Source organism: Rana temporaria, chromosome 4 (genome assembly GCF_905171775.1).
Source record: "Rana temporaria chromosome 4, aRanTem1.1, whole genome shotgun sequence".
NCBI classification, from domain to species: Eukaryota; Metazoa; Chordata; class Amphibia; order Anura; family Ranidae; genus Rana; species Rana temporaria.
The window spans coordinates 69,385,603-69,457,691 of record NC_053492.1 but is presented as its reverse complement, the minus strand read 5'-3'; positions in this window follow the sequence as shown (position 1 = coordinate 69,457,691).

The window sequence follows — 72,089 nt, the reverse complement described above, 5'->3', positions numbered from 1 at the left end:
AATTTTTTCAATTTTCGAATTTCGAATTTTTCGGAAATACGAAAATTCGAAATTTTCGGAAATACGAAAATTCGAAATTCGGAAATTGAAAAATTCGAAATTTGAAACATTTTTCAATTTCCGAAATTTCACATTTTCAAAATTGAAAAATTCGAAAATTGAAAAATTCGAAAATTGAAAAATTCGAAAATTGAAAAATTCGAAAATTGAAAAATTCGAAAATTGAAAAATTCGAAAATTCGAAAATTCGAAAATTCGAAAATTGAAATATTGAAAAATTCGAAAATTGAAAAATTCGAAAATTGAAAAATTCGAAAATTGAAAAATTCGAAAATTGAAAAATTCGAAAATTCGAAACTTGAAAAATTCGAAAATTCGAAATTGGAAAAACTCGAAAATTGAAAAATGCGAAAATTGAAAAATTCGAAATGGGAAAAATTCGAATATTCGAAAATTCAAAAATTGGAAAATTCGAAATTGGAAAATTCGAAAATTCGAAAATTGAAAAATTGAAAAATTCGAAAATTCGAAAATTCGAAAATTGAAAAATTCAAAAATTCGAAAATTGAAAAATTCGAAAATTGAAAAATTGAAAAATTCGAAAATTGAAAAATTCGAAAATTGAAAAATTCGAAAATTGAAAAATTCGAAAATTCGAAAATTGAAAAATTCGAAAATTGAAAAATTCGAAAATTCTAAAATTCGAAATTTTCGGATTTCCGAATTTCCGAAAATCCGAATTTCCGAAATTCGTAAAAAAAAACGGAAATATGAAAATTCGTAAATTCGTAAATTCGAATTTTCGGAAATACGAAAATTCGTAAATTCGTAAATTCAAAATTTTCGGAAGTCCGAAAATTCGTAAATAAAACAATCGTAAATACGAAAATTCGTAATTCACGAATTTCCGAATTTTCGTAAAAAAACGAATTAGAAACAGAACGAATTGCACATGTCTATTGCTGATTACATATCTGTTATATGCCATTCTACATTGCTACACAGTTGCCATTTTCTTTGTACTGTTGCCAGGTGTATTTGGTTGGCCGATTGTAACATAAGTAAATGTCATTATGCAAGGCTTTGCATTTTTTAAAAACTTCAATAAAAATTGTAAGTAGATGTAAACCCTCTCTTATACCCAATGAACAGTGAGCAGCCTCCGTTGATACACAGCGATGAAACAAATCTCCCTAGTACATATGTTTTACATGTATATCTGTTGGAAAATGTGAGGGAGGGGGCGCTATGTCTAATTAAATCGTGAACATATATAAACATATATAAACATAGTAATAGTCCATGTATGAAAACATCCAAGTATGTGCTTATGACAAATCAAAAAATTATAAGTAGTGCATAAAATAAAAATAAAAATAATGAAAGAATTTTAAATGGATAAAAAAGAGTGTTCAAAAAAGTCCTTTAGATGAAACTTTTCATGAAGTAAGATCTGTGTCTGGAAAAAACAAATGAAGCCTCCACCAAAGAAATAACGTTCACCCGACGTGAATAAATAGATTGGCTCCTTACCAACTTGAGTGGACCCTTTAGTTAAAAAGAGGTCAAATCAGCCTTGTTACACAACTGTAACCATGGAATGAGCAAGTGAGGACATCTCAATCAGCAATAAGACAGGTAACAGATCTCACATCCCATCAAAAAATGCAAAAGAAAGGTCGCAATAGTATATTATCCTTTATTAAAAGCAATATAAAATGACAGGACAGCCAAATGGCCTCTTACTTGATAAAGTGCCAAAGTCCCGGCACTGAGGCTACTGCGCGTGTAAGCCAATGCATCAAATGTTACAGAGAGCGGGTCCCCGTGTATCTCCGTAAGTGGCGTGCGTTCCAGCTCTACCACCAGGACCCGGAAGTAGCGTGCGTCAGCGTGACCAGTGTGCGCCTCGACGTACGTTTCGATGTGAAATCGTCATCAGGAAGCGTCACTGGTCACGCATCAAATGGGTCTAAATAACCCTGTGACGAATTTTAGTGGTTGGAATGGGACCAATCATAGCCTCAGTTCCGGTCTCAAGCTCAAACAACAAAACTTTAATAAACGAACAAAGCTATATATCGCTGGGATACGCTGTATTGAATTGGTAGCGATAATATAATCAATAAAAATAGGAATCATTTCCTATGTATATCATAATATAAACATATGAAATGAATAAAATTGTATAAAACCTTGTCTCAATCTCCAAATTGAGGTCAAATTGGACAATCACATCAATAAAATTGTATGTTAAAAATATATATACTGGTACTACGCATAATACAACAAAAAACACATAGAAACTCAATGCTGATAGAATAGATGACTGTTACTCATTACTAAGAAAGCAATTGAGGTCTAATTCAATGTTTAGACCTGACGGTTGCATTGTTTTTAATTCCCTGGTGGTTCTACCAACATATTGTAATGAACAGGGACACTCGAGAACGTATGTAACGTATCTCGAGTGACAAGTGATCAAAGATTTTATGGTGAATTCTTGTAGACTTACATTGGACTTGAATTTTAACTTCTTCTTGCTCTGTCTGTTCGTAGTTTTACATGATCTGCACCTCGTGCAGTAGTAAAAACCCGGACTGTCGAGAAAAGTGAGAGGCTTTTTGGGGGGGTCTGGGACGTTGGGAGATATAATGTTACGAAGACCTGGAGCTCTCCTGTAAATAAATCTAGGATTGGCAGGTAAAATTTTGGCCAAATCATTGTCCTTCAATAAAATAGGCCAATTTTTCTTAAAGATTTTTTCTACATTTTTGTAATCACGATGGAACCCTGATATAAAGGGAAGATCACTCTGATAAGCTTTCTTAGGTTTGGAAATCAATAAAGATTTTCTATCCATCTCAGATACCAGGTGTTTGACAGCTGATAATTGGTTTTTATCATACCCTTTTTCAGAGAACTTCTCACTTAGTTGTTCTGCCTGGGTTTCAAAATCTGAGAGCTGATCACAATTGCGCCGTAGGCGCATGAACTGGCCCTTAGGGATAACTCCCAACCACTTGGGATGGTGACAGCTAGATAATGGGACATACCCATTTCGGTCAGTTGTTTTAAAGTAAGTTTTTGTGCTAATCATATTTCCTTTTTTCACTAGTGTAAGATCAAGGTAGTTGACATTCGTTAGGCTCGACTCTGCTGTAAATCTGAGACCATAAGAATTGTCATTCATGTCAAGCAAAAAACCATTAAGTGATACATTTGAACCCTCCCATAATAATATAATATCGTCTATGTATCTTCTATAGTACAATAGTGATATGTTATTATCCTTATATATGGTTTCTTCCTCCCATTTCATTAGGACTAAATTTGCCACACTGGGGGCATAGCGAGCCCCCATAGAAACCCCTTTTATTTGTTTATAATATTTCTCCATGGCCCAAAAATAATTATTACCCATGGCCAGCTGTAAACCTTCCACCAGGTATTGTACCTGAGTGGTTTGGAGTGTGGAGCTTCCTTCTAAAGCCAAAGATACTGCTGTAATGGCATCAGATTGTTTGATGTTGGTGTACAGTGACTCAATGTCAACTGTCACCATCCATGTACCTTGACTCACTGTGATAGTAGATAAAGAATTATTAAGCTCTCTGCTATCTTTAAGATAGGATCGGCCCTTCACTACTAGTGGCTGGAGGAATAAATCGAGATACTCCCCCACCCTAGAATAAAGGGCACCGATCCCACTCACAATGGGTCGGCCTGGAGGATGGGTCCTATTTTTGTGTATTTTTGGCAGGATATATAGTACTGGTGTCCGTGGCGCTTTGGGTATAAGGTAAAGGGCCTCTTTGGTGGTGAGTATGGATAGACTGACTGTCTTCAGCTTCATATACTGTTTAGAAAGTTCACACCCTTTTGGATCTTTCTCTTCCTGATTCACCTGTGGGTGTGGATTCTTGCCATACACTGGGAGACAGCTGGTTTGAGGAAAGGCACACCCCCCCCCCTCTACACAGGCAGAGACTTGCAGAACTGTGCTGTGAATAGACCAGCTCTCTGCTAATCTATTTATAGCACCCACCCTGACACAAAATTCAGGCTGGTTTTATCACTGTTGACAGAGAATTTGTCAGAAGTTATAATGCTGATAACAGAAGAACGGAGCAGGAGAAAGCAATGGGACTTAGGACTTTAAAGAGAGATAAAAAAAACACTGCAGATATATATACCCAGCTCAAATTTCATGAATCAGGTTTACATAAACTTTAATGCATTATATGCAATAAGATAAAATGCTTTCTATGTGCAACAGCCCCCCTAATACTTACCTGAGTCCCATCTCGATCTAGCAAAGTTGCATGAGAGACACAGCTGTCCAAGACTCTCCCTCTTGATTGACTGAGACAGCAGTGAAGTGCCATTGGCTCCTGCTGCTGTCAATCAAAGTCAGTGAGCCCATGAGGAGAGAGAGGGGGCAGCTGGGCCGTGGCTCTGTGTCTGAAAGGACACAGGTAGCTGCAGCTTGGCTTGGGTTCCCCCATAGAAAGCTGCTTGCTGTGTGGACACTCAACAGGATGGAGGGGCCTGGAGCACCGAAGAGGGACCCGAGAAGAGGAGGATTAGGGCTGCTCTATGCAAATCAACTGCACAGAGCAGGTAAGTATAACATGTTTGTTATTTTCACACACACAAAAAAGAGACTTTAGTATCACTTAAGGCCTGCTTCACACCTATGCAGGTTGCAGTTTGCATATTTCAGGTGCATTTTGCGTTTTTCAATACACACTTTTTCATTCATTGAAGTCTATGGAACCAAAAAACAGAAAAAGGTCCCTGTCCCTTTACACAAAATGCACAAATGTGAGAGTGACCCATAGGTAACCATGTTAAATGGACTGTAGTGTGTTTCTGCAAAACTGAAAACGCACTAAAAAATGCAAAACGAATCCTGAATTACAAAAAAAAAAGATCAATACCAAATATATAAAACAATAAACCAAATATTACAAAATTTGCTAAATTGTATTCAAGATATAAATGTGAAGCACAGTTTGAGTCCAAAGTGCTGGTTCCTTTATTTAGTTGCAAAGTGAAACTTTACCACATGCACTAAGCTCAGGGGCAAATTGCAAGATGCAACGTCCCTTGCAAAGTGAAAATACTTTTTTGCCTTTTAGTAAATCAATTCTATTTTGTTCAAGCTGAAGAGATATTTCTCTAGTATGTAGGCCTTTAGGCTAGTACAACTTAAATGACATCTGGACCTTTGTGTTAAAATATAGTGGATGGCAAAACACACTTATGGACCCAGAGATATAAAATATGTAATTTTTCAGAATAAAAGCTATGATTTTGCCATGGGGAGCCTACCACACGTCTACATTTTCCAGTCCACAATGTTATTTTTGTTGCAACAAGTGGTATTCTATTGGTTTTGCCCCTTTTGTGTGGAATAAAAAGTAATAGCTAGATTCACATAGCTGGCCGCAACTTTAAGGCGGAGTAGCTTAAGGCATTTAAGCTACGCCGCCGTAAGTTAGCGAGGCAAGTACATGATTCACAATGTACTTGCCTGCTAAGTTACGGCTGGCGTAGCCTAAAGCGGTGGGCGTAAGGGCGCCTAATTCAAATTTGTCTAAGGGGGCGTGTTTTATGATAATGAGGCTTGACCCAACGTGATTGACGTTTTTTTTTCAACTGCGCATGCGCCGTGCGCCTACATTTCCCAGTGTGCATTACGGCTACGTCAGCCGCACGAGCCTATTGATTTCGACGTGGACGTTAACTACGTAAATCCCTATTCACGGACGACTTACGCAAACAACGGAAAAATTTCGAATTTCGACGCGGGAACGGCAGCCATACTTAACATTACTATTCCATCTATTTGATGGAATAACTTTAGGCCTGTAATGCGTTACGTAAACGGCGTAAATGTACTGCGGCGGTCGGGCGTACGTTCGTGAATAGGCGTATCTACTTATTTACATATTCTACACCGACCGCAATGGAAGCGCCACCTAGCGGCCAGCCTCAATATTGCAACCTAAGATAGGACGGCGCAAGCCGTATTATATTAGATACCGTGTTTCCCCGAAAATAAGACGTACTCCGAAAATAAGCCGTAGCGGGATTTCGACGCAAGATCGAAATATAAGACAACCCCCCGAAAATAAGATGTAGCGATGGCGTGTCGAATCCCCGAAAATAAGACGTAGCGATGGCGTGTCGTATGCGTAGCGGCGCGGGCGGGAAACCAAGACGTGATAGGCGTACTGTACTGGTGCGGAGCTCAGGAGCTGTAAAGAAGTCGAGCAGCCCTTTTTATCTGCTCCACGGTATCTCTAAGTGTCAGCAGCCCCATAAATACGGTAAGGTCGGCTCCATACTGTTGTACCATACTTGCTGGTAAAAAAAATAAGACGTCTCCCGAAAATAAGCCATAGTGTGATTTCTGGAGGAAAAATAAATATAAGACGGTGTCTTATTTTCGGGGAAACACGGTATGTTTAAGCGTATCTCTGTTTGAGAATACACTTAAACATAGGTCGGCACAGATTCTGAGTTAGGTCGGCGTATCTACTGATACGCTGACCTAACTCTTACTGAATCTAGCTATAAGAGTTTAAAGTGACACTAAACTTGGGTTTAAAGAAAACATTTTTGTAAAGTATTTTTTTTTATATATAAATAGACCCCTAAGATTCAATTAAGAGTATAATTGACTCTTGTTTTAGGTGTTTAGCCGGATTTCAGCTTAAAGTGTAACTATAGGCAAAACTTAATATTTTTTCATTTTGGATAGAGTAAAGGAAGGTTATAACCCTTTCATTTTTCCCTTCACTTCCTGTCCCCTGTGCCAAAACAGGAAGTGAGAGAAAATCCATCCAAAGTGAAGGAATCATTGCATGTCACCAGGGTCACCAGAACTAGTGTCTCCATTAGATATATTAATAGTGTTTTAAAGTCAACCCAGAACTTGGGATTTTCTACGATAATGGTAAATGAGACAAATAGAGAGGGTGAATCTCTACCTACTTGCCGACTGCGCTGTACCCGAATGATGGCTACATCGCGGTCGTCCATTTCTGGGAGAGCATCTATTGGCGTCCCCCAAGATCTGTGCCCCCCTGCACACCCACTGCATTGCACGTCCAGCGCACTCTGTGATCGCAGTGTATTTCGGACACAGTTTATCACAGATTGGGGAAAAGAGCCAATCACAGAGGCTCGTTACCACAAGATCAACACATTTGAGGTTTATCAGAGAGAACAGGTAACTGGCAAGTTTGAAAGGGGACATCTACACTGATAATCAGGGCACTGATCATCAGTGTCCTGATGATCAGTGCAGCCCTAACAGTACCCATCAGACAGCTGCCTATCAGTTTGTGCTGCCAATCAGTGCCCATAAGTGCTACCAATCAGTGCTGCCTATCAGTGGTCATCAGTGCCCTTCAGTACTCCCCATTAGTGCACATCAGTGCCGCATATCAGTGCCACCTATCAGTACCCTTCAGTGCTGCCTACTAGTGCTTATCAGTGCAGGCTCATCAGTGCCCACCAATCAGAGAAAACCGATAACCTGCAAGTGTGAAAAGGGACATCTACACTGATAATTAGGGCACTGATTATCAGTGCAGCCCCAACAGTGCCCATCAGGCTGCTGGCTATCAGTGTGTGTTGCCAATCAGTGCCCATCAGTGCTGCCTATCAGAGCCTCATTAATGCAGTGCCGATTATCAGTGCTTATCAGTGCCGCCTATCAGTGCCACCTATCAGCGCCCTTTAGTGCTGCCTATCGATGCCCATCAGTGCCGTCTATCCGTGCAGGCTCATCAGTGCCCACCAGTTCCGCCTCATCAGTACCCATCAGTGCTGCCTATTGGTGCCCATCAATGCCACCTGTCAATGCCCATCAGTGCTGCATATCAGTGTAGGCTCATCGGTGCCCACCAGTTCTGCCTCATCAGTGCTGCCTGTCAGTGCCACCTTATCAGCACTCATCAGTGCAGCCTTTCAGTGCTCATGAGTTTTGCCTATTAATGCTCATCAGTGCAGCCTCATCAGCACACATCAGTGAAGGAGAAAAATTACCTGTTTGCAAAATTTTATATCAGAAACTAAGAAATGTTTTAAAAATATTTGCTAAACAAACAAAAAAAGACCAAACAATGAAAACCCAGTGATGATTAAATAAGAAAACTCTATTTGTGTGAAAAAAAATGATAAAAATGTCATATGAGTAGAGTGCTGCATGACCACACAATTGTCATTTAACCACTTCCAGACCTTAGGTGTTTTTCAGATTCGGTGTTTGCAAGACTAAAACATTTTTTTCTGCTAGAAAATTACTTAAAACCCCCAAACATTATATATATTTTTTTTCTAACACCCTAGAGAATAAAATAGTGGTCATTCCAATACTTTTTGTCACACCGTATTTGCGCAGCGGTCTTACAAGCGCACTTTTTTTGGAAAAAATTCACTTTTTTGAATTAAAAAATAAGACAACAATAAATTTGGCCCAATTGTTTTATATATTTTGAAAGATAATGTTATGCCGAGTAAAATGATGCCCAACATGTCACGCTTAAAAATTGCGCCCGCTCGTGGCATGGCGTCAAACTTTTACCCTTAAAAATCTTGATAGGCGATGTTTAAAAAATTCTACAGGTTGCATTTTTTGAGTTACAGAGTAGGCCTAAGGCTAAAATTATTGCTCTCGCTCTAACGATCGCGGCGATATCTCACTTGTGTGGTTTGAATACCGTTTTCATATGTCGGCGCTACTCGCGTATGCGTTCGCTTCTACGCGCGAGCTCGTCGGGACGGGGCGCTTTAAAAAAAAAATTTTTTGCTTTTCGCATTTATTTTTATTTATTTTAGAATTTTTAACACTGAAAAAAAAAAAAAAAAAAAATTATCACTTTTATTCCTATTACAAGGAATGTAAACATCCCTTGTAATAGAAAAAAGCATGACAGGTCCTCTTAAATATGAGATCTGGGGTCAAAAAGACCTCAGATCTCATATTTGGGCTTAAATGCAAAAAATAGAAAAAAAATAAAAAATGTAATTTTTTCAAATGACCAAAAAAAAAATTTGTCTCTTTAAGAGGCTGGGCGGGACTGACGTTTTGACGTCACTTCCGCCCAGCCGAGCTATGGGGACGGGCGAAGGAGATTTTTCCTTCAGTCCCGTCCCCGCTCACCAGCCGACAGCATCCGATCGCCTCCGCCGCTACCGACGGCTCCGGTAAGCGGCGGAGGGCACGGGAGAGCGGCGGGAGGGGGGGGGGCCTCTCCCGCCACCGATAACGGCGATCTCGCGGTGAATCCGCCGCGGAGACCGCCATTATCGGATTCCAGACCGCGCACACTAAAGATGGATACCTCGGTTGTGACAGCAGCTGATGCCGTTACCGAGATATCCGTCTTTAAAAATAGGACGTACATCGTCATGCGCAGGTCTGGAAGTGGTTAAAGTACGACAGTGCTGAAACCTGAAAATTGGCCTGGGCAGGAAGGGGGTGGAAGTGCCCTATAGGCAAGTGGTTAAAGGGGGCATAGACAGCAATAAACACTTGACAGTTATTTCAATCTATCCCCCCTCTATCCAAAAATAAAAGCTTTTGACTTTAGTTATACATTAATGTAGAATAGATCATACTCAAATATTGACATGAAGCTGTGTTAACAGTCCCACTTGGATGGATGCATAGGGGTTGATTTACTAAAGTGAAATAGGCTGTTGACTTTGAAAGTGAATTTTCCCAGAACTTAGTGAATGGAGTGAAATCAGTTTTTTTTTTTTATAATTCAAACTTTATTTGTTTTTTATAAATTACATACCCTCATGCAGCACTCAAAAACTCTTACTCGCCTGCTCGGATTTTGTGAGTGGATTTTGAGGGCTGGTGAGGAAGGGCTGCCTGGGAGCAAGTGGGGGCGAGCACCGCTGGCCGGCGGGTTGTATGGGAGCCCTTCTCCCAGCGCTCAAGGAGGGGAAGAGAGAGGAGAGAGCCGGATGATCAGAGCGTGGTGGACATCACTAGCGGCTTTTATTTCAATAGCCAAGTGTTCCCCGCACTCGCTGTCACACACAGCCCCGCCCCCTGGTCCCGGGGAATTTGATAGACAGATCAACTGTCATACACGACGAGTGACGTGTATAAAAGTTCCCCGGGTAGGGGACGTAGCTTTACGGGATGCCGGGTAGTGGAAACACAGCAATTGAATTCAAATCTGTTCCAGTAATGCCCCTCGGCGCTCTTATCATCCGGCTGACAATGCTCTTCCTCTCCTCTGCTCTTCTGCATGATGGACACAGGTAGGCTGCATTGGTGGACACGGGCAAAGCTGCATTGGTGGATACGGGCTAGGCTGCATTGGTGGACACGGGTGAGGCTTCATTGGTGGACATGGGTGAGGTTGCATTGGTGGACATGATGGGTGAAACTGCATTGGTGGACACGGGTGAGGCTGCATTGGTGGACATGGGTGAGGCTACATTGGTGGACACAGGTAGGCTGCATTGATGAGCACGGATAAAGTTGCTTAATTCTGCAAAAAACTATTAAGGGTAATTTCATGAGATAAATTATGAGGGCGTGTTTAGGGGCGGAATTAGGGGTGGGGCAAGGTAAGGGTTGGGGGAACTGGTGGCGAGTAACCCTTGAGGCCTGGCTCAGGACTTGAAATTTTAAGCCCTGCCCTCATGTATCCAATATTTAAAAGGAGTACAACAATATACAAAGCCAAAAAAGACCATTTCGCAAACACTATCTCCAAAGCCCTAAACCGTCCACGGGAACTTTTTAAACTAGTCTCTAAGGCTATGAACCCCTCCTGTTTGGAGCCCCCTGCAAGTGAGTCACAAGAATTCTGTAATGAACTATCTGAGGCCTCGTACACACGGCCGAGGAACTCGACGTGCCAAACACATCGAGTTCCTCGGCCAGTTCAGTCCTGGAGTCGCCGAGGACCTCGGCGGGCCGAGTTCTCCCATAGAACAACGAGGAAATAGAGAACATGTTCTCTATTTCGAATGAGAGAGTGGGTAACCGCTCAAAGAGAACCAGGTAATCTGATTCCTGTGGTCCGAGCCAAGGGTGCAGGCAGTGCAATCAAAATGCAGGTTAGGATGAAGGAAAAAAGCTGGGACAGCCGCACTCCAAAAAAAACTCCTCCTTTAATTAAAAATCACAAAATACATGCCACAGCAAAAAAACAGCACAACAAAAGAAAAGCTGACGTTTCGCACTATGCCTTAGTGCTTCTTCATGTTCTCTATTTCCTCGCCGAGGTCCTCGTCGGCTTCCTCAGCCGAAAGTGTACACACGGCCGGGTTTCTCGGCAGAATTCAGCCAGAAACTCGGTCGGAAGCTGAATTCTGCCGAGGAAACTGGTCGTGTGTACGGGGCCTGACTTTTTTATCGACAAAATCGAAAAGATTCAGGCAACAGTTCAACAGAAAAAAAACACCAACCACACTCAGATACAGCAAGAAGCAGAAATCAACAAAACTAGTCCACGATCGACGAATTTCGAGCTGATCCCAATTACCATCGACACCACAAAAAACATCATCGGAAGCCTGCGAGACAACACATCCCCAAACGACATCATCCCAACAAAACTCTTGAAAGAATGCACGGACATCTTGGCACCCACCATAACGCACATCATAAACGTGGTGTACGTGACACACGCACGTCTGAGGGAGGAGCCGTCCGCGCCACGGAGCCGACAGCGCATCGGGAGATGGGAGGACAGAGACCCGGAGGAGGCCCAGTGTCAGCGGATGCGCCGCACAGAGGGAGCTCACCGAGCGGATAGCCCATCCATACCGCTGAGTCCACCTGCCGTCTCCGCTCTCCGGTAGAAGCCCGCCTTCCGTCGCCCCCCACTTACCCCCATGAGACTGCGGGCAAGGTAAGGTACGGGGAGGAGTAGGGAAGCCCCCCCTAAGGCGTGGGGGCAGCCCCTCTCTTCCCGCTGTACACACTGACTACAGCTGATCAGACCAGGAATCAGAGGAGTGAATCCGCAGTACGCGGCAACAACTGGTAACATGTAGCCCGCATTTGAATTTGCTTTTGCATTAACTTACTATATGTGCATGGATCTGTATTGTATTAATGCATCCAGGAGTTGATTGTCTTACATACTGCGGTTACTTCCCTTGGCGGACTTGTAAAAAAAAAAAAAAAGCAAGCAGCAGACTCTGCTCTTGTCTCTTCAATTCAACCAGTACGTGCTCTATCTAACTATTTGTGCCCATGTCGGTTCAGAATTAATGCACCCACGAGCTGACTGTCTTACATTATGCGGATACCTACCTCGGCGGACTAGCAAAAAGTATTAGATTCTACGTCTGATCCTACAAACGAGTCCGCGCACGCCTTATTTAATTCTATGATCATCTTTCTTTATGGGAATTATTGCATCCATAAGGTGACTGTCTTTCATACCGTGGACACTTAACTTGGTAGCGAACTTGAAAAGCTCTAGATCCTGCTCCTGACCCTACAAACCATAGCTAAAAACCCAAGAAGGGACAAGCCCCGAATCCTCGGGAGTCACCAGAGGGGACGTCTAGCAATATATCCCATATCATTGGGTAAGGGGGGGATACCTGCCCAAAATAGGATAAGAGCGCATCTTACTAAATAACGACCTAACTTCATCAAGACCCCAAGTCCTCAGCCCATACACTCCGCAAACTTAGGAGGGGTGGTACCTGCAACTTGAAAGTACATAGATTTGACGTCTAAAAAAACAAAAAAACAAAGTAGGGGGTTCAATTACGACCCACTCCATTGGCCTTCTGCCTAATGAAAGACGCAAGGCTCTCGGTAGGGGCAGGACTCTTAGCAAAGCTTTAATCCCATCAGGGGCAGTCGGGTTCCTACCAGTGGGCGAACAACCCACTGGGTTGAAATCAATCATTGTACAAACGGATGAACTCCCTGACCTTTCCTTAAACTTCGGATTACATCAGGGGTTAATTAATACCCCCGAAACTTCCTCAAAGTGTCCTCCAGGGCGGTTAAAAAAAAAAAAAAAAACCCCACTTTTAAAAAAAAAAAAAAGAGGGGGGGAGCATAGCTCTCCTTCCCCCCTTCAAACTGGGAAAATGCATTAGAGCGATAAAGAAACACAATATGAACAGATCAACAAGGGGCGCTGCCCCTAAAATCCCTAAAGACACTGCCACCACCAGCACGATCAGACACTACATGACGTCGGAAGGCAGCGCGAAGAGCCCAGGCTTGGCAAAAAAAACAGAAAAAACGGGGACAAATAAAAAGGGAACGGGGGGGCGGAAACCCCGAGTGCGGATACGTCAGTTGAACTCGAACAAGCAACAGGCCAAATGGAAGACCTCTGCTCGGACTCTCATATCCCCTCTAAGGGAGAAATGGACACTATGCTCAGGAGATTGGAGAATGCAATAAGACAGGAAATTAGCACTTTAAGAACGGATCTATTTCATACGTTAGAACGGGTGGAGGAAGCCGAGAAAAAGATAGGAAAGCAGGATCTTGTAATCAAGGAACTAAATAACCAACATCTAATTATGAAACAAAACCAGAGGCTGTTGCAATACCGACTGGAAGATTATGAGAACCGTAATAGAAGGCAAAATTTAAGGCTTAGGGCGGTTAGGGAAGAGAAGGGGGAAGACCTGAGGAAAATTCTTAATGACTTGTTCCTCCCCCTCCTAAACAACGGGAGGGAAGGCCCCTTAAAAATAGAACGAGTACACCGAGTGGGAAAGGCCAGGGAGGGAGGAAGCAAATGGGAAAGGGATATAATCGTCAGGTTCAGGCACTTCGAAGACAAAGAAGAAATATGGCAGAAACTGAGAAGAAAGCCCCCCTTACTATTTGAGGGGACTGAGATTCAGATCTACACAGACTTGGCCTGGAAAACCCTGTCTAGAAGAAGGCATTTAAAACCCTTACTGGAACAGATGCGTAAATCCAACATTACCTATCAATGGGGGTTCCCAGCCTGCCTGATTGGATACAAAGAGGGAGTGTCAGCTAAACTAACATTTCCGGAAGATCTGGGGGGTTCTGTCACAAATTGGACATCCCGGTGATCGAATTACCTGGATGGGTGGAATAGCGATTAGAAAATAGCTACCCCCAGAGGGGGCTTTCAGTAATGGGCATAGAGAGACGGGAGGGGTGGGGGGGGACGGAGGGCGGGGGACTAGATAGGGGAACAAGGCGGTGCGGATCTGTACCCCCACACACATAAGATCGAGCCACCGGGAAATTCCGGGGGACAGCGTGTTGGAGAGGCGCGGGGGGTCACACCTCATCCAAAAGAACCAACGGGTAGGGGGTACCGAGGATCCCTATGGTTCAGAGGCGATGTACTGGCCTAGGCAAGGGGAGGGGAGGGGGGGTTGGGGGGGTGGGTTTGGAGGGGGAGAGAATACTCCCCCCCTCCAAAATAGGGAGGGAAACGGGAATATGGCTCCCAAGGGATCTCTTAGAAAGGTCAGCATGTATAAGGAAACGACCAAGCAATAGGAAATGACAGAAGTTAAATTTTTATCCTATAACGTTAAGGGTTTAAATTCAGCGGTCAAAAGACTAAAAGTTCTGGTAGAGATTGAACAACTTAGAGCGGATGTGGTATTTATTCAAGAATCCCATTTGACCATAGACGCAAATATTAAGCTATATTCCCCGGCGTACCCCACTTGGTTTTACGGCGACTCTATCTCAAAACGAGCAAGAGGTGTGGCTATCGGGTTTTCAAGAGGTCTAGGATTTACGCTTGAGGCGAGGCTAACGGACCCAGAGGGGAGATTCCTATTTCTCAAAATAAAGCTAGATAATATTACATACACGCTAGCAAATATATACGCTCCAAACATACACCCAATTCAATACTTAGGCAAAATTCTGGGAAAACTGAATAATTTCGCCGAAGGACATATAATCCTGATGGGGGATCTAAACTTTGTTCTCAATCCAACATAAGTTACATGATTGTCAACTAGTAGACGTTTGGCGGAGCTTCCATCCAAACGAACACGATTATACATTTTTCTCCCCCCCCCACGGAACGTACTCTAGAATAGACTACATCTTAGTGGATCATGGGTTGCTTGACTCTATTATAGACACAGAAATTGGAATCATGACGGTGTCAGACCATGCTCCAATAACAATGAAAATCATACTATCTGCACAAAAGAAACAGCGGCCGCTGTGGCGACTAGACGACAGCCTGATCCGAGATGAAGAAGGGGCAAGAAGGGTGGAGGCCGAACTGGAAAAATTCTTCCTCATTAATGACACAGTAGGGATTTCCAGTGCAATCTTGTGGGAGACGCATAAAGCATACATAAGGGGAATACTAATCGCGGAGGGGGTTAAAAAAAAAGCAGAAAGGAAAAGTAAAACCATTGCCCTTCGGAAAGAGATAGAGACCCTCGAACGCAAACATAAAGAGCATAGATTAAAAGAGACCTACCAGAATTTAACCCTGAAAAGAGAGGCACTTATGGAAATTGCGGACCAGGAAGTGAGGTATAAACTAAACTGCATCTCTAAGGAGAGGTACATATGGGGAAATAAACCAAGTAAGCTTCTAGCCAAAATGGCCCAAAAAAAGAAAACTAGGAACTACATTGAAAAAATTAAAGGGAAAAACGGAAATTTAGTGTACGCAACCAGTGAAATTGCGGGTAGCTTTAAAAAATATTATGAGGACCTATATACAATAAAACAGTTTGGCTGGCAGAAAGGGGAAAGGGAGGAAGAGACTAGAGACTTCATTGCTAAGGCGGGTCTCCCTAGATTGGATGAGACGGCAAGTCTGAACATGGATAGCCCCATAACGGAGGCAGAAATTAAAACAGCCTTAAACTCACGGGCGGTAAGAGCCCGGGCCCGGACGGATTCTCTACAATGTATTATAAGAAATTTAGTAATATATTGATTCCAAGGCTGTGCAAATATTTTAATGGGTTAGGATCGGAATTTGAAACCAGCAGGGAAGCTACGGCGGCCGTGATTACGTTAATTTTAAAAGAGGGGAAAGACAGCTCTCTCTGTTCAGGGTACAGACCCATTTCTCTGTTAAATACAGACATCAAGCTGTTTGCCAAAATTTTGGCGGGACGCTTGAAGGGGGTTTTGCACTCGTTGGTGCACCCTGACCAAGTGGGTTTTGTCCCCAACAGAGAGGGCAAAGATAATAGCCTTAGGGCAATCCTTTTGCTACAGACCATCAGGCAAAATGAGACCCCCGGTCTGCTCCTGTCAGTTGACGCTGAAAAAGCCTTTGACAGGGTAGACTGGGGGCTCATGATGGAGACCCTCACTGCCATGGGGATAGGAGGCAGGATGTCCCGTTGGATTAAAACACTTTACCTCCATCCCACTGCAAAAATTAAAATAAACGGGACACTCTCGGAATCATTCGAGATGAAAAATGGGACTAGGCAGGGGTGTCCCCTGTCCCCTCTTCTTTTTATTTTATCATTGGAGCCATTATTGGCTACTATCCGTAAGGATTCTGATATCAACGGAGTAAGAGTAGACGGGGAGGAACATAAATTATCGGCTTTTGCCGATGATATATTATTTTATGTAACCAATCCGGTCAAATCCATCCCAAAGCTCTCTAAAGTATTGAAATATTACGGTGCTATCTCTAACTTTAAAATCAACGTCACCAAATCAGAAATTTTGAACATCAATCTAAATAAAAGAGAGATAGGATCAGTAAAGGAAGTCTGCGCATATCCTTGGACTAAAGAACTAAAGTACTTGGGTATTAAACTTGCAAATACAGTACAGAAGATGTATAAAATAAACTACGTCCCCTTATTAAACGAGATTAAGAGCGAATTAAAAAATACTGTAAATAAACCAATTTCATGGATAGGTCGCATCAATATGTTGAAGATGGTGGTAGTCCCTAAAATTCTTTATAAATTTCTATTGGTTCCAATCGCCCTCCCACAGCAGTTCCTGAGCATCCTTAACACCCTGCTACTAAACTACAGGGAGTGCAGAATTATAAGGCAAGTTGTATTTTTGAGGATTAATTTTATTATTGAACAACAACCATGTTCTCAATGAACCCAAAAAACTCATTAATATCAAAGCTGAATATTTTTGGAAGTAGTTTTTTGTTTTTTTTTAGTTTTAGCTATTTTAGGGGGATATCTGTGTGTGCAGGTGACTATTACTGTGCATAATTATTAGGCAACTTAACAAAAAAAAAATATATACCCATTTCAATTATTTATTTTTACCAGTGAAACCAATATAACATCTCAACATTCACAAATATACATTTCTGACATTCAAAAACAAAACAAAAACAAATCAGTGACCAATATAGCCACCTTTCTTTGCAAGGACACTCAAAAGCCTGCCATCCATGGATTCTGTCAGTGTTTTGATCTGTTCACCATCAACATTGCGTGCAGCAGCAACCACAGCCTCCCAGACACTGTTCAGAGAGGTGTACTGTTTTCCCTCCTTGTAAATCTCACATTTGATGATGGACCACAGGTTCTCAATGGGGTTCAGATCAGGTGAACAAGGAGGCCATGTCATTAGTTTTTCTTCTTTTATACCCTTTCTTGCCAGCCACGCTGTGGAGTACTTGGACGCGTGTGATGGAGCATTGTCCTGCATGAAAATCATGTTTTTCTTGAAGGATGCAGACTTCTTCCTGTACCACTGCTTGAAGAAGGTGTCTTCCAGAAACTGGCAGTAGGACTGGGAGTTGAGCTTGACTCCATCCTCAACCCGAAAAGGCCCCACAAGCTCATCTTTGATGATACCAGCCCAAACCAGTACTCCACCTCCACCTTGCTGGCGTCTGAGTCGGACTGGAGCTCTCTGCCCTTTACCAATCCAGCCACGGGCCCATCCATCTGGCCCATCAAGACTCACTCTCATTTCATCAGTCCATAAAACCTTAGAAAAATAATTCTTGAGATATTTCTTGGCCCAGTCTTGACGTTTCAGCTTGTGTGTCTTGTTCAGTGGTGGTCGTCTTTCAGCCTTTCTTACCTTGGCCATGTCTCTGAGTATTGCACACCTTGTGCTTTTGGGCACTCCAGTGATGTTGCAGCTCTGAAATATGGCCAAACTGGTGGCAAGTGGCATCTTGGCAGCTGCACGCTTGACTTTTCTCAGTTCATGGGCAGTTATTTTGCGCCTTGGTTTTTCCATACGCTTCTTGCGACCCTGTTGACTATTTTGAATGAAACGCTTGATTGTTCGATGATCACGCTTCAAAAGCTTTGCAATTTTAAGAGTGCTGCATCCCTCTGCAAGATATCTCACTATTTTTGACTTTTCTGAGCCTGTCAAGTCCTTCTTTTGACCCATTTTGCCAAAGGAAAGGAAGTTGACTAATAATTATGCACACCTGATATAGGGTGTTGATGTCATTAGACCACACACCTTCTCATTACAGAGATGAACATCACCTAATATGCTTAATTGGTAGTAGGCTTTCGAGCCTATACAGCTTGGAGTAAGACAACATGCATAAAGAGGATGATGTGGTCAAAATACTCATTTGCCTAATAATTCTGCACTCCCTGTATGTATGGAAAAACAGGAAGCATAGAATATCCCTTTCCATATTAAAACAGGGAAAGATGCAGGGCGGGCTGGCGGCTCCGGATATCAAAAGTTATTATAAATCGGCGGTTCTATCCCGGGCGGTCGAATGGGCCCGGAATAGACCAGATAAAAGATGGGTACAAATTGAGAAAGCGTCAAGTAGCAAATATTTGAACAATATCATATGGATCCCTGCACAATATAGAGCATGGGTGCTCAACCTGTGGCTCTCCAGCTGTTGCAGAACTTCAAGTCCCATCATGCCTCTGCCTTTGGGAGTCATGCTTGTAACAGTCAGTAGCTTGCAATGCCTCATGGGAATTGTAGTTCTGAAACAGCTGGAGAGCCACAGGTTGAGCACCCATGATATAGAGCATTAGAGCACAAAACACAGGACATTACACGACTCACTTTAAGAATGTGGGATAGAATTCAGGCACAATTAGAGGGGAAATTCAACTCCCCCCTAATGAATTTAAAAGAAAATCCGTTTTTTGCACCGGGGGAAAATAAAATAGGAGGGAATTGGATTAGGGAAGACACTGTGCACTTAGGAGATATTATTAAAAATGGTGACATAATGACCTACGGAGATTTGAAAGCCAAAACGGACTATTGGAATCTTGATAGGTGGCATTATTCCCAATTACATCACTTTGTGCAGCACCTCCCCCGCACATTACGGACGGAGGCAGAGCTGACCCCACTGGAGAGGATTTGTAAATCGAAGAATTCAAAGGGCACAATCACTAAACTTTACGGGATACTGGTTAAGATAGGGTCTCGGGGAGAAGCACCTTTTATAGAGAAATGGGAAAGACAGTTAGGCAGCACTAGAGGGACAAATTCTTTTCAGAGGATCATTCAACTAACCCACTTTTCCGCAATAGATGTTCGCACTGCCGAAGCAAATTATAAGTGCCTATCAGGGTGGTACATAACCCCAGACAAAGCCAATAAATTTAAAGTAAACCAGCCCGCTGAGTGCTGGAGGGGCTGTTCAGAAATAGGCACGATGGCCCATCTATAGTGGCTATGCCCAAAAATTCAAAACTACTGGGACACAATACTGAGCCAAATCAAGGTCATAACGGGGGAGGAGATAAAGAAAGACCCCTGGGCCGTGCTCTTTCACGGCGGCCCGGAAGGGGTTAAAAAATACAAGCAGTCGTTACTTCCCCATCTCTTAAATGCAGCCAAGAAACGTATTCCTAAAAAGTGGCAGGAGAAGGAATGCCCACACGTCTGGAACTGGATAGACGAAGTGGAGGAAACGTACAGGTTAGAAGAATTGAAGGACAGCTACCTGGAAAGGAACAGTGAATACAGGGAGAAATGGGCAAAATGGAAGGAATACAAAAAAACATGGAGCTACGCGGAGAGAGTCAGGGTTCGTTAGGAACTAGAAACGTAAAAGTGGGCGCAAATCCACTAGCACCTCCTCGTTTGCACCTTTCCGAGGTTTTATTTGGATCTCTTTTAGAGCGTTGCGAAAATATAGCTTCCTTTCCTGAACTGGTTAGGAGACATCTCAGAGGGGAACAGGACGAGATCCCTGGGAGCCATTAGGGGAGGGGGGGGGGGAAGGGGAAAAAAAAAAAAAAAAAAATCTCAAGAAGCTTGGTTAATTTGTATTGGGTTCGACCAGCCTTAACGGGGGTTGTTGGGGAGGTAATTATGGTCATGGCATTTTTGCCCTGATGGTTGGTTGACAGAGAAACCGAAATTCTAATGATTTAAAAAAAAAAAAAAAAAAAAAAAAAAAAAACTGCAGAATAAATACCACACATGATGCAAACCACAAATTGAGACGTAAGAAGCATCAAATCATGAGCTGGTCTCTAGAATTTGGTTAAAAAAGCTGAGGTGGTAAAAAAAAATAAAAAAAATAAACCAATCATTCAGGGAAGGGATGGTTCCGAACAACCTCAAGCAAGGCATAATAAAACCCCTCTTAAAGAAGCCCAACCTCGACCCGAAAGACCCTAACCAACGCAGACCGGTAACAAGCCTGAACACTATCTCCAAGATCATGGAGAAAGCAGTAGTGCAACAGCTCCAGCCCCACTTGGACGACCACAAACTCCTAGATCCTCTACAATCAGGTTTTCGCCCAGGCCACGGCACAGAAATGGCTCTTCTCAAGATATGGGATGACGCCCTTGAAGCAGCAGATGATGGAGAATCCTGTCTCCTAGTGCTGCTGGACCTCAGTGCAGCCTTCGACACAGTAGATCACAACATATTGCTCACACGACTCAAAGAAGTAGCAGGAGTCTCTGACGCAGCCATACCGTGGTTCGCATATTTCTTAGGAAATCGCACCCAGACCGTGAAACTTGGAGGTTTTACATCAGAAACACGGACCATTACATGCGGAGTCCCGCAAGGATCACCCCTCTCACCCATACTCTTCAACATCTACATCCGCCCGCTCCTCAAAATCATCAGTAAACAGGACCTGCGCTACCACTCCTTTGCGGACGACAGCTTTACCTTCGAATCACCAACAAAAAAGACCAATTTCATGAACTTGGAAAGTGCCTCACACTGATAGACAATTGGATGACCGAAAGCTCCCTCAAACTCAACGGATCCAAAACTGAACTACTCATCCTTCACACAAATAATAAATCCATTTCTAGGACCACATGGACACCACCCACCATCCTCGGACAAACCATCGCACCAAGCAAAAAAATCAAAAGTCTCTGAGTCATCTTCGACTCAGACATGACGATGGATGCACAAATAGGATCAGTCGTCAGCGGTTCTCATCATCTGCTCCGCATGCTACGCAGACTCATCCCCTTCATCCCGAAAGAGGACACAGCGGTAGTAGTTGGAACAATCATCAACTCACGACTCGACTACGCAAACTCCCTCTACTTAGGACTACCGAAATACCAGATGGCACGTCTACAAGTCGTCCAGAACACGGCAGCCAGACTGGTAACAGGTAAAAAGCCGTGGGAATCCATCTCCCCAGTTTTGAGGTCCCTCCACTGGCTGTCCGTACAGGACAGGGTGACATTCAAGACGCTCTGCCTCGCCCACAAATGTATACAGGGGAAGGCTCCCCAATACTTAAGCGAGAAAATAAAACCGTACGTCACCAAGTGCGTGCTCCGGTCAACCAACCAAAACCTTCTTCAAATTCCTAAATCCCGCTACAAATCCAAGGGAGAACGAAGATTTTCGGTCCAAGGACCACAGCTCTGGAATGCTCTACCCATCACCATCCACTTAGAGGAAAATCATCGGGCATTTAGGAAAAAACTAAAGACCCACCTCTTCTAAAAGACCGGTACGATGCTGGATTCCAAGCGCCTTGAGTTCCCAACATCCATTATTCGTTTTGCCCCTTGTGCATCTGCTGATATTTTATTGCTCGTCATGTTCCGCCCACACCTTTTAGCCTATCAGCTCATCTCGAGCATTGTATATATATTTTCCCTTCTCCAAAATGGCCCCCATAGAGCCTGACGAAGAGGCACGCATCTCCCCGTGACCTAACACCCGGAAGTGACGTCATACCGCTGCGCTCCATCGAGCACCTGTCCCCCTTCCTCCTCAGCATCGGAGGTTCACCATCCCGCTACAGCGGTGGATGGTGTTGTTAAACATCTAGACGCACTTCTCCCTCGCCAGCATTAGACCCTCACTGTCCCGCTCCTGCTGGCAACAGTAGTGCTGTACTGATCAGGGTGTCCATCCCACCATTCCAGTACCAGCGGAGCAGCTTCACCCAGGATGTTCTAAACGGATGATTACTACTACAGATAAGCTTTTTGTTATTTAATACATTGTGAGTGACATCTTGATATGAATACCTGTTTTTAATATTAAAAACGTGAATACTACGCTTAGAGGGGCTACTTTTTGTCTCCTTGTGTTGGTCTAATCTGTTCCATTCCTCTTCTTCTTAATCTCAATTTTTTTCTTCCCTTCCAACACCTATTCAATTACATTATCTGTGTACTTTCTAGTTTTTTTTTAATCTATCAATTTTTCCCAGATACTATTGAATCTTTCTGCTTGGCCCTCCTCCTTACTGCTAGTGCAGCTTACCAATTTTCAAAATGTGATGGCTGCTTTAATTTTCTTTTTTCTAGGCTTTATTTGTTTTATTGTTATTGATCCAGACAGTAAATCAGTTTTTCAAATGCACAAGCTCTCCAACAGAATGTATCAGTTACAGATATAAGACAAACCATTTAATACTAGCAGGGGTGCTTGCAATGATCAGCTTTCATTTATGTATGTAAAACTTGTATTCCAAAACTGTTTGATGTACAGTAACTGATTATAAGGTGCTAGATGGAGTTTGGCTTCAATTTGTAAGTGTATCTAAATCTGCTAATACATCTGACACTCCCCAAAGGTGTCCCCTGTCCTCGTTCATTCCGAGTAGGGGCACTCTAATACTAGAGGTGTATTACTGACCAGATCACCAGGTGAAAACAAAGGGAAAAAAAGCCTAAGAAAAGAAAACAAATTCAGCCATCACATTTAATGATTGGTAAGCACAAATATATTACATTTTTAACACAGGGAAGATTACCACTTGAAGCTCTGCTGACTTCCATCATCCAATAATGTGCAAACAAAATCCTGCTTTTATTTATTTTTTCATTGCATGTGTTTTGGTTATTCTTTGCACATTGACTAATCTCTGGGGTAAATCCCCTTGCAAAGTGCAACTGCAAAATGACCAACCTATTTGTCTTTAGTAAATCAAGTATAATGGATGGATAGGTGACCAGCTCCATGTGCTGGTCACCTAACAAAAAACCTAGGCATTTGATCAGGATCAGAGTTCAAATGTGCTGACTATCCTCTTCAACAAAGGTCATGTGATCAAATGCCTAGGGGCCATATTCTTGTACTTTATAGGCGGGCGGCACGTAAGCCATTTACACTACGCCGCCCCAACCTACAGGAGCAAGTGCTGTATTCCCCAAACACTTGCTCCGTAGTTTGGGGCGGCGTAGTGTAATTGGCCCGGCGTATCCCCGCGTAAATCCAAGGGGGTGGCTTGTATTTAAATTAAGCGAATTATTCGAACGAACTGCGCATGCGCCGGGCTTAAAATAGCCCAGTGTGCATGCTCCAGTTCTCGGCGTAAAACGTCAATGACGCCGACGTGTGAGTCATTGACGTAAAGTCGTATTCAAGAACGACTTAGGGAAACGACGTACCCGACGGGAAAAGACGACGCGGACCCGACGCCATACTCAACATGGTGTACGTGGGACTGGCGTAAGGTTACCCCTCATATAGCAGGGGTAACCTTATGCTTACGCAAACGACGTTAGCGACGGTTACGCGACGCAAATTTGTTCGGGAATCGGCGTATCAGGCTCATTTGCATAAACAAATGAGACCTGAACGTAAACGCCACCTAGCGGCCAGCTGGGTAATTACATTTAAGATCCGACAGTGTAAGTGACTTACACATGTCGGATCTTAAGCATATCTATGCGAAAATGATTCTAAGAATCACTCGCATAGATACGCGGGCCAAAAAAGAGAGATACGACGGAGTATCCTGAGATACTCCGTCGTAACTATACTCAGAATATGGCCCTAGGTGTCTGAGCAGTACTGGAGGGAACACAGACCTGTATTTTCCCCAGGAAAGAAATACATTTCAGCACTTCTATTGTTCTTTAATTATCCACCTCTGCAGAATGCTAACATTTGAACGTGGGTCCACTTTAAATCTGTTGCTAAACGCCTTAAGCAAGCCGTATCAGCAAACTGTGATTCTGTCCTGTACTTCACTACAGAATAGCTGTAAAATAATATTGCAGCAGTTAACATTTCATAAAATATTAACATAATTGCCATTGATTTGCAAATTAAAGAACACTACGGCCAAATCTTTTTAAGTATTCATATATTACTTAAAAGCTTATTAAAATCCACTATAACATCGTAATTCAGTGTCGTTTGTGTGCAAATAGGGATTTAAATTACACGCTGCCCAGCATAGCATTAAACTCATTTCATGGCAGGATATTAGACATGTTGTAAATACATTACAAAGTGAAAGATTAACATAAAACAATTGTTTTCAAAAGTTTGCTTAAAGAAATATGCCCTTTTGTTGTTTTTAATACAATTATGTTGGAAAAAAACAACACATATAATAACCCCGGAGATAGAATGGGGCAGATGAGTGAATCTGAAAGATGCTCTTAAGGGCATGTGTCAACGAACTTTTGTTCGGATACCAGAAAGCGGCCCCCACTATGCAAATATATACCGGTAATAATAAAAAAAAAATGAATTTCTTTGATTAAAATTTATCTTGGAAAGCAATTATTTGCTTGCAATCATCTGTAAAGGTTTTTACCCTGGACTGGTATTTTTCAAATATTAAATACATTTTGGTGGCTCAAACAAATCACGCATAGACAGCTTTTCCCCTAAAGTGACCCTAAACTGTGGTTAAAAAAAAAACATTATATTCAAGTATGTATTATTTATTTATTACAGGTACAGTACTGTCAATTATGCTTTGCATACATATTGTACCAGTAGCATCAGTACCCGCCCCCAAGGAGCTTACAATCTAAAGTCCCTAACTCACATTCACACATATACTAGGGCCAGTTTAGACAGGAGACAATTAACCTACCAGCTTGTCTTTGGAGTGTAGGAGGAATCCGGAGTACCTGTAGGAAACCTACACAGGCACAGGGAGAACATACAAACTCCAGGCAAGTAGTGCCGTTGTTGGGGTTCAAACCAACGACCCAAGTGCTGCTAGACAGAAGAGCTAACCACTTAAATTGATTGTAAACCTTCATTTGTTTCTTAAATTACAAACATCTCATACTTACCTCCACTGTGCAGTTCGTTTTGCAAAGTGTGGCTCCGATCATCATCTTCTGGGGTCCTCCGGTGGCGTTTGCGGCTTCTCCTTACATCGGTAAACCCATTACTCTTCCGAGGGGTTACCTTGTGGGCGCACTATCGAGTCCAGCATTTGCGTTCATAGACACAGAATGGCAAACTCGGCCCCGTCCCCGGAGCCTGCGTCATTGGCGGGAGTCAATGGCTGCACTGCTATTAATCTATCCAATCAAGAGCCGAGAACCCCAGGCAGAGAGGAAAAGTGCATCTCCGCCGAGTTCTCCTAAATATAGTCTGATCAGAACTGACATTTATTCTCTAGCATTTTAAAGGTGTCAAGGAGGCCAATGATGAAGTTATACCACTGATAGTTACCCCTCACCTTTTGAGTTCTGGTATCACCTCCATCTGTCGGTTGTAGACCCCATTTTTAGCATATTAATCTTTATCTCATTCCAGTTTCTGCCATTTCCAAATCTGTATCTCCATGCCATTCTCAGTCAAGTCTGTGAGAGTGGGGGTGTGATACTATTAAAAGTTTTTTATCTTAATGTGTCAAGAAAAAAAAAACACTTTTTACCTTTACAGACACTTTAAAGCCCAACTCCAGGCAACAAAAAAGTTTTCCTATGCAGTAGGGCTGTGCATGGGTCAACTGCTTTTGTTTAGGGGTGAGGACAGTCTAAAGCCTCGTACACATGATCGGATTTCTGATGGAATCTAATCCGATGAATGTTTCCGTCGGATATCCGATGAAGCTGACTTTCATCAGTCTTGCCTACACACGATCAGTCGAAAATCAGATCGTGTCCAAACGCGGTGACGTACAACACTACGACGAGCCGAAAAAAATGAAGTTCAATGCTTCAAAGCATGCGTCGACTTGATTCTGAGCATGCATGGATTTTTGACTGATGGAGTTCTATACAGACGACCGGATTTTTCTATTTTTATACATAGGAAAAATTTAAAACATGTTCTATTTTTTTTTCACAGATGGAAATCAAACCGATGGAACCCACACAAGATCGGTTTGTCCGATTAGATCAGTCCATCGGTCTGTTTTCATCGGACAAACCGATCGTGTGTACAGGGCTTTACACTCATCTAATCCTTCGTTCCACTGGAAAACAGCGCTCCCCCACAGTCCAGTGGTGGACTGTTTCTAGTCTATAGAGCCTGCTCTGGACTTGATGACATAAGGAACAGTCCAAAATTCAAGATCGCTAGAGCGCGGGGGAGCCAGTCTTGTGCTAGGAGTATCAGAGGATCAGATGAGTAAATCTCCTTTTTCCTCACCCCTAGATAAAACTTGCAGTCAAATATGAGAAAACTCCACTTTAGGTTTGTTAAAGTGGAGGTTCACCCTCAAAAAAAATTCTGACATCACATGGAGTCGAGCCATCCTACCGACAGAATGCCGGTGTTTTTTTTTTTTCTCAGCACATACCTCGTTATCACGATTTTCACCCCCCGGCAATCCCGCGGGACTGGGCATTCCCAAGCACTGCCTGTGATTGACAGGCTTCCGAACGGCGCATACTGCGCGTCACAGGTTGCCGAAAAAACCCGATCGTCGGTGCGGCTCTATACGGCGCCTGCGCACCGACGTTCTGTCGGCAACCTGTGACGCTCAGTATGCGCCGTTCGAAAGCCTATCAATCACAGGCAGTGCTTGGGAACGCCCAGTCCCGCGGGATTGCCGGGGGGTGAAAATCGTGATAACTAGTTATGTTCTTAAAAAAAAAAAAAAAAACACCGGCATTCTGTCGGTAGGATGGCTCGACTCCATGTGATGTCAGAATTTTTTTTGAGGGTGAACCTCCACTTTACGTGTTTCCTATTCATACAGCATGCCTAAAAAATATGTTTAAAAAAATATTTCTTACCTTTTTAGGAAAGTGTTATGGTTGACTGCAAGCTTTTTTTGAAAGTTATAGTGAGCCTCTCCAAAATCTGTCCTCATTAAAGTGATTAAAACCCCCCCTGAAACATTTTTACATATGGGTAAGCCTATAATAAGGCTTACCTATATGTACTGAAAATATCTCCTAAACGTGCGCCGTTTAGGAGATATTTACCATGTAGTGCGCCGATGAGGTCATCGGCACATGCACAGTGAACAAATGGCGCTCCGTGCCATTTCATTTCCAGCGTGTGCCATGACTGGCAGCTCCTGCACGCATGCGCGAAAGTGACGTCACGCAGCTCTGACCAGTCACAGAGCTGGTCCCGGAAGAAGAGGGGCAAAGATGGACGCTTCCACCAGCAGGGACATCGCGGACATTGCAGGCTTCATGTGCAGGTAAGTGCCACATAATGCACTAGTATGTGATGCATACCAACCCATTATGCTTTTACTTTGATGGGGAATAAAGAGGAAGTAAAACCCCAATACACACTGTAAGAAAGGCGTCCGTCTGTTCTTTTCTCAATGTTTTTCAGCAGATCGAAACCGAGGATGGTATTAATTGTACGAAAATTCTCATACGACAAAGGCTTTTTTTGTTGTTTATATAAAAAATGTATGTGTCCTGCGCTTAGGATGTTTGTATGAAAAAGGCTGCTGCCCCCCCCCCCACTATTAAATTCCCCAAAGGGGAACCTGTGATAGAAGGAAAAAAAGGTAAGTGGGGGTAGTGGCGCTGCCTAACCGGGACACAATAGCTACGGGGACCTGCAAAGGGTTAACCGTGCTGTGTCTTAAGCTTAATTAATCACTTAAGAACCGCCTCCTGCACATTTACGTCGGCAGAATGGCACGGCTGGGCACATGCACGTACAGGTACGTCCTGTGCTAGTGCCCAGCCGTGGGTTGCGAGCGCGCGACCGCAACCCGGTCCGAAGCTCAGTGACTGGGACCGCGGGACCCCGCGGACCCGATCGCCGCTGGAGTCCCGCGATCGGTCCCCGAATCTGAAGAACGGGGAGAGCTGTGTGTAAACACAGCTTCCCCGTTCTTCACTGTGGCGGCGTCATTGATTGTGTGATCCCTTTTATAGGGATACACAATCGATGACGTCACACCTACAGCCACACCCCCCCTACAGTTAGAAACACATATTAGGTCATACATAACCCCTTCAGAGCCCCCTTGTGGTTAACTCACAAACTACAATTGTCATTTTCACAGTAAACAATGCATTTTAAATGCATTTTTTGCTGTGAAAATGACAATGGTCCCAAAAATGTGTCAAAATTGGCCAAAGTGTCCGCCATAATGTCGCAGTCACAAAAAAAATCGTTGATCGCTGGCATTAGTAGTAAAAAAAAAAAAAAAAAAAAATGCAATAAAACTATCCCCTATTTTGTAAATGCTATAAATTTTGCGCAAACCAACCGATAAACGCTTATTACCAAAAATAGGTAGAAGAATACGTATCGGCCTAAACTGAGGAAAATAAATGTTTTTTTATATATTTTTGGGGGATATGTGTTATAGCAAAAAGTAAAAAATATAAAAAAAAATTCAAAATTGTCGCTCTATTTTTGTTTATAGCGTAAAAAATAAAAACCGCAGAGGTGATCAAATACCACCAAAAGAAAGCTCTATTTGTGGGAGCCACGTCGCACGGCCTCTGTTAAAGCAACGCAGTGCTGAATCTCAAAACCTGGCCGGGTCCTTTAGCTGCCTAAAGATCCGGGTCTTAAGTGGTTAAGTGATAATCCCTCACCATCCATGTGAATAGATACCAGAGACCAAATGTGCACTTTTTTTGTTGTTTATTGTTCTCTAGTTTCTGATTTTTCTTGTACGAAAGCCGTAGGAAAACAGTACAGTTCTGTTCAAGTACGATCACATTTTTGGAGTTTGTCTGTTACGAAACTTTAGTTTGGAAAATCTGAATCGAATGTCAAAAGTTGTGTACACACAATCGAATCGAAAATCCAAAGATCGTGCCTCGTACAGAAATTTTCTTTAGATTTTCTCATAGTGTTTGTACCCCACTTTACCCTTTAGTTTGCCTGCACAGTACAGACAGGCTTAATGATGGCTGCCCAACCCCCCTACCTAGGATTTTCTCTTGCTGGAGGGTCCAAAACAGAGCATCTAAAAAAGGTAAGCTGCAATTTTTTATTTATATTTTTTTAAGTTATGCTATGTGCATGGAGACATGTAACAGATATAAAGTAGGTGGCAGGGGTTGACAAATTTGCTTGGAATCTAGGAGCCAGCTAAAAAAGTTAGGAGCCAGAAAACGCGCCCTGTCCCGACGAGCTTGCGCGCAGAAGCGAACACATACGTGAGCAGCGCCCGCAAATGTAAACGGTGTTCAAACCACACATGTGAGGTATCGCCGCGATTGGTAGAGCGAGAGCAATAATTCTAGCCCTAGACCTCCTCTGTAACTCAAAACATGCAACCTGTATAATTTTTTAAACGTCGCCTATGGAGATTTTAAAGGGTAAAAGTTTGTCGCCATTCCACGAGCGGACGTAATTTTGAAGCGTGACATGTTGGGTATCAATTTACTCGGCGTAACATTATCTTTCATAATATAAAAAAAAATAGGGATAAGTTTACTGTTGTCTTATTTTTTAATTAAAAAAAGTGTAACTTTTTCCCAAAAAAGTGCGCTTGTAAGACCGCTGCGCAAATACGGCGTGACAGAAAGTATTGCAATGATCGCCATTTTATTCTCTAGGGTGTTAGTATAAAACATATATATAATGTTTGGGGGTTCTAATTAGAGGGAAGAAGATGGCAGTGAAAATAGTGAAAAATTACATTAGAATTGCTGTTTAACTTGTAATGCTTAACTTGTAATACCAACGGCCACCACCAGATGGCGCCAGCTTACACATCTGGTGGTAATAACTTTTAATACCAACGGCTCACCACCAGATGGCCCCAGCTCACAAAAAAAAAAAAAAAAAAAAAATATATATATTTTTTTTTTTTTGCCCCCCTTCCAAGCCAAGTCGCCAGGACCCTATTTCTAGTCGCCATGGCGACCTGGCACCCGGGATTTGTCGAGCCCTGGTAGGTGGTATTCCAAACTGGCTGCAAAAGTGAAAACAAAATAAGGATTGCATTGCAAGGCACACAAATGTTATTAGATATACAGTATCTCACAAAAGTGAGTACACTTCTCACAGTTTTGTAAATATTTTATTCTATCTTTTCATGTAACAACACTGAAGAAATGATACTTTGCTACAATATAAAGTAGTGAGTGAACAGCTCATATAACAGTGTAAATTTGCGGTCCTTTCAAAACAACTTAACACACAGCCATTAATGTCTAAACCGCTGGCAACAAAAGTGAGTACACCCCTAAGTGAAAATTTTCAAATTGGGTCCAATTAGCCATTTTCCCTTCCCGGTGTCATGTGACTCGTTAGTGTTACAAGGTCTCAGGTGTAAATGGGGAGCAGGTGAGTTAAATTTGGTGTTATCGCTTTCACTCTCTCATACTGGTCACTGGAAGTTCAACATTGCACCTCATGGCAAAGAAATCTCTGAGGATCTGAAAAAATTGTTGCTCTACATAAAGGTGGCCTAGGCTATAAGAAGATTGCCAAGACCCAGAAACTGAACTGCAGCACGGTGGCCAAGACCATACAGCGATTTTAACAGGACAGGTTCCACTCAGAACAGGCCTCACAATGGTTGACCGAAGAAGTTAAGTGCACATGCTCAGCATCATATCTAGAGGTTGTCTTTGGAAAATAGACTTATGAGTGCTGCCAGCATTGCTGCAGAGGTTTAAGGGGTGGGGGGTATGCCTGTCAGTTCTCAGACCATACGCCGCACACTGCATACAATTGGCCTGCATGGCTGTTGTCCCAGAAGAAAGCCTCTTCTAAAGATAATGCACAAGAAATCCTGCAAACAGTTTGCTGAAGTCAAGCAGACTAAGTACATGGATTACTGGAACCATGTACTATGGTCTAATCAGACCAGGATAAACTTATTTGGTTCAGATAGTGTCAACCAGGTGAGGAGTACAAAAACAAGTGTGTCTTGCCTACAGTCAAGCATGGTGTTGGGAATGTCATGGTCTGGGGCTGCATGAGTGCTGCCGGCATTGGGGAGCTACAGTTCATTGAGGAAACCATGAATGCCAACATGTACGGTGGCATACTGAAGCAGAGCATGATCTCATCCCTTCGGACACTTACCTGCAGTGCAGTATTCCAACATAATAACGACCCCAAACACACCTCCAAGATGACCACTGCCTTGATAAAGAAGCTGTCTCCAGACCTAAACCCTATTGAGCATCTGTGGGGCATCCTCAAATGGAAGGTAGAGGAGCGCAAGGTCTCTAACATCCACCAGCTCCGTGATGTTGTCATGGAGGAGCGGAAGAGGACTCCAGTGGCAACCTATGAATCTCTGGTGAACTCCATGCCCAAGAGGGTTAAGGCAGTGCAGGAAAATAATGGCGGCCACACAAAATATTGACACTTTGGGCCCAATTTGAATATTTTCACTTAGGGGTGTACTCAATTTTCTTACTAGCGGTTTAAACTTTAATGGCTGTGTTGAGTTATTTTGACGGACAGCAAATTTACACTGTTATACAAGCTGTACACTCACTACTTTACATTGTAGCAAAGTTTAATTTCTTCAGTGTTGTCACATAACAAGATATAATAAAATATTTACAAAGATGTGAGGGGTGTACTCACTTTTGTAAAATACTGTAAGGCCCCGTACACACGACCGAGTTTCTCGGCAGAATTCAGCCAGAAACTCGGTTCAGAGCTGAATTCTGCCGAGAAACCCGGCCGTGTGTACACTTTCGGCCGAGGAAGCCGACGAGGACCTCGGCGAGGAAATAGAGAACATGTTCTCTATTTCCTCGTTGTTCAATGTTAAAAGTCGGCCCGCCGAGTTCCTCGGCGGCTTCCACACTGAACTCGACGAGGAACTCGATGTGTTTGGCACGTCGAGTTCCTCGGTCGTGTGTACAGGGCCATAGAGTGTAGAGTTACCATTGGTGGGATACTTCTCCAAAGAAGTATCTCACCAATGTTTGTCTCTCAGGTGGGGTATATGACCTCTGGTCCTTTTTATTTTAAATTAATATGGATGTGGTCTTTAGTATTACTGTTATATTTAAAATCTATAGGCATTGGTATGGGGGATATTTACTTTTACAGATGTTTTCAGAAAGTTTTGCAATTTACAAAAGGTCAGACTATATAAAAAAAGCATATAAACTACATTACTGAACAAACATAAAACAACTACAAATGTATCAAAAAGAAAAGAAAATGCATTCAAGTACTTGCATAGGACACATTGTGATTTTAGAAACATTTCAGATATAACAAACATAGTTGTGCTGCCTCAGGCAATTTTTTGAGGGAGATTGGAGTTTGATTGACCAAAGAGGAGTGACATTAGATAAGAAGGAAGAGGAGAAAAAAGAAATAATAGAAATAAACTCACATACATAAGACAGAAGCTTAACAGAATGTGCAGCTTAAATATGAAAAAAGTGAGGAATGGACTGTATAGAAGGTAGATTTCTAAATGTATATTTTATTTGTCTATAATTATAATTATAAAAAAGAAAACAATTGTGCATATAGAACAAAATAAGCAGCCTACACATCACTAGACATACAGTGCAAAATGGAAATAAAAGACAGAAATGTGTTCACGTACAGCAGGGATATGCAATTAGCGGACCTCCAGCTGTTGCAAAACTACAAGTCCCATAATGCTTCTGACTCTGGTGTCATGCTTGTGGCTGTCAGAGTCTTGCTATGCCTCATGGGAATTGTAGTTCTGCAACAGCTGGAGGTCCGCTAATTGCATATCCCCGACGTACAGTATAACATGTGGGTAAAACAGGCACTCTTGAGGGAATGACCACAAAAAGAAACACCCACCACTGGAAAAACGGTAAGAAGGGTTCCACCCAATGTTAAATGGAGACTGTCGGGTATCCATGATGGACTCCAAAACATGTGATAAATCACATCAAATAGTGTGCACGAAAAACAAATGATCTGCACATAGTGTGATACTGTTTGACATTTAATGGTAAAAAAGGGGGTTTACACATACAGCAATCAAATAAAACAAGCTTGGTAATAAAATGGAGTATAAGCAACGATTCCAAGAGCATCACTGACGCGTTTCATCCTATTGGAATTGGACATTTTCTGGGGTGATGATGTCCAATAGGATGAAACGCTTTGGATGTACTCTTGGAATCGTTGCCTATACTCCATTTTACTTACAAGCTTGGTTTATCGGATTTGCTGTAAGCGTAAACCGCTTTTTTTTTACCATTAAACATCAAACAGTATCACACCATGTGCAGTTCATTTGTTTTTCATGAACACTATTTGACGTGATTCATTGCATGTTTTGGGGTCCATCATGGATACCTGACAACCTGACATACCTGTTGAATGTCTTCATTCAACATTGGGTGGAACCCTTCTTACCGTTTTTCCAGTGGTGGGAGTTCCTGTTTGATGTCATTCCCTCAAGAGTGCCTGTTTGACCCACATGCTATACTGTACGTGTAAAGAAATATCAAATATAGAACCATAAATGTTCAATTGATAAAACAGCGCTAATATTGGATAAATGTCCAACTCCACATAAAATAATGGATGATGATGTAGCAAACAAGTCCTACAGTGGTAAGTGCTCCTAGGATATGGATGGATAGTGCACCCTACACCAGCTCCCAGTCTTCACCAAAGTGAGGCACACTCCCCCTCAGGGGTTCAAACTCACTAGATAAATGAATGAATTGAGCTTTGAAAGTAATTATTTTCACTTAGACTTCCGTCATCACCTCAAAAAACGGCAGGGGTTAAATTCCAAACATGGTTCATATGAAATACAAAGACACTGAAATAGTGTAATCCTGCTTTAATAAAACAACCCTGTATACACGTTGCCCGCTTCTGATATATGTACAATTATATCACTTGCAAAGAGAATATATAAGATAAGAGTAGTCACCGCTGTCATCCGCTGCTCCATATTCCCTGTTAATTTACATTAGCTAAGTCTCAGAATTGGTTAATTGATTTTCCGCGGCACCAAGAAATGCACTTTTCTTGTTATACTGTACGTGTGTCCAACAAATCTTTTTACTTTATTCTGAACTGTAATGAACTTTCCATAGATGTTTGTTATTCACTTTGGACTTTTATGTTTTGGTTTTGTTCACATTCAATTTTGCACTGCCTATTTTACCTTATCAGGTTCATACGTTATTCACTTGCTCACTTAGTGCCACACTTTTGTCTTTTTATTATAATTATATTTATGCTCAGATGCTGTTTACAAAATGCTTGGACTCAGATATAAGATTGAATGAACTTAAAGGGTCAATAAAGGAAACAAAAATGTTTTAGCTGAAATGACTGCTTACAGGGTATAGAGACATAATAGTTAACTGATTCCTTTTAAAAATAGATAAAAAAACAATCATATAATGTGCCTGTAGTTTAGTTTCGTTTTTGCTGTCGTTTGCTGGTTCTCTGATATACAGAGAAGCCAATATAGGGCAGTCAGCCAATAGAGAGCAGTGATACTTTGTCTAAAACTCCTCAGCACCAATCCAGTTTCGTTTTACACACAGTAATCACACCTCCTTGATTAGAAATCTCCCAGTACTGTGGTGATCAGGAAACAGCAACATCAAAGCAAAAACGAGCAATGGGGACATGACACCAGGACTGCAGTAAGGTAAAGGAAGCTATTTAGCTAAAAAAAAAATAATCCTTTAGTGACCCTTTAATTAAAAAAAAAAAAAAAGGTTTTCAGTTCTTCCCTTGCCAAAAGTGCAAAACAGCCAAGAGGTTTTAAAAGGGTAAAGGACAAATGAAAATATAAAAAATAACACAATGCGTAGCTCCCAACTGTCGCTGATTTCGAGGGACTGTCCCTGATTTGGAACAAAAACCATCTGTCCCTCTTTCCTCCAAATTTGTCCTTCATTTTGGTTTGATCTATATAGTTGTATGTAAAATGCACTATGTATCTTTCAAAAAGTGTTTCCCAGGTGCTAAACTGCTAATCCTTTCATCCAAATTCTGAGTTGCTGTATTTGTAAATTCCAATAGCCAATATTAAAGAATAGTAGTGGTAAACAAAAAAAATTACTTGGGTTTAACCAATCAATGTATTTGTATAATTCTCCTTTAAGGGGGTGTGGCAGGGGGGGTGTGTCCTATGCCTACATACTTTTGCTAATAGGTGTCCCTCTTTCCCATCTCAAAACATTGGGAGGTATGCACAGTGTCTTAAAGGCAGAATATGCTATAAGGCTAGGTTCACAATGCTGAAATAGGATTTTAATCTGACTTTCAATGTGATTATGTAATGCTACTAGGATGCAATTTGGATGCAACTTTGATAAGGTTTGTATATATTACATGGCCAAAGTCTCCCTGGAATCACACCAAAGTAGTACAGGAACCTTTTCCAAAATCCCTCCATACTGAGTCATATTGATGTGAATGGACTCCTTTTAAAATAATGTGATTTACCTTTTCATGCGATTATGTGTTACTTAAGGCTCATCTGAAATTGCACGAGTGTAAATTACATTTTAAAAGGCTACTCAAAGTATTACACCTTATTGCTTGTTCTGTGCCTCCTCATGTTATGGTTTGACAGATTTTTGCTTGGAAATTCATTAAAGGAGATGTATAGCCAAGGCTCTTTTGGCTATGCTTCTCCTGTGGACAATAGGAAGGCAGGTCGTTTTGCACTTCTGTGTGTGACCCATCACTCAACCGGTCCAGACTCAGGAAAGGTCCTGACTTTACAGTCAGGATCCACCCAGATGCCTGGACCGACAGCCCCTCTTCTCTTTCCTATAGTGGCATAGAGGAAGGGTCCACTGTGCTCATAAGGTTCACGCTTACCACAGGAGGAAAACAACCAGTAGTACCTTCGTGTGTCTACTTTAGTAGACATTGGTGTCTTTTAATAACTACTGCCAATATATATATATATATATATATATATATATATATATATATATATATATATATATATATATATATATATCTACTAATTGTTTTGACATGGGAAGTCATCCCTTTCTGTGAAGTTATCTTCTATATTTTTTTTCCCATACCCAGTCTGAATAATTCTGGTTGGTGACAGGTTTATGGTAAACAAAGTCAAACTTGATGCATCCTTAAGTACTCTAGGGTGTCACGTTGCAATAGATTGTATGTTTTCATAAGTTGACATAATAGAACCTTCTTTTTTTTTTGTCCATGCAATAATTTAAAAACGCCTGTGAAGATCTCAGGCTAGGATCAGCAGGTAGGTTGGTCTTTAAGTTCAAATCGTATTCAGTGGTTGCACTTGCTGTTATTCTTAAAGCTTTAATCAGGAGTGTCAATGGAAAATGGAGTCATGACCTTTGAAATAAAGCGTGGCAGGATTGAAGCGAAGCTGTGAATACTTTAAGCACTACTGGAAAGTTTTCCTGGCTGCACTGTAACAAAAGACCTTGATAATTCAATGAGTGGGAGCTGCAGTTTGTGAGCATCATTTGGAAAATCTATATTAGAACTTGTTTGAGCTGCATTGTGCTGACAAAAGTTAGAGATGAAATGCCAGCCCCGCTGTTCTGGCATTAAACACTCTCACACACAATGAGAAGTCTGGAACCCCACCGATACAGACTTTGCCTTCTGAAGTCTACTGTATGGAACGTTTACAGAATATTTATTTGATAATTATACCAAAAATTACTTGTATTGACTAATCTCAATTGATCTTTGAAAGCCATAAACAGATAACTGGTGTTTGATAAACAGCTAGGAACTTTCCATTGGGTAGTCCACACTTAAAGTAGAACTTACATTTATTTATTTTTAACCGTAAAAGAGAAGTAAGGGAACTTTTTTTTGCAGGTTCATACTTACTTGGGTGCATGCAGCATCGGTCTGATGCTGCATTTGTCCCCTGACACCTCTGCACTGAGAACCGCTGAACACCGATCCAGACTCCGTGGTCGGGATGACGCGGTGCCTGGACTGATTCCAGGGACGTCAACAGAGAGCGGACTTAAGTCTGCTCTCTCCTGAAAAAGAGGTCACAGGAGTGCAAAATGTATTGCACTCTTGTGATCCATAGGAGAAGTACAGCCAAACAAGCTTTGGCTATACTTCTCCTTTAATGCTTTCTGTGCATTAGGGTAAAAAATATTTTACTACCTGTCCTACCCCCTCGATGTAGCTAAACACCAACCTGACTCCTTTTCACAACTCCAGTGCTATCCAGCACCCCTCAATTCCTGCTTTCACAGGAGACACTGAGAGCAGTGGGAGCCATGGGCTCCTCCTGCCATTAGTCTAACTCCTGTGAGGAGGGAGTGGGGATGTGGTTTACTGGCATTGTGTTTGTCTATGGATGCACACAGCCGGGCTCAGGAGTGCCTCTTTACCACCCAGCTTGCTACAGGAGGAACCCAAAGAAGGGAGGACTGACCCCCCCTCTCCCCGTGCTGTTGGGGACATACAAGCATGTTTTCATTTACTTGTGAAAACAGGGGGGACCAGGGTGCTTTAGTTTTTAGTAAATATTTTATTTATTATTACACTTTTTACATTTTTTTTTAATTAAACTTTATTGCTAGTGATTGTTTTGGGCAGTGGCAGGTACTCTTTATGGAGAGATCAGGGGTCCATTGTCCTATACCCTTTAAGGCAACCGATTAAACAGAGATCTGTTTGATTGGCTGCTTCCCTGGTTGTAACAGCCAGTGAAACACATCATTCACAAACTTTTTAGGTCCAGCTGTCAATATTTTCAGGCGGCCCCGATCGGACCATTCATTCCTTCCTATGGATCGGCAGATGACACCCGACAACATCCAATACAAACCTGTCTACTGAAAACAGAGGGATGGGGATCAGATCAGGTGACAGTTCGATGGAAACGTATAGGTGGTCAGTTTCCATCCGACAGCCCGATAAAGGACAGCATGCTGTGTCCGTACATCAGTAGAGCGGACTAGTAGATCTGCTGGTGGACTAGGGTCACTTTTACCAGAAAGATGATCACCAGCTCTAAAAAACAATATCAGAATCGGGACAGCAGTTGTACAACTGCTTGCTTAGGATTTACTAGGTCTCTTTTGAAAATAAAGCTACTTATGCCTACTAGCAAACTTGGCATGCCTTGGTGCCAGGTTGGATTAACTTCAGTGTGAAGGTGCAATAGTTAGGTCATCCTGGTCTGGCCAGACACATGATCTAAAGTGCCAAACCTGGAAGAAAACTAGTGGAAGATTAAAAAGCGCCAGCAAAGGATTTTGTGGCAGTGGCATCACTGAAGTTATTTGCATGGTAATTTAAGTAATGTGTAAGTAATGTAGAAAGTGGACTTAGTACTAGATTTTTTTTTTTTATGTAAATGTATGAGTAGGTGAAACAATTTTATTATTATTACCTCTCAGATATCACAGTACTCCCCATAATAAGGCATTCATCTGCCTTTTACCATATAAAAGGACTAAAATCCTTCCTATAGACACAATCGTGTACATTCTAGTGCCTGTGCAGTTCTGGAGCCCCCGATCATATGTCTTGCAACAATTTTACAATCTTATTGTGGGAAGGGACGAGGCAAGCAATGTTTTGGCTTCCTATAACAGACTATTGACATCATTCTCCCAGATTCCACCTTTCAGTTACTTGTTGGAGCTCAAGGGTTGCTTTTTATAAGTATAAAAGGTACAAAGTTGAACTGTTGTGTATTGTGACATGCCATGAATTTATTCATGTAGACTTGTAGTTGATGTAGTTAATGATAGGTCAACGTAAAGTATAACTAAGGGCAAAACTTTTCTTTTTGGTTTGGAGTGGAGAGGGATTAAACATCTGCCAAGTTTTTATTGCTGTCTGTGGCCCCATTAGGGAGATTCACCCTCTCTATTTGTCTCGGGTAAGTATAAGGTAGGGGGGGGGGGGGGTCCTCTGGCACAGAAGATTTTTTACCTTCTTGCATAGAATGCATTAAGATCTTTTTTAAAAAAAAAAACTTAAATAGGTTGTAAAGGTACAATTTATTTTCCTAAATAGCTTCCTTTACCTTGTGCAGTCCTCCTTCACTTACCTCATCCTTCGATTTTTCTTTTAAATGTCCTTATTTCTTCTGAGAAATCCTCACTTCCTGTTTTTCTGCCTGTAACTCCACTCAGTAATGCAAGGCTTTCTCCCTGGTGTAGAGTGTCAGGCCTGCCCCCTCCCTTGGACTATAGGAGAGTCAGGACGCTCTCTACGTTGCAGATAGAGAAAGGAGCTGTGTGTTAGTGGGCATCCTGACTCTCCTGTAGTCCAAGGGAGGGGGAAAGCACGACACTCCACACCAGGAAGAAAGCCTTGCATTACTGTGTGGAGTTACAGACAGAAGAACAGAAAGTGAGGATTTCTCAGAAGAAATAAGGACATTTAAAAGCAAAATAGGATGAGGTAAGTGAAGGAGGACTGCACTAAGGTAAAGGAAGTCATTTAGGAAAAAAAAATTGTACCTTTACTTTAAGGCTTTACAACCACTTAAGTACAAAAAAGTTGTATGCTATGGTATCCTTTTTGTTCTCAATATTCTGCGAGTTGATGAGATATTAAGGGAGAATGGTTATGAGATGGGATTCGATATAAAGAGGTACAAAGGGCCAGATTCACAAAAGAGATACGACAGCGTATCTCCTGATACGCCGTTGTATCTCTGTGATCCGCCCGTCCTCACTATGCGCCTGATTCATAGAATCAGTTACGCATAGATAGCCATAAGATCCGACAGGTGTAATTGACTTACACCTTCGGATCTTAGAATGCAATTCTAGGCCGGCCGCTAGGTGGCGATTCCATTGCGGTCGGCGTAGAATATGCAAATGACTAGTTACGGCGATCCACGAAGATCCGCGCGTTCGTCGCAATCCCGTACGTCATCGCTAGTCGTTTTTACCCATCGCAAAGTTACACCGGCTTTAACATGGCTTATCTTTAGATCAGCCATGTTAAAGTATGGCCGTCGTTCCCGCGTCAAATTTTTATTTTTTTATTTTTTGCGTAAGATGTCCCGGAATACGAAACACCGTAACACACGTCACATTTAAAAAAAAACTTTGAGGCGCCGTAATTTCGCGAAATGCGCGTCGGGAAATTTCCTAACGGAGCATGCGCAGAACGTTCGGCGCGGGAACGCGCCTAATTTAAATGGTGCCTGCTCCATTTGAATTAGGCGGGCTTGTGCCGAGCGCATTTACGCTACACCGCCGCAAGTTTACAGGTAAGAGCTTTGTGAATCAGGCACTTACGCTTTAAACCTGCGGCGGTGTAACGTAAATGGGATACGTTACGCCGCCGCGGAGTAACGTAATTGTCTCTGAATCTGGCCCAAAGATCTGTGTAAGGAGAGAGCAATCCCTGATAGATTAGAAAGCATAACTGATCCACTTTTGATTAAGGGATCGCATCATCTGGTGAGTTCTCTTGGTGTGGAAGCTACTTAAGAGCTTGGGCTTTGTATAGCATATTGGGAGAGAAGGAGCCAAGGAATGTTGTGGAGCCCTTTATACAAGATTGACAACATTGGTAGACAATTTTTTTTGGTTCATTTAAAAGGGAATTGGAGCACTGGACACTTGATTTCATGCTCAATGAAGTTTATATGGTTTTTATGATTATATAATGTATACATAAGAACTTTTTATATCTGTTATGGAATATTTTGAACTGATGCCAAGTTTATCATATGGGTACAGAAAGTTTATTACGGCTTTAATTTAATTTATTTCCTTTGAGAAGTACAATTTGTATGTACATTTTCAGTACATTTATTATCATCTACAAGTGTTGTTACGTTGTTGTTGTTGTTGTTGTTGTTGTTGCTGTTTTCAAGGATACAGGACCTCTCTCTATTGAAAAGCACAGAAACGTGCACATGAAGTGCATTAATGTATGCTTCTGTTTGCATACTTGCCAACATTTTAAAATTATTTCTTTGGTCCTGAATTGATTAAGCTATTAGGCCAAGATTATAAAACTTACCAGGACCGTGACCTGCATTTACAGTACAACCAACATGGCATGTTTAGTAGATTGGTTTCCGTAATACTTTTTGAATTTCTTTATATCACCTTTAAGGCTGAACTCCATTGGTTGCAGGAAAGAAAATTGTATCATCTATTGATTGCCTAAGAAGAGGTGTCTTTACTGAATTAAAAATATAAAAAGGTGTACATAGTGTTTAATAGAGTAACATGTATAGAATATAATAGAATAGTGAATCTAGTACATACACAAGCAGTCAATGAAAACTATCTACTCCCTGCTAACAAAAGTATGTACATAAAGCTGAATTCTGGGCAAAAAATAAATAGAATTATAGAATTAGATGCATAGGATGTAGAATGTTCATATGGTGGTCCTAGTAGTTCTACACCACACAGTGAAAGCAGACTGCTTCTGAGAATTGACACCCTTTCCCTTAATTGGGGAATTATGATCTCCAAAGAACAGAACTCAGCTGCTATACTACAGAATACAATTTTGGGCACAGAGCTTCTGGTGTAGAGACCTATAAGCTAATATAAACCCTCTTTCTGACACACTCGCTCTAACCTCTAAGGCCCCGTACACACGACCAGTTTCCTCGGCAGAATTCAGCTTCCGACCGAGTTTCTGGCTGAATTCTACCGAGAAACCCGGCCGTGTGTACACTTTCGGACGAGGAGCTCGACGAGGAAATAGAGAACATGTTCTCTATTTCCTCGTTGTTCTAAGGCCCCGTACACACGGCCGAGGAACTCGACGTGCCAAACACATAGAGTTCCTCGGCCAGTTCAGCCCTGAAGCCGCCGAGGAGCTTGGCGGGCCGAGTTCTCCCATAGAACAACGAGGAAATAGAGAACATGTTCTCTATTTCCTCGCCGAGGTCCTCGTCGGCTTCCTCGGCGAAATTGTACACACGGCCGGGTTTCTCGGCAGAATTCAGCCAGAAACTCGGTCGGAAGCTGAATTCTGCCGAGGAAACTGGTCGTGTGTACGGGGCCTATGGGAGCTCTCGGCCCGCCGAGCTCCTCGGCGGCTTCAGGGCTGAACTGGCCGAGGAACTCGATGTGTTTGGCATGTCGAGTTCCTCGGCCGTGTGTACGGGGCCTAACCCTAACACTGACCTTTCTTCTAATGTTTCTAATGCTATTCCTCACAGCAAGGGTTTGTTCATACAGACTCACATTGTGTCATGGTTATACCACTCCCCTACCTCTCATCTAAAGAAAGATATACAGCCACAGCAAAAAAATTAACCCCTGTTGAGTTTGGTGGCCAGTACTGCTGCAAAATTTGAAAGTGAATTTGGGCGATGCACACAGTTGCTGCCCGGTGGTTTGGCCTTTTCAGGGTCAAAACAGGCAGTGAGGAGGTGACATATCACCTCTGAAATGCTTATCAACTGCTCTCCAAAAACCGATCCAATGCAGCAAGTGCAGCTGTTACAGGCATGTTGTTAATTCAGTGAATGGAAACCATGGCCAACAAGCCTGAAACAGCTGTATGCAGTATTAAACAAATGGCTCTGTAATATTAAGTTGTATCTCTATTATAAACCAACAGATGTACAGTTGGTCAAAGGATTGAAGAAAAAATATTTGCGTGGCTCCACCTACTATTCTAAAATGAAGACCAATGCCCTTATTTTTGGGACATCTAATTACCTTCTTCTCTAAAAAGGCTCTTCTGTGCTTTGCTCCACCTCACCATAAGACCTTATGCACATGGCTGTGTGGTGTGCCGAGCCTGCATAATGATGTTCCCAGGACCCACTGCTGTCATGTATAGTGGTCCATTGAGATGCATTAGAAGAAGCAGCTGTATGTGATTTTGCACTGGGTGATGCGTAAGCACCCGCAAGTGCACTGATGTGTGCGTTAAATACACACTATCTGCATTTGTAACATTAGTCAATGCTTGGGCCACCGATTCTAATGCATCTCAATAGGGCATTGTATGCCACGGCAGTGGGTCCAGGAAATGTTGTTACACAAGCTCTGCACACTGCACGTTCCCTGTACAGCCTTATGCCTGGTACACAATGGGGCAGATCCTCGTACAGCGGCGCATCTGTACGCCGGGCGCAGCGTATTTAAGATAAACTACGCCGCCATAACTTTTTTTTTATTTCTAATCCACAAAGAATTTGCGCCGTAAGTTACGGCGGCGTATTGTATCTCTGGCGGCGTAAGGGCGCGGAATTCAAATGGATGTAATGGGGGCATGTTTTATGTAAATACGTCGTGACCCGACGTAAACAATGTTTTTTTTTAACTGCGCATGCGCCGTCCCCGGGGGTATCCCAGTGCGCATGCTCGAAATTTAACCGGAACAAGCCAATGCTTACGACGGTGACGTCATTCTACGCAAATTCCTATTCGCGAATGACTTACCCAAACGACGTAAAAAATTCAAAATTGTACGCGGGAACGACGGCCATACTTAACATTGAGTACGCCACCATATAGCAGCTTTAACTATACGGCGGAAAAAGCTGAACGCAAACGATGTAAAAACAATGCGCCGGCCGGACGTACGTTCGTGGATCACCATAAATAGCTAATTTGCATACTCGCCGCAGAATTCTACGAAAACGCCACCTAGCGGGCGGCAGAAAAAATGCACCTAAGATCCGACGGCGTACTAAGACGTATGCCTGTCGGATCGACCCGAGATGCCGTTGTATCTTGTTTTGTAGATACAAAACAAAGATACGACGTGGAAATTTTAAAATTACGCCGGCATATCAATAGATACGCCGGCGTAATCCTTTTGTGGATCTGCCCCAGTGAGATTATCGGACAAATGATAGTCCATTTTTTTTAATGCTTGTCTCATGTTGAAAATGAAGAATTTACTAAAGTTACAAAAATTCTCATACAACAGAATAAAAATTCAGAAGTGATGTAGTAGAGTTGATTTACTAAAACTGGAAAGTGCAAAATCTGGTGCAACTCTACATAGAAATCAATGAGCTTCCAGTTTATTTTTGTCAAAGCTTAATTGAACAGGCTGAAGTTAGAAGCTGATTGGCTACCGTGCAAAGCTGCACCAGATTTTTTACTCTCCAGTTTTAGTAAATCAACGCCAATGTGTTGAAGTGTATTTGTATTGTATTTTTGAACAACAATTGTACTGATTTAATGAAAATCGAAAATGCTAAAAATGTATTCAATAAGAAATTTCATACACAAAATAAAAATCTATTGTTGAAGTTGAAGTCTTAGCAGACGAAACCTGTTCGGGCACATACACTGGCCCCAGCCACTTCAACACTGTGCAAACTTTTTTGACCTTTTATTTTGATGTGGATGTTTTTCCAATAGATTTTTATCTTGTGTATGGAATGTTTTATTGAATACATTTATAGCCTTTTTTACACTATGAGGAGGCGTTCTCCCTGTTCCTTTTTTTCTCCTATGCCTGGAGCTCACCAAGTTCAGTGAAAATTGAAAATTGGTTTATTCCATCACGGCAAGTGGATCGGAACTGGTTACCTTGAGGTTGGACAACCTAGCTACTCATCGTTGAGATCCTATCCTGTCGGAAAGTGAGGAGTTTGATAACATAATCAACTAGACCAGTCATTTGGCTGTCCATGCTCATTAGACCCACCACTTTATGGTGTTTTGGGTCAATCAAATCGGGTAAGAGTACCCAATTTTTTCTTTGATCGGATGAGGGGAATTTCTTCTGTGTGGATATTGCAAGGAACCATGTCTCACTCTCCGTGTATAATTTGATGCCTTTTATTGTCACTCCTCACAGACAATTATTATTTTTTTGTCTATTGGACACTTGCACTAGTCAAGATTAGTGCATTCACAAACCACCTGTTGATGGATTTATCAATGTGTTAATTTTTTATATAATTTTTGCACATCTGTGATTCATTTCACCTACTTACGATGGGAGTTCTTCTTTCTGCCATAGAGGCACTGCACTTTGTTTTTCACTTTTCATTAAATTTTTTTCTTTTGTTGTGTTGGCAGCCACTATAGACTATGGGCCAGATTCAGGTACATTGCCGTATCTTTGTGCCGGCGTAGCGCATCTCATATGCTCTACGCCGATGTAACATCGAGAGGCAAGAGCAGTATTCACAAAGCACTTGCTCCCAAAGTTACGTCGGCGTAGCGTAAATGGGCCGGTGTAAGCCCGCCGAATTCAAAGTAGAAAGGCAGTGGGCGTGTAGTATTATAATGAAGCGTGGCCCCATGTAAATGCACGAACGAACGGCGCATGCGCGCGCCTGCTCAGAATCACGTCGCAAATACTCCCTAAGATACGTCGGCTCAATGCTTTCGACATGAACGTAACCTATGCCCAGCCCCATTCAAGTACGACTTACGCAAACAACGTAAAATATGACGCTGTTCCCGCGCCCATACCTTAACATGACTTACCTCTGCTTTATGAGGGGTAAAGTTACGCCGGACGTACGCCTTACGCAAATGGCGTAGCTTACTGCGACGGGCGGAAGTACGTTCGTGAATCGGCGTATCTAGCTCATTTACATATTCAATGCGTAAATCTACGGAAGCGCCTCTAGCGCCCAGCGTAAATATGCACCCAAGATACGACGGCGTAGGAGACTTACGTCGGTCATATCAAGCTAAAATTCAGGCATATCTTGTTTCCTGAACACAGGGCATAGATACGACGGCGTATCCTTGAACTTACGATGCGTATTAATAGATACGTCGGCGTAAGTCGTCTGTGAAAATGGCCCATTATATATCTTTATTTTCATTTTATTGGAAGAGCACAGTATTTATAACTTTATTTGATTCCTGTTATTGAAGCCTGTCATTCGGGACACAAGTTGGTGTTTTCGTGGTCTCTTCCAATTCAACTTCTGATACTCTTAAATGTGCTCCACTTTTGTTTTGTTTTCTAGTATACTGTATATTCCTTTGTGAGGATTTGTGGTCGGCTGCTAGAAGAGTAAACTACATATACAAGACTTTTATGCTGGATTTCCAAGATTCCCAGTATTATGGTGGGGCATTTGTCTTTAGATTGTGCTTTTAATATAGTTCAACACCATGTATGTTTGCTATACAGAAATGAAAAAAGTTAAGAAAGTAAACCACCATGACAAAATGACAAAAGAAGACACATGAGTACAAATGAATGCTCATTTTGTTTTAATATAACTCCCTAATGATAAACTAACTGAACAAATACAAAGGTACAGCATGCGTTTATTGTGACATATGCAGCTATTTGGTATGATAAAGCAAGGCTAGATGCCACCCTACTGACACATATAGAGCTACATTTAGTTGTGCAATATGCAGTGTAACAAAACAGCTCCTTGTGCTTAAGTTCCCCTGTGGGGGGTTTTCCCAGAACATGCAATTTTACCTTAAAATAGAAAATTCTGATATTTCAGCAAATATATAATTTGTGCACAATGAGAAGAAAATTACTTTGCTTCTATTATTTATGGGGATACTAATTACACTTTTTGATACATCCGTAACAAAGCTAGACGCAGCTGGGATGCAGCTCTTGAATTTCCTCTATAAATAAAGTTATTGAAGTAAAGCTCTTCATAGTGCCCAGGGTGATATTAGGAATGCTGTGATGTAAACATGATTGTCCCTTTCATTTATAGCAGGCTTCAAAATCATGGAGGAAAAGACTGGCTGTGAAATACAGCAAGAGCTAGGTTTTGTTTCCCAGAGAATTTTTATGGGCTCTGGTTAACCTCTTCATACCTCCTTCCAGTGACCCTTTAAGTGGGTTTTAATGCCTGGGAGGCAATTTTCTATCGTGATTGCTTTGATTGGCTCTCACAGTGGTCATATGATCAGAAGCATGTCCGTCTGGCTCCCAATCAGAAGACGTGATCATGAGCCGCACATTACTTTGTGCATCCAGGTGGATTATACCATGTTTTTTTTTAGGACAAATTGGGCTTTCATTTTGTGATAAATGATTATGTATATATCATGATTTTTTTTTAATTATGAAAGACCCAAAATAGTAAAAAAAAGAAAAACATTTAAAAAAAATTGTAGCTGTATATTTCTTGTTACCATAACCTACCACCAAAGAACAATCCAAAATCAATTCTACTCCTCCTCCGGATGATCGCAGCAATACCACATATGTATATGTTATTTGTTGATTGTACCCGTAGTCAGGGGCAGACTGACAACTCATGGGGCCCCTGGGCAATAGAAGATTATGGGGCCCCCTGTGTCCCCCACCCACAAGCCACACCTAAACAAAGCCCTACCTACCCAAATCATGGGGCACACAGTAAGGTACACAGCAGGGCACAGGCACATCACAGGGCGCACGGCAGGGAAAAACACAGGGTATGAGGCACACAGTAGGGTACATCACAAGGCACACAGGAAAGCACATCATGGGGCAAAGGGCACATCAGGGGGTACACAGCAGGGCACTGAAAACATCACAGGGCATGGGGCACATCACAGGACACACAGCAGGGCACATCAGGTGGTACACAGCAGGGTACAGGGCATGGGGCACACAGGGCACATAGTAGGGTTTATTATGCTGTACACAGCAGGGCACACATTATTGAGCACAACATGGTGCATCACAGGGGGCACAGGGAACATCAGGGGGTACACAGCAGGGCATGCAGCACATCACAGGGCATGTGACACATAGTAGGGCACACAGCAGAGCACACGGCACATCAGGGAGTACACAGCAGGGCACAGAGCCAATCACAGGGCATGGGGCACACAGTAGGTCACAACACTGGGCACACAGTATGGATCACAGGGCACATTAGGCGGTACACAGCAGGGCACATCACAGGGCATGTGACACACAGTAGGGCACATCAGGGAGTAAACAGCACATCACAGGGCACACAGTAGGTCACATCAGGTGGTACATAGCAGAGCATTGGGCACATAGCTAGGCAAAAGACACATGACAGGGCATGTGGCACACAGTATGGCACATCTGGGGGGTACACAGCAGGGCACATCACACATCACAGGCCACAGGGAACGCAGTAGGGAAAATAGCAGGGCACAAACCAAAACACAGGGCACACAGCAGAGCACTGGGATCCTCCAGACACAGGACAGTGTCTCTCAGAGCAGCCGTGGTAGGAGAAGGCACAGGGTGGGTGGAGTACACAGGGAGGACACTGTGGGTGGGTGGAGGACACTGTGGGTGGGTGGAGGATAAGGGATGAACGAGAGACTATCACAGAGGGGCCTCCTGCGGTCCTGTTGGGGCCGAGCCCCCTACACCTGTACTGTTTGCTGCGCCACCCGCTCCTGCCCCCACAATGGCGGCCATCATGGTACCTCCGGACAGGGACGTACCTAGAGCATTTGGAACCCAGGGCGGATTCTATATCTGGCACCCCCCACCCACGTTCAAATGTAAAAACACCCCACTGTGCCCCCTGCATACCTCTGCACTCCCCAATATCTCATTGTCACTATTTTGTACCCCCTCTTCACAACTGGACCCCTTTACATTACACAGCCCCCCCTGCAGCTCTGGGCCCCTGCACATTACACAGCACCTCTGGACTCCTTTACATTACACAACCTCCTGCACCTCTGGACCCCTTTACATCACACAGCACCTTGCTCCTCTGGACCCCTTTACATTATATAAACCCCCTAGCTTTGGACCCCCTGCATGCTGCACAGTCACCTCTCCCCCCCAAAGGTTACACAGTCACCCCCCCAGCTTTGGACCCCCTGCATGCTGCACCGTCACCTCTCTCCCCCCCCCCCCCCCACCCGCATGTTACACAGTCACCTTCCCCCCTCAGCTATGGACCCCCTGCATGCTCACCTTATTGAGTAATCCTCTTACATCAAAAAAGACCAAGTTGGGAGCTGGAGTAAGCTGTAGCGGGTGAATGCATCTTAGCCCAGTCCCTGACCACTCAAAGGTGAAACAGAAAAAAAGTCTTGTGACCTATAAATTAAAGCTTTAAGTATTAATACAATTATTTATTTTACATTGTTTTGTATTTATGTATTTAAAGTGTTTCCAGTGAAACACTTTCCATTGATACTTCCAACAAAGCTCAGAGTGTATTGGATGTTTATACAGCCCCTAGTTGTTTTTGTTGTTTAAGGCAACATTAGGGGTGAGAAGGTAGGAAGATATTAAGGGTGTTTGGGATGGGGGAAGGGGGGGTTATAGATGCCACTATCATTCTGCTATTATTAAGGCCCACATACAGCAGAAACATGTCAGTAGTGGGACTTGCGCAGCCTATTGCATTAGTGTACCCCAAAGCTCAAACACACACATGTGTGTGTGTATGTATGTATATACATATATATATATATATATATATATATATATATATATAAAAGTAACATCCACATGAATGGCAGAACCCAAGGTTCCCCAGCAGAACATTGCCCAAAGCATCACACTGTCTCTGCCAACATGCCTTCTTATACCACATCCTGGTGCCATCTCTTCCCCAGGTAAGTGATGCACATACACCTGGTCATCCACACGATGTAAAAGAAAACATGATTTATCAAACCAGGCCTCCAGTCCAGTTCTGATGTTCATGAGACCATTGTAGAAGCTTTTGGCTCTGGACATAGGTCACCATGGGCTTCACAGCCCCATACATAACAAACTGCAATGCCCATTTTGTTCTGCTTTCACTACATCAACTTCATGGGTAACATGTTCTCTTGCTGCCTAATATATCCCAAGAAATTTTCAGATGCCATTGTAACGAGATATTCCCATTACCTGTCAATGGTTATAATGTTATGGCTGATCGGTGTATATATACAGTATCTCACAAAAATTAGTACACCCCTCACATTTTTGAAAATATTTTATTATATCTTTTCATGTGACAACACTGAAGAAATGACACTTTGCTACAATGTAAAGTAGTGAATGTACAGCTTGTATAATAGTGTAAATTGTTTGTCCCCTAAAAATAACTCAACACACAGCCATTAATATAGAAAGAAAATAAGTTGCGCTCATAAAGGTTACTGGAAGTTCAACAAGGCACTTCATGGCAAAGAACTCTCTGAGGATCTTAAAAAATAATTGTATGTATCCAGAGGTTGTCATCTATGAGTGCTGCCAGCATTGCTGCAGAGGTTGAAGGGATGGGGGGGTCAGCCTGTGAGTGCTTAGACCATATGCCGCACACTGCATCAAATTGGTCTGCATGACTTTTTACCCCAGAAGGAAGCCTCTTCTAAAGATGATGCACAAGAAAGCCTGCTTGCTGAACATAAGCATACTAAGGACATGGATTAATGGAACCATGTCCTTTGGTCTGATGAGACCAAGATAAACTTATTTGGTTCAGATGGTGTCAAGCATGTGTGGCGGCAACCAGGTGAGTACAAAGACAAGTGTGTCTTGCCCACAGTCAAGCATGGTGGTGGGAGTGTCATGGTCTGGGGCTGCATTTCATTGAGGGAACCATGAATGCCAACATGTACTGTGACATACTGAAGCAGAGCATGATCCCCTCCTTTTGGAGACTGGGCCGCAGGGCAGTATTCCAACATGATAACGACCCCAAACATACCTCCAAGACGACCACTGCTTTGCTAAAGAAGCTGAGGGTAAAGGTGATGGACTGGCCAAGCATGTCTCCTAAACCCTATTGGGCATCTGTGGGGAATCCTAAAACGGAAGGTGGAGGTGAGCAAGGTCTCTAACATCCACTAGCTCCGTGATGTGGTCATGGAGAAGTGGAAGCCAGTGGCAACCTGTGAAGCTCTGGTGAACTCCATGCCCAAGAGGGTGAAGGCAGTGCTGGAAAATAATGGTGGCCACACAAAGTATTGACACTTTGGGCCCGATTTGGACATTTTCACTTAGTAGTGTAGTCACTTTTGTTGCCAGCAGTTAAGAAATTAATGTCTGTGTGTTGAGTTATTTTGAGGGGACAGCAAAATTGAGATTTTCCTAGCTTGTGACGGAAAATATTAGTTATATGAAGACAGGAGGCGAGTATCTTATGCATTATCTTCCTTTAATAATGCGCACAGCAGAAATACAACTTTCAGTGAATTTCAATAATAAAATAACTTTTTATAAACAAACTACAAGTCCCAGCAGTCCTCTGGGTATGCCGGCCAATCACACGGCAGGTCAGGTAGTATATAAGGGACTGTCTCTTTAAACACCTCCTCTTTCTTGGAGCGAAACTGGTAAGGACTTGAAACCGAAAACTTCAACTGCAACTAGTCTTCAGTCCGTCAGGAATCGGGTCCGGCGAGTCGAGCAGGTAGACGTCCCAACGGGGAACAACAACGGAGAACACTCCGGAAACTTCTCAGCCCGTGGCTCGTGTGTTTCGTTCATCAATAGCCTGGAACAACATGAGATAAAACCGTGATAGGGTTGGGTCGGGTGGGAAGATACTCGCCTCCTGTCTTCATATAACTAATATTTTCCGTCACAAGCTAGGAAAATCTCAATTTATATATCAGACAGGAGGCTCATATCTTATGCAAGTTCAAAGTCATACATGGATATACATACAGTGTTAAACTTGACTAATCAAAAAAATAATAACAGAATCACAGAACTGTCATAGATACGTGGTCCTCCGGTCTAAAGTAAAATTGGCGAAAGGTGGTCTCGGAAGACCAGTCTGCCACCATCAGAAGATCCGAAAGTGAACCACCCGAGGTGATTACCTTGGTAGCCATGGCACCCCTGGAAGAATGGGCACCGAACAGAGTAACATCAATCCCAGCCATGTCCATGGTGAACCTCACCCACCGGGCCAGCGTGGCCGAGGAAACCGGAAGATGTGGGCGTACGTAGGAAATGAGAAGTTTTGACAACGACGGAGATCGTAGCGCAGCTGTTTGTAACTCATAAGCCTGCAAGCAGCGAACCACACATAAGCGTGGGTGTGATGGAAAAGACGGATAGAAGACCGATTGTATTCTTGTTTTTGTACGACGTACAACCGAGAACTGAACGCCCCGGGGTGAAAATTGGCGCCTAGAAATGTCTAATGCCGCGTACACACCATCACTTTATGTGATGAAAAAAAATGACGTTTTTAAAAACGTCACTTTAATTGACTGTGTGTGGGGGAAAACGTCGTTTTATGTCTTGTAAAAAACGACCAAAAAAAATTGAAGCATGCTTCAATTTTATGTGTCGTTTTTCAAAAGTGCACTTTTTACTTCACAGAAATTGACCGTGTGTAGCAAAAAACGTCGTTTTCTAAGACGTTTTTTCATCCACGCATGCCTAGAAGCAAGCTTCAATGGTAAAACGTGGTGAACGTAACCTCACTTTGCAAGAACATTGTGAGAAAAACGATGGTGTGTAGGCAACTTCGTCTTTGAAAATTGAAGTTTCAAAAACGTCATTTTTTACTTCACAGAAAGTGTCGTTTTTTTTTCATCACATAAAGTGATGGTGTGTATGCGGCATAAGGCTTTGACATCAGATACTCGTTTGATGGAGATTAAACATAAAAGAACAGTAAGTTTAAAGGACAGTAGTTTTAGCGGGAGAGCGTCATTGTCCTCCCAAGTAGAAAACATGTTCAATACCAATGCCACGTCCCAAGTGTTCTGATATCTGGGATGTGGTGGACGTTGGAATCTAACACCTCGTAAGAGGCGGCACACCAAGGGATGTCTACCAACCGGAAGGGAATCTACCGGGCAATGGTAAGCCGAAATGGCTGATCGATACACGTTGATGGAGCTATATGATCTCCCGGATTCAAATGAATCCGCCAGATAATTAACTACCACTGGTACAGGTGCGTGAACGGGATCAATTTGCCGTTGATCACACCAACGTACCCAGATTCCCCAGGCTGATCGGTACGCCGATCTAGTCCCGGGGGCCCAGGCCAGGGCGAGGAGGTCCCTAGCTGTTCGTGAAAGGTCGCTACTTGAGTCCGGCACCCCGAGACCAACCAAGCGAGGAGATGAAGGTCGTGACCCACTACCAGGGGATGGGGTTCCCCTGTTGGATTGGATAAGAGATGTGGAACCCGGGGAAGCAGTCTGGGGAGATCGACAGTCATTCCCAGGAGCAGGGGAAACCACGGTTGTGCTGGCCACCAAGGAGTGATCAGCACGACTGAGGCCCCCAGGTTTGCCACATGTAGGAGAACCCTGAGGATCATTGAGAAGGGTGGAAACGCATAATGCGTCCCTTGTGGCCAGGTCTGGCGAAGGGCGTCTATCGCCTGGGCCTCGGGATCCGGTCTCCAGCTGAAAAAGTGCGGGAGTTGCCGGTTGAGGCGTGAGGCGAAAAGGTCCATGGAAAAAGGACCCCACAGTCGAAGCAGGGAGAGGAATACCAAACGGTCCAGTCGCCAATCGCTGGAGTCGGTGAGGTACCGAGAATTCCAGTCCGCAACCAAATTCGAGGTGCCTGGGATGTATTCTGCCAAGGGAACGATGTTGCGTTCCAGACAGAAGTGCCAAAACTCCTTTGCTAGAATTGCCAGGGTTCTGGATCTGGAGCCTCCTAGGCGGTTGACATATTGGACTGCGGTCACGTTGTCCATGCGTAGTAATACACAGCAATTGGATACGTTCGGCAGAAGACTCCTGATGGCGAAAAAGGCCGCCGTGAGTTCCAACGCATTGATGTGTAGCATAGACTCCTCTGCGGACCAGGTCCCTCCTGTGGTGGAGGGTCCGCAGCGAGCACCCCAGCCGTGTCGGCTCGCATCCGATTCTATAATGTAATCCGGATTGGAGCTGAAAATGGTTTTCCCATTCCAATCGATGGCGTGTCTTAACCACCAGCGTAACTCTACCACAGCTTCCGCATCCAGTGGTACCTCGTCTGAGTAGCGAAGACCCTGGCGTAGGTGAAGCGCTTTGAGCCTCTGAAGGGCTCGATAATGAAGGGGTGCCGGAAAGATGGCCTGTACCGAGGCCGATAAAAGTCCCACTAGTCGTGCCAAGCCGCGTAGGGACACTCGCCGTTTGTACAATACGGAACGAATCTCCTTGCGGATAATAGCCAGTTTGGTCTTGGGCAAGCGAAGGACAGCGCGATTGGTGTCCACTAAGAGTCCCAAAAATTCCATCTCTTGAGATGGAATCAGGATGGACTTTTCGCGGTTTATGACAAAGCCTAGTTCCTGGAGTAAGTTGACAGTCCAGGAGGCATGTATGTTTGCCAGGTGTATGGAACGAGCCATGATGAGCAGGTCGTCCAGGTAGATAATTAATCGTACGCCTCTGCTCCGTAGGGCCGCCACCACGGGTTTCAGCAACTTGGTGAAGCACCATGGGGCGGAGGATAGCCCGAAGGGAAGGCAGGTGAATTGCCATATCTTGTCCCTCCAAATGAAGCGTATAAGGTGTTGGGAGGAAGGGTGGATGGGGACTGTGAGGTAGGCGTCCTTCAAGTCCACCTTTACCAACCAGTCCCCGGGACGCAGGAGGTCCCTCAGATGGTGAATCCCTTCCATCTTGAAGTGTCGATAAACGACGTGCTGATTGAGGGTTTTTAGATTTATAACGGGGCGGAATCCGCCATCCTTTTTTCTGACCAGAAAGAGGTTGCTGAGAAACCCTGGGGAGAGAGGGTCCACCTCTATGATGGCCTGTTTGGAGAGGAGAGCTTGGAGCTCTTGGTCTATAAGTATCGAGTTTTGGTTTGAGAACCGGATGGGGTGAGGTACCACATTCAGTTCTGGTAAGGAATACAGTTCTATCTGGTATCCCGTAACCGTGTTGAGTATCCAGGCGTCTGCCGAAATCGCAGACCAGGCGTGGATAAAATGTCTCAACCTTCCCCCTAGGAGAGTGTGAAAAGAATACTGGTGTGTGGCACTCACCGGTAGAAGGTCTTGAACGGGGATAGCCTCTCCCTCCGCGTCCCCTCCAGGGACGTCCGCGTGGTGGAAAGAATGGTGCTGGTTGAGCCACCGGGATTGGGTATGACTGCGGAGCCTGGCTGTACTGAGCGGGAGCTCTTGTACAGTCCGACCATTTTATTAATATCCTTGATAAGGGAATCGCCAAAGAGCATGCCTTCGGCTGACGGGCCAGGTTCTGAGTCTGCGAGATGGGATAGCTGAGGATCCAATCTCATCAGAATGGAGCGGCGACGCTCCGTGGAGCAAATGGTATTTGCGCTGCCTAACAGGCAAACCGTTCTTTGGGCCCAGCCTCTGAGCTGATCCAAGTCCACCGGATTATCCGAGGAGGAAGCTTGCTCAGCGATATTCAAAATTTTTGTGACAGGGCCAAACAGGTCGAGGATGCGATCCTGGATGGAACGAAAGGATCGTTCGATACCCTTTTTTGAATATTTGCCCTGCTTAGTAAGGTACCTGAGCAGTACCGGGTCCACCTCGGGGGTGAAAACCGCCTTCTTCGGGATGCATGGGCGAGGACACTCCGCTCTCAATTTGTTGCGGTTGTTTTTATCCACGGACCTGCGGGCCCAGTATTGGATATATTGGGCAACCTCCGGAAGAGGGGCCCATTCTCCAGAGCGGGGGTGAGAAATCCCTTCTGGGTCGAAGAAGGGTTCTCCCCTAGCGTCTAGAATTGTTTCGCCCTGGGTTACAGGGGTGGCGTTGTCAGTGGGCGCCATATGCCCACTACCCTCATAATCAATATCATCAACATCATCATCAGACTCGTAGGCGTCTGCCGCCTCAGATTCCGCGGACGAATCAGACGTGTCCACAAAGGAATCAGGTTTGGACCGTCTAGCGGACCTTTGCCCCTGCGTTTGCTGCTCCCCGAGGCTCAGGGGTCGGTGAGAGTCTGGGAGGGTAGTGGGTCGGCAGACCGGGTTGGGTGCTGCCTGGGGCACATTATTTACTTCCCCTGCCGGGGAGTCGCATGTTGTGGGAACGTGTTTGCGCTTATGAGTCGCCTTGCCCTTTTTTGTGGGCGGTTCACCACAGCCTGGGGGACCAGGCATGACAGGAGCAGCCAAGTGTGTCATAGGGGCCGAAGCCATGGCTACTTGTACCGAATGGTTAATGAGTTCCTGGATCTGGGCAGCAGTCAGGAATATGGGGCTATGAAGGGTATGGTCACCTCCATTTGGGGTGACAGGGGATTCATTATACTCCTCATCAGCCATGGTAATTACAAGCTGAGGGGTATAACCTTGTTAAAAAGGTAATTAAAAGGTAATTAGGGCTAAAGGGGAAAACAGGTGGGAAGACTTTCCACACTCTGATTCCACTAAGCACAGTGTAACTGGGGCCCCAGAGTATCTAAACCAGCTCAGCAAGGTTTAAACGTAGGGTAAACCTATCTCTTATTGATTAGGTAAATTATTAATTAGTAATATAAATTATCTAACAGGGGGCCCTCAGGGACGTCCTACCCGTACAGCCGACTACTCCACACTGGAGCAGCGGCGAACGGTAGGCGTGTCCACGTTCAGGAGAGCGTAATCTCGCGAGATTACGCTTCCTGAGTTGTGATAGGACGGCGCTGAGGTCCGCCGAGCCCGCCCCCCGCAGCGTGCGATGTGCTGATTGGAGGAGCGCGGGAATGCTTCGATACGCCCCCTCAGAGACGGGACGCTCTGAGGGGGAGCGCGCGGTGTCTGAGTAACTGACAGGAAGGCGCCAAGATGTGTAAAATGGCGCCGACCTGCAACGAATCTACCTCAGAGAAAACTAAAACTTCTTGTAGCAAAACGCTGGCGCTTAAAGCGACAGCTACAGACAGCAAAATTGTATATACATTACATGATACAAATAGACCTTATTACAGATTAAGTAATGTTAATATCATACAAATAGACGTATTACATATTAAGTAACCTTAATGTACTTGATTAAAAAATGTAATGGGAAATATAATGGGAACAAGTCCCAAACGAAGTCCCATTAAATATGAAAAAAATCTTTTTCAAACAGTACAATTATATCTGAGAATAATATACTCATCTGATTTCATGCTGTGAGCAGAAAGAAAGAGGAGGTGTTTAAAGAGACAGTCCCTTATATACTACCTGACCTGCCGTGTGATTGGCCGGCATACCCAGAGGACTGCTGGGACTTGTAGTTTGTTTATAAAAAGTTATTTTATTATTGAAATTCACTGAAAGTTGTATTTCTGCTGTGCGCATTATTAAAGGAAGATAATGCATAAGATATGAGCCTCCTGTCTGATATATAATTTACAGTTATACAAGCTGTACACTCACTACAGTACATTGTAGCAAAGTGTAATTTCTTCAGCGTTGTCACATGAAAATACAATATTTACAAAAATATGAGGGGTGTACTCACTTTTGTGAGATACTGTACACAAACAGAGACACACCCTGTTATAAATAAATGTAAACAAACATTTAATAATTTATAAAAACATGGATGGTGTCAGTAGGGCAGTGGGGTCTGGCAACAGGGGGAATCTGCGCTGCACTGAGTTATTAGGGTGTGCCCAGGTACACCTGGCACACCTCCTGCGCATGCCTATGAGTGGGACTAAAGATGTAACTTTTTACTTGTGACAAATCATCACCCTCAGGACATGTGACGTGTCACTGCTATGATTAAGGCCCACATACGGCAGAAACATGTTAGGAATGGGATTAAAGCTGTAACATTTTTTAATAATGACAAATCATGACCCTCAGGACAGCAACCAGAAGCTGCGAGCAACGTCTATTTGCACATATATAGGCTGAGGATACCTTGGGTTAAGCAACAGTCAGTTTATTGTTTATGTACATGCAGAGGTTTTAACTCTCCCTCACACCATCCAAAATGAAAACACATTTTTTTTTACCTTTTGTTCTACTATGAGACTAAATGTTCCGATTCTTGCATACTCTCATGATCACTTTAAAGTGTCGGCCTATAGGAAGAAAATTTGATACAATTCTTGTGTCTGCTCAGGCTGCTCAGATCAGCAGCTAAGCATTTTAGTAATTTCAAGCACTAAGTATCAGATTTGAAAAGGCTTTTACAAGAACAGATTAATAACAGGCTCACTAAAACAAAATGAAAAAGCTGCTACAGAAAGAAACATTTTGGATTAATGCTTCAAAAACTGTGAAATGGCACGGATTAAATGAGGAATGCCACTTCACCTGCTTCTGCATCCACTTCTACCCAGAATGTTGCCTTTGTAATATCTGATATAGCTAATCTGCCAGCATTTTCATGTTTCCTTCCCACATGGAACAAATTAGGACAGTTGTTTAATTTAATCTGATAAATTATTATTTGCAGAATTGCAGTCTCCGTGGAGAGTGTGCACAGGATATTTTATATACAGTAGTAATTTCTTAAACGAGCAACATGTATTTTACATGTTGCTGCCATAGCATCTATAGCAGTGTTTCTCAACCTTTTTACCATGGAGGAACCCTTGGCAAAAAATCTGAGATCTACAGCTCTCGGAACATCGGATCTGATCAGCAAGCTGTAGATATAACCATGTTTATTGTAGAAATAGCTTTAAGTAATGGAATAAAAATTAGAACTCACCTGACACCAACATTATAGTGTGAACAGCGCACATAGAAATCAATTTTTTTCTGCGTTAGAACAAGCCCAAAATATTTTAAGCAAGTCAACGAGTCACTGGATACCCATTTTCCTCTCACTCCATATTGCGGACCTACACTTGCACTTTTGCTTTCTTGGACTTTTGAAATTTTACTTATATTTTTTGCTAATATTTTTCAAACTCTGTTGATGGACTGTTTATCACCAGTATAGGAGTGTCACTTAGCACAGTTACCTGGAATTTTTTTTTGCACCATTACTTATAGTGTATTTCATCACATTAAGAGGAACCTGTGTAGTTATATGATTTGCACCATTACTGTTATTGTTCACTGATCATTTATATTTATTTTTATGCTGATGCCATTTGGGCTATATTGCTCCTCATTTCAATTACACCTACTTTCATTCCCCTCCCCCACCTGTTTATTCACTTATCCATTCACCACTGATTAGCGCAGCACTACCCTCCCCATTTTCAAGTCAACGAGAACGAGGCCTTACTGAACTTGATAAATAGGATAGCAGACTAGGGGAACAGTTGGGACTTGTTCACAACATTCATGCATAAGAATTGATGGAAGATGGTGCAGATTTGACCTGCATAGAATACTTTGGTCTTGTCCACGTCAAGGGGAAGAAACATGCACTTTCCTAACGTAGGTCTCTGCTAGGACATAAAGAAAATAACTGATTTCTATGTGCCCTGTTCACACCACAATGTTGGTATCATTTGAGTATTTTTCTCTGCAGAAAAATGCATACATGTTGCATATTTCTGTGCAGAAAAAATATGTACATGATACCAATGTTGATTTCAATGTGCACTGACAGCGAGTATTGTCAATGCGCATTAATACCTGGTGCCTCCTCTATAGTTCCAGCTCCTCTGAACCTGTGAGGGTTGTACCAGGAGGAGTGCTAAGAGTGGGAGCACATGGCTGAATCTTGCAGGAGGTGAGATCCTGTGTATGGTAGTGACTGAATGCAGACTGCAGGGGCCTGTGGCTGGATGAGACTGAATCATAACAGGATTGTGTACAAATATGGCAAAACATAAAGCTATTATAATCTCACCTCCTGGTACATTCAGCCTGTGTGCCTCAACTCTCTGCTCCCCAGTTTGAAATCAGTGCTGTTATACACAGGATCTCATCTCCTGTTCTCTGCTCTTCCCTCCCCCAGCAGTCTGCATTCACCCCTGACATACACAGGAACTCAGCTTCTAATCTAGCCATGTGCTCCTTTTCTCTGCTCCCCCCCCTCCACAGTGTGCATTTCTGCTACCTTAAGGTATCCTGTAATTTGATTGGCTGGCTTTGCTGCTTTTAGAAGGGGGAGGAGGGGCTTCTCAAGGCAGTACTGGGGGGTTTTCATGAGAAATCTGGCAGCAAATAAATCAAAGGACTGTTAGTGGAGGCTCAGATACAGTGGAAGCTGATAAATATCCCTCAGATAATAATGAGCAGACAGAAAACTAATAAAGGTCAGGCCAGTGCTGGATTCTATGCGTAGAGCTCTCCATTCCTTAGCCACCCATAGCATCTTCCACAGAACTCTCCCCCTCCCACACAGCAGCCAATTCTCTCTCCCAATGACCTCATCATGTGAATGACCAGCAATTCCCGCTCCCCGCACTCTCCACACCGCCCGTCCACCACCTTCCTACCTTGATAAGTGTTTTAAGATTTGACTCTTGATGATTCCAGCCATCCCTGTGCCGCTTCTTACACCTCATACACCTCCAACCTACAGTCCTCCTCCTGCATCCCGGTGACCCCGTGTCAACCAGAGATACCTGACTCTGCCCTCTGAGTTCTCTGAGCCAGAACTACAGAGAGGGCATCGGGTATCAATGCGCGCTGACTGTTCTCACTGTCAGCGCACATTGGGGAACACTAAAAACAACATTGGACGTATATACATCCGCCATAATGTTGAATCGCGGTGGAACCCCTGGGGACCTCTCGTGGAACCCTAGGGTTCCGCGGAACCCCGGTTAAGAAACACTGATCTATAGGCTGATTGCCAGCTCTATTGCTTTCCTACCGTAGTAGCTTTAGTTTTGCTCTTTGTTACAGTGTAAAGTTGTATCCCTGGTGTCAAAAAGTTTTTTTTTGGCTGGAGCTTATTGCCTTTGTTTTATCTTTAGACACCAGATTGACTGGTTGTTCTGTTTCACTTATATTTGATTTATGCTGATGCTGATGTATGCTATGGTCTTGGAGCAGTTTTGGGTCATTATAATATGTTTTAAATTGGTATCTCCCTTTTGACATCCTCTCCTGTTTAGTGCAGTTTAGTTTAGTCTTTGCTAGACCCTTCCTGTTTCTTCCATGTTCCCTCAGTCAGTGTTATTACTTCACAGAGCTGGGGCTTAGGAAAATAATTGTTGTCTTACACCTCTAAAAACTAGAAAAACATCCTCTGAAATGAATCCATCAACTCTAGTCATTGTAGTCCATATATACGTATTACTATTATCCTGACTTTACGCTTATGTTTTCCATCTTTAAAGCCTTGTACACAAGCTCGGTTTACTCGGCAAAAACCAGCAAGAAAACAGCTGGCAGAGCTTTCTTGTCAAGTATACCGAGCGTGTGTACGAGCCTTCAAGAAAACTGGCTAAAATCTCGACGGGAAATATGGAGAACCTGCTCTCTATTTTCTCGTTGTAATTCTCGGCAGTGTTTTCCTGCCGAGAAACCCGAGAGTGTGTATACTTACCTGTCGCCATGGAAACCCACGCATGCTTGAAATTACTTTGACACACAGTAGCTTCCTAGGCATAGGTAGGGTGCAGCAAGATGGCGGTGACGGCATCAAATGTGACGAGCGCATGCTTGTCGTACGCAATGACGTCAACGCGTTCTTGCCTTTCAAAATAACCACTGTTCTTTTAAAAGGAGTGTCTGTATACTCGGGCAGCAAGAGATTCTTGCCAATAATCTCGTCAGGAAAAATTAGGGTTTTTTCCTGACGAGATTCTGGCCCGTGTGTACAGGGCTTAAAGTGGAGGTTCCATCAAAAAAAAAAATTTGCTTTAAAATGTAGCTTACACCCAAAAGAGAAAAAAAAAAAAATGTTTTACCCACCTTGAAATGCCTGTTGCTATGCGGAACCACAAAATCTGCCTTCCTATCCACCTAGGATCCTAACGTCAGCTACCTAGGCTTCTAACAGCGCTAATGCTCCTGGGAAATCAGCCGTGCACCTCCCCTTTACAAGAATCTCGTTATTGCTAGGCAGGAAGTGATCTCTGCGCCATTTCCAAACCTGGCAGAGCCCCTTGTTTGTTTTCTTTGATCACACCAGCCTGCAGTGAAGGGAGAGCACTCTGCTGTTTAACTCATCGTGACCAACGCATCGTGACCGACAAGGAGGAAATGGCAATCCTGTATTGGACAGATCTGTATGAACGTCCCGGCTTGTTGTTGATATGTGTTGCCATCACAACGGCGTGCACTTCCGACGCCGCCGCTCGTTGTGATGGCAACCAGTGGTGGTGCTTCGGTGGCTATGCGCTCAACCAAAAACATTTTTTGCTGATGGCAATAAAAAGATGGTACGGAGCTGGGAAAAATGCATTGCAAAGGAAGGTGACTATGTGGAAACACGATGTAATTTGTTTTTGAAATTCATATACGAGGGATCTGCTTTTTTACTTCTATCTATTAAGATAGAAGTAAAAAAGCAGATCCCTCGTATATGAATGCTTTCAGATTCTACTGTAAGTAGCTTGACTGGGCAAAGCATTATATGTCTATACATACCATAAAGAAGAAATTCACCCTCATGCTGTAAGTTATTTTTCCATTCTGTCTTATCTTTTATGCTTAATGGGTTGTCCGTAATATATATATATATATATACTTACACACCCATCAATTCCAGTGTTAAACTCTTGTGATTTGGGAGCTGACTGTCTTTTCTGAGTCCTTGCAGTCCCCCCCTTCCTGATGATGCACCACCAGGTCCTTTATCAGCCTGCTTCTCCAGCCTTCTTGGCACCTATTGATCCCTGTCACTGTTTATGATTGGGAAATTATGGCAGAAGCTCCAGCTCATGTGACAGCCTATAACAATGATCACATGTTTAGGAAGCTCGCATTCACTGTTTTTCTTTCTAACCCCTAAAGGGCTGGCAGGGGCCAGTGCCAAGGGGTTGATGAGGAGGAAGGAATACAATGGGGAAAAGAGGTATTTTGGAATAAAGAGATACTTTAAATTAGAAATCTATTTGGGGGCGCGGGGAAGAATTAGAACTTCTGTCAGGATTGTATTTCTGTCTGTGTCTTCATCAGAATTATCTACACTAACTTGTGTCATAATAAGAAGTGGTATCCCAAGGATATCCCACCTCTCTGGGAGTCACAGGTGCCCATCTATGCCCAATGTTCCCTCTTCTCCATTTCTGACATTCCATACATTTTTTTGCTTCCTTCTCACTCTCAGTATTGGTGACAACAATCCCCAGGATAGACTGATTGTAATGCACGGTAGTTTTTTGTGATGAAAAAAAACAAAGTTTTTCAAACTTCATTTTAAAAAACGACGTTGCCTACACACCATCGTTTTTTCAAAATGCTCTAGCAAAGCACGGTTACGTTCAGCACGTACGGCGGCACTCTGTTCCATTCAAGCTTGCGTCATAACTTGCTTCTGAGCATGCGCGGGTTTAAAAAAAGTTGTTTTAAGCGTAGTTTTAGCCTACACACGGTCATTTTTTATGACACAAAAAACGACATAAAAAATTGAAGCATGCTCGAATTTTTTTTTTGTTTTAAAGTGCACATGAAAGCACTGCAATGGTGTAAACTAGGATCATTGAAGTACATTCATATTTCTTGTGTACTATTGCTTTTAAAAATGTGTCTGGCTGTATCTGGTGTAAATAGCAGTGCCATGCCTTTTTATGGACATACAGTAGAACACCACGCTGACTTCTAAAATCACTGTCAGGGTACATTATCATCTCACTAATTCAACACTGCAAAGAGATACAACGAATCTCAAGATTTTACAAAAACATGTTTTTCAGGTGTTTCATTATAGAACAATATTGGTTAAGTACTTCATGTGTCTGATTGTAATTTGCAATAATGACTAATTAATTGTACTGAATTAAAAATGGATAATTGGAGCTGGAATTTTTCACTTTCAGAAAATGTAAACCACTGAAAAGGTATAATCACCAATGTGGCTGTAATTTACTTTGAATTTGAATGAATTGCCTTAAATGGAAACTCCCTGGAGGCAATCATCTTAATGTGAAATATATATTCATAATAATATCTCAGCTCTAAGTACGGCACTTAACCAAGCACTTGATAGGACAAGAGAAAATGTGCACCATGTGAATTTCTCCTTGTGCCCCCTTACAAATTCTTGAAAGGGAATTGTAAATGGTTCGTTGTTTAAACTTTTTGTTTTAAAAGTTTATAAATTGATTTTATATTTAAACACTTTTTTACTGTTTTCATGTAAGTGAAAATCTACACAGTTTTTTTATGACTTTTTTAGCGGTGTGTGAGTGTTGTGAATAGAAGTGAAGAGCATGAAAAACACCACACCTGTATACTCTTGCAATTCGTAATAAAACAACTGAGTGAAAATTTAAAGCCCACCTCCCCTTTCCCCTACCTCCAACTTATTATCCCGTCTATCCTTGAAGCCTCCTGACCTTTTTTTAAATGTATTTTATTATACTGTACATACAGGCCCGGATTTCCCACAAGGCCACCAAGGCCGGGCCTTGGGGCGGCAGGGTGCAGAGGGGCGGCAGTGGCATGGAATCCCCCGAAGGCTAGTTATCCCAAATCAAATAGCGGCTCCTTCGGGGGTGAGCGCTACACACACGACCTGTTTTTTTACGACAAATCTAAAAAATGGCAGTTTTCTCGTCATGAAAAATGGTTGTGTGTACACGGCATTAGTCTTTGATACATGGGCTGTATTTAATACTCTTACTTCATCTCTTCTATGCCTGGTACACACAATAATATTATCGGACGAATTATCGTTTTTTTTTGCATGTTAGTCTCATATGGAAATTTAAGAATTTACTAAAGTGACAAAAATTCTCGTACGACAGAATAAGAATTTGGAAGTGATGTAATCTGTTGTAGTGTATTAGTATTGTATTTTCAAACAACAAATGTACTGTTTAACCTCTTGACCACCGCCCCATGTCAAAAAGACGTCCTCCTTTTTAAAGTTGAATATCTCGATAACGGCAGCAGCTGCTGCCACAACCGAGATATTCATCTTTTCAGGGGGCGGTGGTGTACACGATAACGGCGGTCTCCGCGGCGGATTCGCCGCGAGATCGCCGTTATCGGTGGCGGGAGAGGGGCCCCCCCCCTCCCGCCGCTCTCCCGCGCCCTCCGCCGCTTACCGGAGCCGTCGGTAGCGGCGGAGGGGATCCGATGTGTCCGGCAGCTGAGCGGGGACGGGACTGAAGGAGAAATCTCCTTCACCCGTCCTCCTAGCTCTGCTGGGCGGAAGTGACGTCAAAACGTCAGTCCCGCCCAGCCTCTTAAAGAAACATTTTTTTTTTTGTCATTTGAAAAAATGACATTTTTTTTTTTAATTTTTTTTTTTGCATTTAAGTCTAATTATGAGATCTGAGGTCTTTTTGACCCCAGATCTCATATTTAAGAGGACCTGTCATGCTTTTTTCTATTACAAGGGATGTTTACATTCCTTGTAATAGGAATAAAAGTGATCAATTTTTTTTTTTTTTTTTTTCAGTGTAAAAAATTATAAAACTAAATAAAAATAAATAAGAAAACCAAAAAATTTTTTTTTAAAGCGCCCCGTCCCGACGAGCTCGCGCGCAGAAGCAAACGCATACGCGAGTAGCGCCCGCATATGAAAACGGTATTCAAACCACACAAGTGAGGTATCGCCGCGATCGTTAGAGTGAGAGCAATAATTCTAGCCCTAGACCTACTCTGCAACTCAAAAAATGCAACCTGTAGAATTTTTTAAACGTCGCCTATCGAGATTTTTAAGGGTAAAAGTTTGACGCCATGCCACGAGCGGGCGCAATTTTTAAGCGTGACATGTTGGGTATCATTTTACTCGGCGTAACATTATCTTTCACAATATATAAAAAAATTGGGCAAAATGTATTGTCTTATTTTTTAATTCAAAAAAGTGATTTTTATCCAAAAAAAGTGCGCTTGTAAGACCGCTGCGCAAATACGGTGTGACAAAAAGTATTGCAATGACTGCCATTTTATTCCCTAGGATGTCTGCTAAAAAAAAATATATAATGTTTGGGGGTTCTGATTAATTTTCTAGCAAAAAAATTGTGATTTTCACATGAAGGAGAGAAGTGCCAGAATTTACCTGGTGGGCAAGTGGTTAAACAAAAATTGTACGATCTTGTATCGCACAAGAACATTTTTTGTGCTTGTCCCATCGGATAATATCAGATGAACTGCCGTGATCGGCTCTTGAAAGCTGTGTACTAACAATCAGATCATTGTATGATCGTACGATTTTATGATCATGTGTATGAGTCATTAGGTTGGCAGCTCCTAAAAAGGAGAATAGTTGGGTCTTGGAGGACAGACTTGAGCAGAGGTCTTGTTCATTATAAATCCATTAAATCAATCAATCAATCAATCAATCAATTGGTTATGAACTGTTTATAAGCTAAATACTTTACATTAGACAATAGTTTCTGTAAACCTTTAGGTTTGTTTAAGCGTTAGACCTGCAAGCCAATATCATTTCTTCAATGCTGGGCATGTGTAAATGTCCTGCTGCTGAATGAAACTCTATAGATATAAGGCTGAGCTTCATCCTACTAAATTACACAATGTCCTCAGCATGGAGATAAACGTGCTGGAGTTCTATAAACAAATCTTTTGTAATTTCAGAACTGTTTTGAAGAATACAACTTTCACCGGATTAAAAATCAGAAACAAAATGATATACCTATCAACAATTTTAAAAGCATCTACTCGTTCCCCTTAAACAATTTTCACCTTTACTAATCAAGTAATGAATGCAATTTTTTTGCTGATAAAAAATATGCATTTATTATATTTTTTGTTAGGAGCCTGTAGTGTACTACAGCCATGATCAGCTGATTGTGAGTGTAACGCCACAGTCCTGCAGAATGTGTATATAGCTGTCTGCCCGTACCATGTGGGCAGGCAGTTTCATTTTCACAGGAAGACTAATTTATTTACTAGAGCACTCAAGAGTGCCCTGGTAATTCATTGAGAACTACAAGCTGATAGCCGTATAGGCCGTTGGTACTTGTAGTTTTCACATTCACAGAACACTGTGAATGACTGACACAGACGAGTCGGCAGATCCACGCACAGCTAAATTTTTTTAGATTGTGACCGCAAGCAGGGTGGAAAAGGTTTTCTACTTACTATTAAAATGTGGGGTCCTGGGAGGGGGGTTGTTTTGTGGTCTGACGCATTTGTAACATGTTAAATGTTACACCCTGAATATCGTTGTAACATTTAATGCGTTGCAAAAGGTGAATGCATCCTTTAAAGCTATAAAGGTCCTGAAGAGACCATTAATGCTAACCTACATCTGGTTTGTTGGAGGTATGTAATTAGAAGTGAAGGATAACTAATTTTAGATATGTGTGTGCTTCCAGCTTTGTGGAAATTTGGGGAAGGTCCTTTTCTGATTCAGCATGATTGTTTCCTGTGAAAGAATCCAAATCCTTGTGGACGTGATTGTATGAGTTTTGTGTAGAGAAACACAAGTGCCCTGGACAGAATCTTGAACTCAACCAGGGGCGGATCCAGAGTCTTGTCTTGGGAGGGGCACTGCCAGAAAATAAGATTTTTGGGGGGGGGGGCAATTTATCAGGGAAATGGCTAGTGTTGGCGCTTTAACCACTTGACAACTGGGCACTTAAACACCCTTTATAACCAGACCAATTTTCAGCTTTCGGTGCTCTCACATTTTGAATGACAATAACTCAGTCATACAACACTGTAACCAAATGAAATTTTTGTCCTTTTTTTCCCACAAATAGAGCTTTCTTTTGGTGGTATTTGATCACCTCTGCGGTTTTTATTTTTTCCGCTATAAATGAAAAAAGAAAGACAATTTTGTAAAAAAAAATGAATTTTTCTTCATTTCTATTATAACATTTTGCAAAAAAGTATTTTTTTTTCATAAATTTGGCCTAAAATGTATACTGCTACATATCTTTGGTAAAAAAAAAAAAAAATTTGGATATTATTTAGTCTGGGTGAAAGTTATAGGGTCTACAAGCTATGGTACCAATTACTGAAAATTGATCAATTTGATCACATCTGATGTACTGACAGCCTCTCTCATTTCTTGAGACCCTAACATGCCAGAAAAGTACAAATACCCCCCAAATGACCCCTTTTTGGAAAGAAGACATTCCAAGGTATTTAGAAAGAGGCATGGTGAGTTTTTAGAAGTTGTAATTTTTTCCCACAATTCTTTGCAAAATCAAGATTTTTTTTTTTTTTTCACAAAATGTTCATATTCGCCGGTTATTTCTCACACACAGCATATGCATAACACTAATTACACCCCAAAACACATTCTGCTATTCCTCCCGAGTATGGCGATACCACATGTGTGAGACTTTTACACAGCGTGGCCACATAGAGAGGCCCAACATGCAGAGAGCACCATCAGGCGTTCTGGAACACCCAGACCAATTCTGACATTTCTCTCCTACATGTAAAAATCATCATTTATTTGCTAGAAAATTACATAGAACCCCAAAACATTATATATGCTTTTTTAGCAAAGACCCTAGAGAATACAATGGCGGTCGTTGCAACTTTTTATCGCGCATGGTATTTGCACAGCAATTTTTCGAACGCATTTTTTTGGGAAATAAAACAGTTTTGTGCTTTTTAAAAAAAAAACATTAAAGTTAGCCCAATGTTTTTGCATAATATGAAAGATGAAGTTACGCCGAGTAAATAGATACCCAACATGTCACCCTTCAATATTGCACACGCTTGTGGAATGGCGCCAAACTTCGCTACTTAAAAATCCCCATAGGCGACGCTTTAAATATTTTTACTGGTTACATCTTTTTAGTTGGAGAAGAGCTCTAGGGCCAAAAGTATTGCTCTTGCTCCAACATTCGCAGCGATACCTCACATGTGTGGTTTGAACACCGTTTTCATATGTGGGCGGGACTTACGTGTGCGGTCGCTTCTGTATACGAGCACGCAGGAACAGGGGGGTTTTTAAAAAAAAAATGTATTTTTATTGTTCATTTCACTTTATTTATTTTAGTTTGATACGTTTTTCCCCAACAATAATTGTTTTGATCACTTATATTCCTATTACAAGGAATGTAAACATCCCTTGTAATAGGAATATAGCATGACAGGTCCTCTTTACTGTGAAATGTGGGGTCAATAAGACCCCACATCTCACCTCTAGGCTGGGAAGCCTGAAAAAAATAAAAAATAAATAAAACGATCCTGGTTTCGATCGTAGCGGTGAGTCAGAAGAGGCACCGGAGGGAGAAGGGAGGGGAGACCTCCCCTTTCGCCTCCCGTAAGAACAATCAAGAGGTGGAACAGTCGACATGATTGTTCTTATGGTGTAGGGAATCGCCTGCTGAAAAAAATGATATCTGAATGATGCCTGTAGCTGCAGGCATCATTCAGATATCCCTGCACAAAGTCAAGGACGTCATGACGGCCGGTGGGCGGGAAGTGGTTAAAACACGTTTTTTTCCCAGAGTATTTTCTGGGTACTGCAAAGTATTAGCCGGGGTATTGCAGAGTATTGGTGTTGGGGTATTGCAGAGTATTGGTGTTGGGGAATTGCAGAGTATTGGTGCGGGGGTATTGCAGAGTATTGGTGCGGGGGTATTGCAGAGTATTGGTGCGGGGGTATTGCAGAGTAATTGCGCAGGGGTATTGCAGAGTATTGCCGGGGAGTAATGCAGAGTATTGCCGGGGAGTAATGCAGAGTATTGCGCAGGGGAGTAATGCAGAGTATTGCACAGGGGGGTAATGCAGAGTATTGAGCAGGGGGGGTATGCAGAGTATTGCGCAGGGGGTGGTATGCAGAGTATTGCGCAGGGGGGTATGCAGAGTATTGCGCAGGGGGGTATGCAGAGTATTGCGCAGGGGGGTATGCAGAGTATTGCGCAGGGGGGTATGCAGAGTATTGCAAAGGGGGGTATGCAGAGTATTGCGCAGGGGAGGTATGCAGAGTATTGCGCAGGGGGTATGCAGAGTATTGCGCAGGGGGGTATGCAGAGTATTGCGCAGGGGGGGTATGCAGAGTATTTCGCAGGGGGGGTATGCAGAGTATTTCCCAAGGGGGGGTATGCAGAGTATTTCGCAGGGGGGGGGTATGCAGAGTATTTCGCAGGGGGGAGTATGCAGAGTATTTCGCAGGGGGGGGGTATGCAGAGTATTTCGGAGGGGGTATGCAGAGTATTTCGCAGGGGGGGTATGCAGAGTATTGCGCAGGGGGGTATGCAGAGTATTGCGAAGGGGGGTATGCAGAGTATTGCGCAGGGGAGGTATGCAGAGTATTTCGCAGGGGGGTATGCAGAGTATTGCGCAGGGGGGTATGCAGAGTATTGCGCAGGGGGGGTATGCAGAGTATTTCGCAGGGGGGGGGGTATGCAGAGTATTTCGCAGGGGGTATGCAGAGTATTGCGCAGGGGGGTATGCAGAGTATTGCGCAGGGGGGTATGCAGAGTATTGCGCAGGGGGATATGCAGAGTATTGCGCAGGGGGATATGCAGAGTATTGCGCAGGGGGATATGCAGAGTATTGCGCAGGGGGATATGCAGAGTATTGCGCAGGGGGGTATGCAGAGTATTGCGCAGGGGGGTATGCAGAGTATTGCCGGGGGTATGCAGAGTATTGCGCAGGGGGGGTATTGCAGAGTATTGTAGGGGGTATGCAGAGTATTGCGCAGGGGGGGTATTGCACAGTATTGCAGGGGTTTCAGGGATGGCTGAGCAGGGATGGATGGATCTGTGACTGCAATAGTCACAGATCCATCCACAGCGCTGCTGACACCCGCGCTCCCCCCTCTCACACTGTACCGCTCGGTACAGAGAGAGGAGGGAGGAACCGGCGTCATCAAAAGACGCCGGTTTGTTTACATGTGATCGCTCCGTCATTGGACGGAGCGATCACGTGGTAAACGGCCGCTATCAGCGGCCGTTTACCGCGATTCGTGATCGGCCGGGTCCTCTGGACCCGGCGGTCACGGATGTTCTGTGTGCGCGCCCCAGGGGACGCGCGGGAGAGAGACTCTGGGAGGACGTACATTGACGCCCTCCTAGTGTTAACCACCCGCCCTGTAGACGTATATTGTCTATGGGGCGGTTACCAAGTGGTTAATCATCACGGCACCAAGGTTGTTATGGTGTCAGGATGATTGTATGGCATCATTTCTCTTATTAAATTGTAATATAAAATGAAATAGTTCAACTCACCATAATGCAGAATCAGTGGGAGCCCCGAGTGTCACTTGCCACGTCACCTGCCACACGTTGCGGATTGTCACTTGTCACAAGTTTCAGATTGTGCACTTGCCACATCACCTGCCACACGTTGCGGATTGTCACTTGCCACGTCACCTGCCACACGTTGCGGATTGTCACTTGCCACGTCACCTGCCACACGTTGCGGATTGTCACTTGCCAGAAGTTGCGGATTTTGCACTTGCCACGTCACCTGCCACACTTTGCGGATTGTCACTTGCCACGTCACCTGCCACACGTTGCGGATTGTCACTTGCCACAAGTTTCTGATTGTCCACTTGCCATGTCACCTGCCACAAGTTTGCGGATTGTGCACTTGCCACGTCACCTGCCACACTTTGTGGATTGTCACTTGCCACGTCACCTGCCACACGTTGCGGATTGTCACTTGCCACAAGTTTCTGATTGTCCACTTGCCATGTCACCTGCCACAAGTTGCAGATTGTCCACTTGCCACATGCTGCGGATTGTCACTTGCCACGTCCCCTGCCACACGTTGCGGATTGTCACTTGCCACGTCACCTGCCACACATTGCGGATTGTCACCTGCCCCACTCTGCGGATTGTCACTTGCCACGTCACCTGACACATGTTGCAGATTGTCACTTGCCTCGTCACTTGCCACACGTTGCGGATTGTCACTTGCCACGTCACCT